At 30.7% G+C, this 72,089-nt stretch overlaps 3 protein-coding genes and 1 long non-coding RNA gene across 5 annotated transcripts; 2 read left to right on the top strand and 2 right to left on the bottom strand.

The window, feature by feature from the left end:
* Positions 1-30,840: 30,840 nt before the first annotated feature.
* LOC105794875 (E3 ubiquitin-protein ligase RMA1H1) lies at positions 30,841-33,265 on the bottom strand. The gene is made up of 2 exons (XM_012624254.2): positions 33,026-33,265; positions 30,841-31,920 (listed from the first exon to the last, which is right to left on the bottom strand). The coding sequence occupies exon 2, from the start codon at positions 31,918-31,920 to the stop codon at positions 31,135-31,137; it is 786 nt and encodes a 261-aa protein (XP_012479708.1). The 5' UTR covers positions 33,026-33,265; the 3' UTR covers positions 30,841-31,134.
* A 12,878-nt stretch (positions 33,266-46,143) lies between these two features.
* LOC105794874 (uncharacterized) lies at positions 46,144-50,127 on the top strand. Of its 2 annotated transcripts, XR_008194579.1 has the most exons (9): positions 46,150-46,520; positions 47,076-47,216; positions 47,331-47,423; positions 47,516-47,642; positions 48,122-48,231; positions 48,798-48,878; positions 49,134-49,216; positions 49,325-49,604; positions 49,884-50,127. XR_008194579.1 is itself a non-coding variant. In XM_052628578.1 (7 exons), the coding sequence occupies exons 1-7, from the start codon at positions 46,197-46,199 to the stop codon at positions 49,218-49,220; spliced, it is 963 nt and encodes a 320-aa protein (XP_052484538.1). In that variant the 5' UTR covers positions 46,144-46,196. The 2 variants fall into 2 exon arrangements, 1 of the variants encoding a protein (XP_052484538.1); XM_052628578.1 differs by lacking the exons at positions 49,325-49,604; positions 49,884-50,127 and having other exon boundaries at positions 46,144-46,520; positions 49,134-49,220.
* A 3,248-nt stretch (positions 50,128-53,375) lies between these two features.
* Positions 53,376-54,308, top strand: LOC105794873 (GPI-anchored protein LLG3). Its single transcript, XM_012624252.2, has 3 exons — positions 53,376-53,654; positions 53,737-53,793; positions 53,962-54,308. Exons 1-3 carry the CDS (start codon positions 53,573-53,575, stop codon positions 54,306-54,308), a joined length of 486 nt encoding a protein of 161 aa, XP_012479706.1. The 5' UTR covers positions 53,376-53,572.
* Positions 54,309-56,828: 2,520 nt separating this feature from the next.
* On the bottom strand, positions 56,829-57,993 carry LOC128039856 (uncharacterized). Its single transcript, XR_008194578.1, has 2 exons — positions 57,818-57,993; positions 56,829-57,038 (listed from the first exon to the last, which is right to left on the bottom strand). It is a non-coding gene; the product is annotated as an uncharacterized LOC128039856 (long non-coding RNA).
* Positions 57,994-72,089: the final 14,096 nt, after the last annotated feature.

Genomic DNA, 72,089 nt, shown 5'->3' with positions numbered 1-72,089 from the left:
CTATTGTGATTTCCCTATAAATATTTTACTTGAAGTTCGTGCTTTTATATCATCTTATCTCTTTTCTTTACTCAATTATTCATCTTTATGTGTTCGGTCAACCAGTACAACAAATTCTTTCAATTTAAGAATTTCGACTAACAATTTTATATCTTTATTTAAACCTTCTTCAAAACACTTACACATTGCGGTCTCAGTCGGGATACATTCTCTAGAATACTTATTCAATCGAACAAATTCTCATTCATACTCAGATATAGTCATATGGCTCTGTTTAAGTTCTAGGAATTCTTCCCGTTTCTGATCAAGAAACCTTTAACTGATATATTTCTTTCTGAACTCAGTTTGAAAGAATTCCCAAGTGACCTGATCTTTTAGCACAACAGAAATTAAGGTGTTCCACTACTGATAAGCTAAATCTTTTAGCAAAGACACCGCACATTTTAAACACTCAACTGGTGTGCAAGATAATTCATCTAGAACCCTGATAGTATTTTTTAACCAGAACTCAGCTCTTTCAGGATCATCTTCGGCTGTAGCTTGGAATTTTTTAGCCCCATACTTACGAATTTTATCAACAGAAGGCTTACCAGCTCTAATAAGTTATGTACCTTGAGACATATCGGGAACCGGTTGAGAAACAAGAAAGGGTGGAGGTTGTTGTACAGCCAAATTTGTTCTTATATATTCAGTAAACCATTCATTCATCATTTAAAAGAAGGATTCTTTAGCCTCTCCTCCTCGGCCCTTAGATACGGGTCTTCTACTACTTGAGGCTGCTCTTTGAATTGAAGCTTGAGCATTGCTTTCAGCTTCTTCAGAATCAGCTCAGTTGGATGACATTGCTATATGAAAAACATGTTTAAAATGGTCAGGAGATATCACACTATCACAGGTTATATAATTGCATGTATAGCTAGACTCATATACGCTATGTTAGTCCGAGAATCGACTAAATCGTAGCTCTTATACCAATAAATGTAACAACACTAACATGTATATGTTTTCAAAATAGTGTTATGGAGTATTACCAAAATTTATAGAACATGTAACAGACATTTTATATCATTTAGCATTCATATCAAAAATCAATTATAATGTCCCTTATATGAGCCCTCGAGGCCCAAAACATACATTAAAAACAAGTTGAGACTAAATCGGGTACTAAAATTTTTTTTCGCAAAACATTAAAATTTGTCCAATGTGTAGAGGACACACGCCCATGTGGTCAGGCCGTATGGGCATTCGAAATAGGGCACACGGCTGTGTCCAGCCCGTGTCCGCACCCATGTAACTCTTTGACTTCGATCACACGGCCAAGTCACACGCCCGTGTGCTGGGCCGTGTGAACATAATAACTTGTATTAAATAGGTGCAGGGGTCACACGGTCAAGTCACATGCCCATGTGTTAGGCTGTGTGTCATACACGGCTGAGACACATGCTCGTGTCTCTACCCGTGTGGAGGAAATAATGTCATTTCCTAGCCATATTTCTCACCCAAATTTTCCTTCCACCTACATTAACACTTTGACACATTCATAAATCACAATAAGACCTTCAATTCAAGCCAAACTCAAGTTCAATACATGTCAATACACCCCATATGTCCCAGTATTCAATCTTACCTAATTGGCCATATAACATATATGCATATTTTACCAACCATGTTATCTCAAACCATTCATCAAGATATCTATAATTTATTCATCACTCATCCATATCAAAACATCAACATGATAAAGTCACACACACACATATATATATACATATCTAAATATGTTTAACTTAAGTCATTCCAATGGCTATTTACAACAAAGTGTTATTAAGCCAACATTGGCCAATCTACCATACACATGCCATTATAACCAAAATTAGGTTTCTATATGTACCGAAATGGGTCAATGGATAGTGTGATAATATCTCCGCCAAGCTTTCAACCCAATGAGCTTCCGAATTACTATAGAACAGAGGAAAATAAAACAGAGTAAGCTTTAAAGCCTAGTAAGTTTGTATAACGGGAAATTAACTTACCCTTCATTTACATTTAAGGTAAGCATACAAAATACATCCAAAACAATTTGGCCAATAGCCTATACACATATCCTCATAAAACATGTTAATCATGTATTTCACATGAATTTCAAGAAACATTTATGAACTCATTAAATTTCCATGTTCATTAACCTTCCACGTCTTGTGTTCATACATCAATTCCATATATTTCAGGTATATACTGGTATAGTTCATTTCAATTTCATATTATCTTACATCAGAACTTTGTTCGTTGAATCATTTAAAATATCGATGGATACACTGAGTAGTACACACGAAGTGTACAAATCCGTAATACGTTAATTCATATTCGGGAATGCTCATACGAGCACATAAACGGAAAGTTCATGTGAGTCATGTAACGGAAAGCTCATTCGTGTTGTATAATGGAAAGCTCATAAGAGCCATAATCGGGAAGTTTAGGCGGGCCAATATCGGGAAGCTCCGAAGAGCCAATAATACTAAAGCTCATGAAGATCCTTTAATCGAGACGCTCATAAAAGCTGCGGTGTGTCCACAACACATGCAGGATCACAACTAATCGGGATGCTCCGAAGAGATATTAACGGGAAGCTCGCAATAACCATATAACGGGAAACTCGTGAGAGCCAAATATCAGAATGCCCATAAGAGCTAATAAGGAGACACTCTTTCGAGCTGTGGTGTGTCCGCAACGTATGCAGGACCACAACCAATTTGGGAACCCTGTATCCATCGAATTTCATTTGTTCAAACGGGACTTAATTGTCAGACTTTGTCGGATATGTGACTGATTTTCATACATGTCAATTACATAACACACATAAATAACATTTAATTCAAACATATAATTATATAATTTAGTTACACAAACTTACCTCGATAAGTGTTTGTGTACTTGTAATCTACTAATCCGGTACCTTTTCCTTTTCCACGTTCTAACTCCGTATTTGGTCTTTTCGGATCTATATGAATGAATTTAAAATCAATTCATATTCAATGCAATTCAATTCAATTCACATCTTTGGCAAAATTACCATTTTCCCCTATACTTCATTTAATTACGATTTCACCCATTGGCTCGGAAAATAAAATTCATGCAATTTAATTCTTATTCGAAGCCTAGACGATTTTTATATATAACATTAGCATCTCATGTATTTTTATAAAATTTAAAATTTTCATGAATTTTACATCTTTTCAATTTAGTCCCTAAATCACAATTTATCAAAATTCACTTTACAAAAGTTATTTATCTATCAACAACCTTTCATTTTCTACCATAAAACTTTATAATTCATACATACTCATCCATGAAAAACCCTAGTACTTTCATAACTTTGCAAATTAATCCCGAGATAGCTAGATTAAGCTATTACGATATCAAAAACATAAAATCATTAAAAACGATACTTGAATACTCACTTAATTTAGCAAAATAAGCTTGTCTATCTTCAAGCTTTACACTAGAGTTTCCATGTCTTTTATTTTGGGAAAGATGATAATAAGATAATATTTTCTTTTATTTTATTATTTATCATCTTTAATTATTTCATCTTTTCAATTTCATCCTTTTCGTTATTTAATTTTCCAATGATGAATCATCATACTTATCTACTAACTCCTCTTAATAGTCTATTTTCCATATAAGATCCTCTAATTTTGAATCTATAGCTATTTGATACCTATAGCTACTAGAACTCAACTTTTATATTTTATGCAATTTGATCATTCCCATCTAATTAAACATGTAACCGATAAAATTTCTTTACGAAATTTTCATACGATATTTCAATCATAATGCAGACCATGAAATAATATTAAAATAATTTTCCTTCCAAATTCAGATTTGTGGTCCCAAAACCACTGTTTCAATTTCACTGAAAACGGATTGTTACACGGACAGCGTTGCAAAAATATTACGAATTGCATTGTAAAAATACTGCTAACTGTACTGAAAAACTATGGCTGCATGAGAAATTTGCGATCTTAAATCGGCAACTGCAAGATTCTAGAAATCTTGTAAGTATATGGTTGGGATCTTAAATTAACAAGCCGCATGATTCAAAAAATCTCGAAAGTATAAGGTTACGATCTTAAATCGGCAAGCCGCAAAATTTGAAAAATCTTGTAAGTATAAGGTTGCGATCTTAAATCGAAAAACCATAAGATTTCAAAAATCATGTAAGTATAAGGTTGTGATCTTAAATCCACAAACCGCGAGATTCGAAAAATCCTGTAAGTATAATGTTGCAATCTTAAATAGGCAAGCCCCAAGATTGAAATATCTTTAAATTATAAGATTGCAATCTTAAATCGACAAACCGCAAGATTCGAAAAATTTTCAAGTATAAGGCTGCGATCTTAAATTGGCGAGCCGCAAGATTTGGAAAATCTTGTAAGTATAAGGTTGCGATCTTAAAGTGGTTAAAAATCAATTATGGTTCAGTTGAATTGGAACAAATTGGTTCCTTAGTGGGAAAAATGATTATTAATGGATGGTTTCTATACGGTTGAAGACCTTGCGTGATAGACTATATATAGTTGAGAAATGACTTCCCATGGAGGATTCATCTTCATTCTGTTTCATTTTCCTCTCTTCTTTATCTTCTTCCTTGGTTTTTTTAGGAAAAAATAATTATGGAAAGCTCTGCTAGAGCGGTGATCATGAAGTTTGCGTAAAAAAAAAGTAGAGCATTCAGCAAGTTGATAAGGTTCTTAATCCTTATGTACACGTAAGATTAAGAAAATAAAGTTAAAGATTTTTAGAAACCTTTTTAATGGTTTTGCATGTTTCTGAAAAATTGAGTTTAAAGTTGAAAATGTTGGGTTTAATTTATGACCTTAGTTGTAATGTTTAGCTGCCTAGAAAATGGAAGCTCTAACGTACGAAAAGTTAAGCTGATAAGGCAAAGAAGCATCAGATGAGTTTCTATACTTCATTTTCTAGTGTGGTATATGTTGACATGAATATGTGTAAATCCAAAATTAATTTCATGATGATGCATAATCTATACTATTTGAGAATGATTGTGTACATAAGGTTGAGTAGGTTTATGGGTGCTCGCCAGTGTGTTGTTATGAAGGAAATAATTATAACCTTATGCTTGAAAGGTAACATATGTCATGATAAAATGTTCATGAATTACTTGTAATGCCTATTTGTATATGTTGTAGAATACATATGAGAATTATCGATGGGTTAGATAAAGTTAGGGTTGGGAAGGACGATTCTGTTAGATATCGTCAAACGGTGTTACTGGGTGCAAATTGTGATGTGCGAAGCTCCAGGCCTTACGGAGGAGAAACTACGGTGTTTGAGCATCAAGATTAGGAATGAAGAAATGGAAGAATGAGCAAATGGACAGGGAAATGAAATTTCTATTAGATATCATCAGACGGTGTTGCTGAGTGCAAACTGTGATGTGCAAAGCTCTAGGACTTCGGGGGACACTTCAGTGTTCGAGCATCAATGTTAGATATGAGATGAGTCGATATCGATGGATATTAGGTTTCATAAAGCAACATTATGACATCAATCAACATGCTCGGTGGGGCAACACCTTAAGAAAGGTTTAACATGTAAAACCATAGCTCGACTATGACAACATATGGAGTCTGCTAGGACAGTATACATAGGGCAGTCCATCGGTATCGTAAACACAAAGTAGTTCGTCAGGACATTAAACATGATGATTATATTGTGTAAAACCATAACTTGACTGTTGCAACATATGGAGTCTCCTAGGATAGTAAACACGGGATAGTTCGTTAAGATATTAAATATGGGGTAAAAGAGTGTAAGACCATGACTTGGCTATGAAAACCAACAGAATGCGTCAGGACATTAAACACGGGATAAACTACTAGGACGGTAATTATAGAAAATCACCCATATGGAGAAAGAGTTATTAGAATATGCAATTGTTGGCAAATGGATTTTGAGGAATTCGTCAAATGTGGCAAAAGTAGTAGAAAAGAAAACAGTCTACCAAAATTACGATTTTGAAAGCTAGTAGGGCATAAAACTAGTAACTCAGCCAAAAATCAAACATGGGGAATGACGTGCCGGTAATTATTTGTATATGGCCAAAGAAGAACTTATCTGTAGATCGCGGATAAGGAACCGTTATTGAGAGCCATCAAAGAAGTATTCAAGGAAGTTCTGTATGATAAAAGAAAACCTTGGAAGGTTATTAGGAGTTTTACCCCAATATAATGCTCATTGATGCTTAAGCTATGCGGGGATGATAAATCATCGGTACTTGTAACAGACTAATCGATAAAAAGAGGTTAGATAAAACCCAATGACAAAAAAAGGTACTTGAAAGGATAAATCGAGTGACATATATGTCTGTAAAGCCTACTCCTCTTTAAAGGGATTATATTGCGAAGTACCCACCAAAGGGCTAGTTTTATAGGGAACTATCACATAAGAGAAATCGTAAACTCAAATAGTCACACAGATGACAGTCCGCAGGATATTGTAGGCCCAGGCGGTTCCCAGCAAACGAATGTGTTACACTTATAAGCATGACATCTCGAATAAGACAGATTACAAGGAAGTCATCCAACCATTATTCATCCTAAGTGGGACTTAGTTCACTAGAGTGGCGAGGGGACCTCATTAGTTATCCCAACGGGTGGAATATCAGCAAGTCTTTTGGGACTATAGTAAAAAAAAAGTCTGCCAGGGATTAAACAGATTTGGAAAGACCACCAAGGGGGACATACTCGAGGGCCATTATAAGGGTAGGCCGAAAGACCATCTTATAAGGGCATTGTAGAGTGAAGAATTTACACTGAGAATAATTAGAATGAAGAATACATGTTAAGGAAGGACAGAGTCCGCGGATACAGCGATACATCCGATGAATCGTCAAGACTAATCGAGGGTTGACAAGATTGTCCAGGGGAAGATCGCTTAACGATCTATCTATCAATGGACAAGTTTAGAAACAGATTAGAGTCCACTACTTCGAGTTGAGAGAAATTTTCCAAAAATGATCCGAGAGTTAATAAGGAACTCGGTAAGGGGCTAAGCCAGACCGAAGTAGATCAAAGAGAGATAATTAGTGTGGTGGCATGCACATCGGAAAGGGTACCTTTAGAGGTTTCGCCTTGAGGCCAATGACATTGTATTTAAGTAGATTCCTTAGAGCCTGAAATTTTGAATTAGTAAACTTTTTTTCTAATTAAAGGGTTCTGTTGTAAGAACATTTAATAATAAATTTTAAAGTTAGTCTTTAAATATTGTTAAGTTAAAAAAATTAAGTTTAGTCCAATCTAGTCCATTTTGGGGCTAAAAGATTGTTAGAACAAAAGACTCAATCCATGTCTTTGACGTCAAGATGTAGCACTTTAATGTCTCGGCGCAAGGCATCCATTTCCTGTTGCCATGGCTTTGCATGTACTCCATTGCACTCCTCTTGCAAGGGCATGTTGTTATCATAATCACCATAATGGTCTCCTCATTCCGTTGAGTTGCTCTTGATGAAAAAGTTTTTATTCGTATCTGATATTCTTTTGTACCATCTTCTCCTTCAAAACACTTACTTGCTCTTGTAGACTTACAAATTGTTGTTGTGGAGTCTCTTGGTTAAACAGATTGGAAATCTCTCGATCTGACAGAAAATTGAGGTTGAAATTACTGTGTGTTTCCCGCTGATCTGAGTTGCTCAAGTTTTTGGGCTGATTCGCGAACTAATTCGTGAAAAGGTCAAGTTCATCGGGACGATTACTAGCCTCTCCTCTCACATTCTGGTTTGAAAAAGGGATCTCTCGTTTGGGTGAGCCATATCGATCTGTCTTCAATCTAAAATTTGGAAGGCTATCCATGCTCACTGCACCAATTATTGATGATTCCTTTTTTCCTTTATCTCTCATGGGATTACTTCTCGTATTTATAAGGCATGGTTCTTTGATGGGATGTGTTAGGGGATAACTAGGTGTCATGCATGAGGACACATTATCGCCCTTAGACTTAATATGTATCCTTTGAGAGGTTCCTCAGAGAGGTATCATTGCAAGTGTACGAACACGGAGGTGGTGAGCTAGTGAAAGTGGCTAGTAAACGAAGGTTGAGAGCTAGCGGAATGGTGAACTAGCGGAGGTGGTGAGCTGGATGACATTCCTTCCTTGATCAGGTTGGATTATGGATCACCGGGCGAACCGAATTTCAAGTTTGTGAGGTATTATATAACAGTGGGTAAAAGTATTATGGGGTACTTATATTAAGAAGTGGATTGTATTTTGCTTCTTTTATTTAAAAAATATGTAAATTAGTTTCTATACATTAGATTAAAGAGAAAAATAATCATTTTGTTAAATGTTTCATCCATTTATCAAGGTTCATTCTGAAATTATTCCTTACATAATTATTAATAATTATAGCAAATCAATTAAAAGAACTATAAAAATTATAAAAATTATTAAACTATTTAAAAATTAATAACAACAAATTATTATGAAAGGTTACTATCACATATGTGTATATATATTTGAATTATAAGAAATTATAAAAAAGATTATTAAGTATAAAAAACTATAAAAAGGACTCATCAATTTGATTAATTAAAATATAAACTTGATTAAAAAGATATATATGTGTGCAGATGCAAATCTAAGCGAGTAGGTAAGGGCCTTGGTCCTCCTGAATAAAATTTTTTCAATTTAGTCTTATAAATAAAGAATTTATAAATTAAAATATAGTAAAATTACATTGTATCCCCTAAAAAATATATTTAGACCTTTAAAAATAATAAAATTATAAATTAATACATAATAAACTTATATTTTGATCTCTATTAAAAAAAAACTTATATTTTGATCTATGAAAATTATAATTAAATTCCGACCCTTGCTAAAAAATTTCTAGATTTGGCGATGTATGTGTGTACATATGTATATGTAAATTCTTTAAACACACTACATGTATATTTACGTAGCTTTATAGTTTTTAATATTTTTAAAATATTAATAATTATTTATAATATCTTATAATTCTTAATCTTTTTTAAATAATTTTTTATTTTTATTTAATAGTTATTTAAGAAAGTGCTCCAAGCTTGGACAATGGTTGCCTAGGTTCATTCGAGCTTAGAGAACTGTTTGTCCAAGTTCATTCTAGACATTTGTTTTTAATAATTTAATAATTTTTATAATTATTTTAATACAAGATAAACTTGGATAAATGGTAGTTCAAGTTCATCCTTTTTTAAATTATTATAAATAATTATTTATTTTAGGATTTTTTATTTTTAAATATTGGCAAGTCACTATGAGGTACATGTAGCATGTCACGTGTTATTTTTCAGTTACTCCATCAGCCACATAAGCACTTAATAGTAAAAATTGATAGAATTTTCAATAGAAGAATTAGTTTGCTTTTTAATCTAGTGTACAATGGCAAATTTACCCATTTTTTAATTAGGGAGATGCAATCCAACTCTTAATATAGGGTTTCCATAATATATCACATTGGATTATACTCTTTTTCTCAAATAAAAAATCAATTCTACCTTGAAAATGACCTTCAACATCATTATTTTACTCCGAGGTTTTAAGAGGATGATTAGTTTGCATGTTTTTTAATATATAATGATTAATTTATCTATTTATTAAATAAAAATATAATTTAATTCTTAATATAAAAATTACACGATTCTTTTAAAAATTAAAGCGAAGCAAACCTATAAATCCATAAATATTATACGACATAAACATGATATCCATTAATAAAAGAAGATTGTGTTGTTAGTTGTTGAAGAAGATGGCATGTGAATGTAGAAGAAAAGAGATGCGTGGCTACAGCTTGAGTCAAATCTAGAAAATAATAGTTTAAACATAAATTAATCCCCATTTGAGTTGGATAGAACTTTGATTACAATTCTATTTCGTCTATAGTTGTAATACAAAGAATAAAGGCAAAAGCTGAAATGGAAGCCGGGTTTCAATTACTTTTACGATATCTATTTCATTGATAGCCGAGGTGGAGGGAGGCTAGGCTAGGGTGTTACATTTGGTTATACATCATATGAGTTGTTTAGCACATGCCACTTTTTCAACATCTAATAAACTAAATTAGTACATAGCTGTTGGAGAACAACTCAATGTGATTCTTCCCTTTAATTTAGGGTTTCCTCTTGTCACATAACAAGTTTGAGTAAATTATAAATTTAGAATGTTTTAATCCTATCAATTTCAAAAGTGAGCAAATAAAAACAATTAATCACGACGTTTCCTAATTTTGATTGATATAATAAAAATTATGGAAATTTTGCATGTTAAATTTGCTAAATCAAGACTAAGTTGACAGAATGTGTAAATGTTACAGGCTAAATTTATTAAATTAACACCATATTAACAAAATATGTAAACTTTGAGAGCTGAATTTGTTATTATATCAATAAAAAATATGTACAATTGATGAAAACATTAACGTTATATTTAATTGTCCTTAATTGTTTACTTTTAAAATTGACACGATCAATCTTCTCTAATTTTTTTTTTAGAAATGAATCAAGTTACTTAATATCGAATTGAGAGAATAAAAAAAAATTTATTTACCCATAAAAAATGACTGGCAAAAAAATTTACCACTAAACGCACCTCAAAAACCAAAGTGTTAGGAACACCTCACTCCACTAAATTACGGGACTACGATCATCACTATTTTAGCCCTATTATTGTTATTATTATTATTTAGATTAAATATATTTTTAATTATTATTTAATATAACATAATTTTGCATTATCATTTAATATAAATCTGATATAAATTTTTAATATTTTAATTCTATTATACATAATATTAATTATTGATAAAACATAATTTTAATATACATTATTATTTAAAATTATACTACATTAATATCCTTTCACATGGCATGCTACAAGTCGTTTATTGGTAAATGCTATCAGTCATGCTAATACATTAAACGATTAAATCAATCAACTAACTATTTATGTTAATAAAATACGTAATTAATTATTTTGTAATTATTAAGAGTTTAATTAATTTTTTCAAAGGTGTTTTTACCCTTAACTCTTATGAAGCCAACAAATCTTTAAAAAAAAAAGCAATTTCTTTGAACCTTTTCCAGTGAATCAACCGGATATTCTTTTACAATCTGTGAAATAAAATCCTACAAAATATAAAATTTAACATTAAGTAACAAAATATGATTAAGCCAAATTTTTACATAAAATCATAGTCATAATTTCATAAAACAATTATAAATTCTTGTTTTGAAAATAAGTCAGAACTGAAATATAAAAGAGAGAGTGAGTTTAACTACCTAGTAAGCAACTGAATTTTCCCTTGGTTGAGTTAAGTAAATACAAAACATTTAAGCTAAATATCTTATTGAAGATATGTAATTGCAAAATTGAAGAGTAATTTGTGGCAACACAGTTCAAAACATATTTCATGTCAAACCAATAATAAATACAAATTAATAAATTATAAATATTCCAATAGATGAAAATTAACTCTCTTTTAATAGGTATGGTCACCCTTAACTCTGGTGAAAAATGTAAAAAACCACAATTAACCCCAATGCCAACGGGTCAAAACAAAAACCACAATAATCCTAGTGGTAGTTGGTTGAAACAAAAATCACAATTCACCTCAATGGCAATGAGTTAAAAATCACTACTCTATACTGGTGGCGTGGTTGAAACAAGTTTCTAAGCAAAAAATACATGTCAACATGACCAACATTTCACCCCACTTCGTAGGATTGGAACATAGCATTTTAGGAGCAAATTCAAAATAAATAAAAAATTGAATTACCTATTATGTCTCGAATATATAGAAAAGATACTTCATATGCAAAAACATAACTCAATATTATATTTTTTTCAACACACACTCACGCACGCACATATATAGTATACTGAAAGCACAGTCCAATAACATATTTCTCAAAAACAATCATTCAAGCATGCTTAACATGATTTTCATAAAATATGGACAAAATATTATATATCACTGACATAACATGAAATATTGACGGTTAATTTTTTTGAAATTAAACACCAAATGAATGTTGAGTCACTTACCTGGCCTACTGAGCCGACACAAAAGCAATTATTTTCACAAATCTCTTAGTAACCTAAATTTAAGAATGGAACTTGAAAAATTAAAATTCAATCAATAAATCAAAGGCTTAAGAGGTATGACTTTTCGTGGTAATCCTAAGACATTTTGGTTGTTAGCAATCCCTAACAAGTTAAGACACAATTGTACAATTTAATAAATCTATCTTTTACCTCAAAAGTAAGTAAATCTAATTTAGAAAAATATTTACATATTTCAATAAATTAGTCAAATCAATTTAATACGTTTCCAACCAAATAATAATCAAGTATTTTTAAAACCAATTAAAAATAAAAAATTTTGAAAATTCTAAAATAATTAACATCATAATCGTTTGTCTTACTTGAAGCCATTCAAACACAAAATTTACTTGATATTTCGATAATATAAAACATGAATTTAAATAATAAATGTAATACTAAAACTTAGAAACTCATTTCATCAAATTTGAAAGCCAAAGCATAAGAAATAATCAGAAACTACCCAGAATTTCTAGGTTAACAGCCTAGCCTATTTTGGAGTCTCATATCTTTTAACAAAGGACTCGTATGATCAAGATAGCAATATCAAATGAAAGTATAGATTTCATACTATGAAAAACATCTAAATTTCTTTTAAGAAAGGACTCATATGATCAAGATAGCAATATCAAATGAAAGTATAAACTTCATACCATGAAAAACATCTAAATTTCGAAACAAATGAACACCTGAAGATGAATTTCTAGTGAGTTAAAGTCGTCTATTCAAAAGTGTAAAAAATCCACACATCAAAAACTTCAAAAATTATTCTCCTAAATTATTCGACCGAAATGGATATCACACAACAATGTTGTCGAAACCTCTGAAATTTAACAAACTATAAAATTAGCCCAAATAAACACATGGATTTTATAAAAAAAAATAGTTTAAAGCACAAGCACTTTAAGAAATCTAAACTAAAACTCACCTTAATCGCTAAAATCCAATATCGATTTGCATTTCCTCTTTGCTAAGGTTAGCTTTTCCCGAATTGATAAAATACCTCTAAATAAAATAACCATATGATTCTATTTTTTCCTTATTCTTTTATAATTAAAAATCCTATAAAAATACACTACATAAAGCTGGGCATATAAACAAATAGCTAATGGATCATGAAATTAATTGGGCATTTAAAATAATATCCAATTGAAAATTGTTGCTATTATAGGTTTAAAGGTTAACTTTTTAAAATTTTAATTAAGCATTTTTTCACCAAAAAACTAATTAAGTCATTCTACATTAAAACGCATCAAATAAATCCTTTAATTAACGGTTTTCATTATTAACCATTACTATATCGCAAGAATTAATGGGATCATATTTAGGAGTTCCGCTATTCCACAAAAGAGTTACAAATTCTACTTTGCAATTTGTGGTTGAAAAGGTTAGAATTATTCCACAGTCAGTTCTTCTTTCTATTCTGAATTATTTTATGCAACCCATGAAAATCCCGAAAGGGGTATGTGAAGAGGTTGAACGATTGGCAACACAATTCATATGGGGGTCCAGGAGATGGAAAATGGCCTTGGTTGACTAGGGACACTTCATTTTTATTAAAATTAGGGTTTAATCTTGTCTCCAAGGAGAATGCCTTATGGGTTCGAGTATTGCGTACAAAATATGGAATGAAAGAAACAATTCCCTAGAGTATAACAAAAGGAAGTTGTTCAGCTATTTAGAGAGGACTTGCGAAAGTATGGCTTTTACTAAAAGAGAACTTATGTTGGTCTATTGGAATAGGAACCGTGGTCCGTCGTTGGGAAGATCCTTGGATTTAAAAAGTAGGACAGCTAAAAACACATGCGCTTCCCATGGAAAGCCCAAATACAGACGGTTTAGTTAGAGATATGGTAACAAAAGAGAGGAGCATGAAATCTGGAGGCGTTTAAAGAACGAGTGCCAGAAGAAGTAGTTAAAAATATTGCAAACATCCCTCCTCCACACCCCATAGCTGGCCCGGACAAAATCTACTGGGTATGTACGTTGAATGGGGAGTTTTCAATTAAGAATGCATATCAAATGATAAAAGAAAGCACGTAGAATATGCGAGATACGGGGTGAAAAGTCGTTTGGAAATATCAAGGACCGCATCTTGTTCGCTTCTTCTTATGGCTCACTTACAAGCAACGTTTGTTTACTAATAAACCTTGAACGTGTACGAAGGGGTGTTGGCCAAAATGTGTTATACCCAGTCTACCATCATGAAACAGAAGACACTTTTTTATGTCCTTGGGAATTGTTAGGTTGCTAAATATGTTTGGAGGTATTTTGTGCCAGGAAATTGTCAACCTCAATTCTTCTCTGGTAGTCTCCCAAAGTGGATTAGGTCCAATATGGGGTATCCTGGGTGGCTGCTAAGGATTGATGTTTCGTGGATAACTTTTTTTGGTTTACTAGTTTGTCGCATATGAAAGAATAGAAATCTTTTTGTATTTCAAGGATTAACTATTAAGGTTTCAGTAAGTAAGTTGGGCGAAACAGTACAAATCAGCCCATAGTTGGGACCTACCTAATAGAAGTAATTTAAATTCTGAGCATCTCGTAGGAAGTTGTTGGAATGATAGTTTTAGTTGCTTAATTTAGTTAGTTCTTTTCACCCAAAAAAATTTAAGTTCAACAGATAGTATATTATTGTGTGATAGTAAAAGCCAAAATGTGAGGCTAAAAAGCTTTTACATGTCCAGTATGTTATATAACATATTATATAAATTATAACATTATAATTATTATGTAAATATGTGTGTAGAGTAAGGAGAGGGGCAAATGTTTTTGAGTTTAAAAGAGTAACTTCTTACAGGAACGATATGCGTGCGGGCAAAACTGTAGGGGGAGGATAAGAAGAAGAAAGGAGAAAGTAAAGTGGGGGTGGGTGGCTTTTCTTTCGCATTCATCCATCAACTTTCATTTACACAGATCGGCCAAGGTCTTCAAACGAATTCAGTTCATCGAACAGCAGTAACGGAGGCCGACTCGACAGTTGTTGATTGCACGTCACAGAAGGAGGAAGGACAACAGTTGATCGGCTGCCAAAGAGTAACAACGGCTATACAGAACCTTAGGTTGATTCAAAGTTAAAACAATGAAAGGGTTCACAGTGTCATGCATTCATGGGATTACGTGAATCTTTTGCTCTTTTTTATGGTATAAATCTGAGATGGGTTTCTGTACATTTGATTTATGTTCATTTTAGTCCCCATGTATAGCACAGAATATGAAACTAGTACTATATAATATAACAAACAAGGTACAAAATTATAATATTGTCATTTCTATTTAATTTTGTAATTTTAATTATTCATTAAATTTGTTTTTATTTTGAAATAAATTTTATGAGGTTGATAAAATTATGCTAAAATTTAGACTATTAATAAAATGTTCCTTTTCAATATTTTAAATGGAAGACAAAACATTTTAACTGAATTATCTATTAAAATTATTAATTATTTTAAAATTTTAACTATTCATTATATTTTAAATTTTAAATTTAATAGGATATATATTATCCAAAAATTTATAATTTTATTGTCTTTTCTTACTTTAAAATAATTATTAAAATTCCTCAAATAATAATTTAAAATAAAAATACTGTTAAAATATATTTAAAACTTTAAGATAATGTTAAGAATTAAGAAATTAAATTTTTTATTTTTTATTTGATTAGAATAAAATGTTTTAAACATTTCAATGGTTAATACGAACACATGCATATTTACTGTACATATTTTTACTTGATTTCATTATAATTCATGCTTAATGAATTTTATTAATTATTTATATTAAATATATTTTTAAAAATTTTAAATTTTGAAAAAAATTAAAGTTTAATATGTTGTAATTTGCGCTAATTAGATTTTTAATTAAAAGGATTTTACGCTAATTTGATTTTATTATAATAAAGATTATTTATAGGTGAGTTTCTAAAACATTATAACAAATAAAAATTAAATTATTTATAATAAATATATTTCATAAATAAAATTTAATAGATTTCATAAACACATTTTCATTTATGTTTAATCTAGGAAATTGTATATACCATATACATATAATAATTTAAGACATTATTTTTATCAAATAAAATAAATTATACAAAATTATAAAAAATAATATATTTTAATTAATACATATAGTTAAATCCGTGTATGTGTATATATAATTAGAAATTCATTATGAATAGTTATAATTAAAGTATATTTGAGTTATTTATGTTTAGTTAAGTTTCCATTTTACGACTTAATTGTAATTTATTATGAATATTATTGTGCCATTATTTAGCATTAAAGATGATAACAAAAATCACGTGTGGCATAAATTATGAACATTTCATCCCTTCAAATTACGTTTTCTTTAATTTTTAACTTTTTATCAAAAATTAATTACGAAATTAACAGATTAATTACAAAGATGAAACTTTCTTAGAGCAACGTGTGAAGCGGCACCACTCTATAACTCTTTCCCGTTTCTACCAATCATTCGTAAAAAAAATGTTTTTTTTTAAACTCTACTCTTAACCTTGGCAAATCTTCACCCTAACCCGAGACCTAATCTCAACTTTAACCATACACATCCATACCGTCAACTTCAACCTCACCAAAACATCACCAGTAAAGTTCCCTAGGTTCTCAGCGCCAACTGACCATCACCAACCTTCCCCACCATTCTCTCTCATCTCTAAAGCTCTCGGTTCCCTTTCGTTCACTCTCCCCTCACCCCAGCAACTCCCAGCAATTGTCACCATCTCCAACCAAAACCAGTCATTGTTAGCATCAACAACCTCACCATTATAAAACGAGATACTTCAGGCTGATAGAATAAGGGTTCAATACACACTCCATGATCTATACATTTGTATATTTTAATGAATCTTTCATTCCAATGCTGAAACCATTTACTGTTCGATCTCCAATTTCAAGTCGTCTTTACGTCAACAATGTTTTTTCCCAAATTGTCTGATCAAAAATGTGTTTTATAATATAGTAAAATGTATATATATTACGTAGCTATATCAATAAATCTAAACATAATCAATGATTACAAGTTAATTTAACGCAACTAATTAATTAGTGCACACAAATATCCATATGGTGAAAGTACAACTTCAACACTAAAAATCTCATGAGATCGGCCAACAATTTATTTGTTTGTTTTTCTTATAGCTAAAAAGTCACACATGAGTCATTAAATTTTTTAAAACTAGAATGTTTTGCAGGCTTTCGTTGGCTTTCAATTTTTTAATTATTTATTAAAATTGTAATATATATTAAAGTAATTTATATGGATTAAATCTTAAACTTTAACAAAGTAGAGGATCAATACAAAAATTTATTATTATTTTATAGGGCAAAAGAAACAAAAAGACACGTTGACAGTTTTTTTTTTTTGAGAATTGATGACAAAATATTTAAGGACCTTTTTATATAAATTACTAACGAAATTATAAACGGATAAATTATAAAAATAGTCACTTAATTATGTCTTTAGTTTTATTTTAGACATCTAACTACTAGTTTTTTCGATTTAGTCACTAAACTTTTCAATTCAAATATTTTAGTCATTCTCTGTTAATTGCCATTAAATGAGTGGTGAAAAGCTAACATGGGCATTTTTTATTGGCCTCCAATGTTTACATATTCTATTAGTTTGATCCTAAATCTAAAAATGTAACAAATTTAGCCCTTAATGTTTACAAAATTTGTCATTTTAGTTCAAATTCTAAAAATCAATAAAATTAACCTCAACATTTACAAAATTTGTCAATTTAACTCTAATTCTAAAATTTCAAAAAATTATTTAAAAATATTCATTTTTTAATATTCTGAACATACCTCCAAACACCGCTAAATAAGAAGATTATTTAACATCATTTGTAGTATGCTCATTTTAAACTAATGCCACATTCGTGAATATGGTAAAAAATCAAGTTGACTTAAATCCAACTAACTCATCCTATTTTAAATTAATATCATATTATTTAATTAAATTCATCTAAAAAATTAACAATTTTTTAAACTATTACAAACAATTATTTTGAATTTTTTTTCTTATTTTAAAATATACAGAGATCTAATTTTCGAGTAGAGAAAACAATGCAAAATCTTGAAAAGTTTTTTTTTATCTCTTGTTTTTTCACAACTTGGACATGTCATCAATAACTTCCAAACTTGAGTAATCCAAGTACGCCAGTCAAACGATCAAAGTCCCAAAAAATCTAGTCCAAGAATTGAAAATATGAGTTGAACCAAACCAAGATTGATAACTTTGTCGATTTCATGTCTCATGGGGATGTCCAACTTCATCTCTCTCTAATATTAATCAATTTATTTTGTGTCCATTTCTTTTTGAATCATTTGATATATTTTTCTTTTTTGTATTTTTTATTTTTAATGCATTTATTTTTGTTTTTTATTTATGCTTTTTAGTTTTAGATCATTTTTATATTTTTATCCAAAATGAGAGCTTTTAAAATATTTTTCTTTTTTAAACTTTTAGAATTAGAACTAAATTGACAACTTTAGTAAATGTTGAGGGCTATATTTATTGATTTTTTAATTAGAACTAAAATGATAAATTTTGTAAATATTAAGGGTTAAATTTGTTAAATTTTTAGAGTTAGGATCAATTGATAGAAGGTGTAAACACTGGAGGGCTAAATTTGTTCTTAGGGTAATAAAAAATGCCAATGTCAGCTTTTTGTCACTTGCTTAACGACAACTCATGGGAGGTGATTAAAATATTTGATCTTGAAAAGTTGAGTGGCTAAATATAAAAAGTACTAGTTGGGTGACCATAATAGAATTAAAGGCATAATTGGGTGATTATTTTTATAGTTTACCCTTTATAAACATTGAGGTACCAAATCATATAAAAAAATAAAGCATGAAGATTAAATCTTAAGTTCGAGCGTAATATAGGACCAAAATTAAAATTTAACCATTTTATGAAATCTAAATAAAATAAAGGGACCTTAATCGAAATTTAACCATTTATATTTATAAAGATTAAAAAAGGACTAGCTTGGAAAGACTTGAAAGAAGGAAGGAATCAGTGCCTTCATTTCATTTAAAATCATTTTTTTACAGATTAATTTATTATACTCTTTTTCTTAAGGTATCTGTGCCAATAATAATTTGTATGGATCAAGTTATTGGATAAAATTTCATCTAACCCCTTCGTGATTCTTAGGTTGTCTTTGGATGGATAGTGATATTGGTTTCGGTAAAAGTTAAAACTAATATTGTAGAAGTAATGAGATTGGTTATTGCACCAATGAGATTAATATTGTAGAAGTAAAGTTAAAATTAACGATTGAATATATGTTTGAATCTAAACGCAGCGGTGGTGATGAGGTGAATTATTTTAAAACTACAAAATAATCATTAAGTACATTAATTTTTTAACATAATTGTACTTATAGCTTATTTAAAAATGTAATAAATCATGCCGGTTGAGTGTTAACTTGATCGGTGTCAGCATTATTGCCAGTACAGGAGGACGTGAGTTTGAGTGCGCTGGAGCACATTATCCTCTTATTTAAGAGTTGGGAAAGGGCTATGAATAGTTTTACGAATTATATAAAAAAGAACAGATATGGTCAAAACCTATAATTAGCACACATAAATGAAAATTTTTAACATTTTCAAACCAAAATAATCTAAAAAGTTGTTAATTCAACAAATGGTAAACTAAAAATTGGGTTGATAATAAGGTATATTAGTTTATTATAGAATAATAATAATAAATTATTATTTAAAATTATTAGAGATTGAAATTGAGAGAATTTGTGTATATTGATACTTCAACACATTGTAATACAAGAAATGTTTTATATATACAGAAAATTGAAGGCTGCTAACAGAATAACTTACCGCTAACTAACACTAAATAAAATAACTAATTGTATACTTAATAACCCCCTCGAGATGAAGCATGGATGTCAAGTAGGCCCATCTTGGACATGAGTAATAGACGACTTCAGTAAACACATCAGCTAGTTGATCAGAAGATCGGACGGGAAAAAGCTTGAGGAAACCAGCCTTGACTTTTTCGCGCACAAACTGACAATCAATGTCAGTGTGCTTGGTACGCTCATGGAAGACTGGATTGGGCAGCCTTATTGTCACACTAAAGAGCAATAGTAGAAATATTAGCATGAAGATCACAAAGAAGAGTAGCAAGCCATGTAAGTTCACAAGTGGCTGAAGCCATGATGTGGTACTCATCTTCAGCAGAAGATCGACTGACCATAGGCTGTTTCTTAGACTTCCAAGAGATCAGAGCATCACCAAGGTAAGTACAAAAGCCGATGTTGTAATGACGAGTGTCAGAACAAGAACCCCAATCAGCATCGACAAAACCACGCAACGCCGAGGAGGAAGACTTAGGGAAAAAAGACCAAGGCCAGAAGTTTGCTTGAGATAAGCAAGAAGATGATATGCTGCCTTGAGATAAGATGTTAAAGGATCAAAAACGAATTGAGATAAACAATAAAAAGCAAAAGTAGTTTCACCATGTTATTAGGTTTGATCCAAGCACGAAGAAGATCACCAGAATCAGCAATTGGACGAGTAAGACAACCATCAATTTGTTTTGGGCTGAAAGAGCCATTAGCATTGATCTTCTCTAAGTGTTGTAAAGGACCATATTATTGGGTTTGATCCAAGCACGAAGAAGATCATCAAAATCAACCGCTGGATGAGTAAGAGAACCATCAATAAATCAAGTTTTGCTCTTAGCAGAAAGAGCCATTAGCATCGATCTTCTCCAAGTGTTGTATTTATCGCTGGAAAGAGGCTGGGACACAAGAAGCAAGGCAAATGGTATATGTGTTCATAAAACTGAACGCTGCCTAACTAAAATAACTAATTAAATTAATAAAAATATTTTACATTTGAAAATATAAAGTTGCTATACTTTTAATAAGAATATACGAGTTTGAATTTTGAAGATAACATTATTAGAAGAAGTAATCATAAACCTTAAATATGAAAGATAAAACGAAATACCAAAAAATATAAAATGGAAACCAAGATAAAAGCGAGGGTGTAAATAGAAAAATGACTACCAATAAGATGTTGAAACATTTGACTGGAGCAAAAAGCTCCAGTGCAGAAAGTAACCCTCAGTGCGTTGAGTGAAGCTTCACTCGCGCTGATCTTTACAATCCAAACTGATGGGTATTGTGCGATTGAGCTAAAAAGTGTTCAAAACGTACCGAATTGGAACCAAACAGGCATCCTTACATATATTTCCTCCAAACAAATATATTTTGTATTTTACCTATTCAACAATCACAGCTAGCGTACACTGGTTTGCTAATTGTGCACGGTGCTTCTTTTGACCATATTTATATTTAATTTTAAAAATTATAAAATAGTCATTAAATTATTTGAATATTCTTATTTAAATATCTAAATTATTATGTTTTTTTAAGCCTGGTTAAAGAGCTTCAAGCGACGATTTAACGGTCGATATGATCGAACAATCTTCATCGATGAGTAGAAGAACATATGTCAAATCCAAATTGATCTAATGGCCAGTATCGGATATTAATGAAGAAAATCGTTTGAATTTTGGTTTGTAAATTTATAACATTCAAAGCTATTTTATGAAAAAAAATTAAATTGTAGAAGATGAGAAGAAGTTTACCATTTTGATTGGCAATAGAGGTGAGAACGATGTCATACAAAAACGATTTTAACTGTCAAATAAATTAAATGAAAATTATGAATAGTTTAATAACCATTTTATAATTTTTTTTAAAGTGAAATAACCAAAAGATAAACTTGGTAACAGTTCAACCAAAAGAAAAATAGTTTAAATTTGATGATTGTTGTTTTGGGATCCAATAGTTTGGTAGGGATTCTACGAAGGGGTGGTGGCATTATATTTAGGTTGTCAAACGGCCAATGGCCATGATTAGTAAAAGGTGGCGTCATTGAAGCTTCCAACATGAAGGCTTTTGTTTATTTACAAATTAAAGACAAATGTTGCATAGAAAATACCTTTCTCTTGCTTTTGTTTCCAGCATTTGGCTCAGTTCTCAGGATCTCATTCCCACCTAATGAATATACCAAAAGGGACTCTATATGGTCCACTTCTATTGGATTCACAAAAGTTGTCCAAAATAATCCCAATTTCAGCTGCCTCCCATCTTTCTATTTTTAATTTTTAAAAAATATAAATATATATATATATATATATATAGGATTTGGCTTATAAATTAGTTTTTATCATTACAATATTAAAAAAATAAAATAAAACTGTAATACACATAATAAAAATGGAGATTTCCTTTTAAAGCCTTTTTAGCCAAGTCCAGCTGATGAATAGAGTATGAGCTGTGCCAGCGGTTTGTTTAATCAATGACTACTACTGCTACTAATCTGAAAGAGTTTAAATTTTAAACCACTTGGGGCGCCTTTAATTACTAAACTAATTGTCTGTCTGTTATAGTGCTGTGCCCAATAAAGGTAAAAGCCAGCTAGCTGCTCCTCCATGTGTTAATGGGATGGGACCCCTTGGTTTACCCCTTTTTATCAAACAAACTATTAAACTTCATTTAATTAATTTCATAGTTTTTTATATTAAAATTAGTTAACTAATTAAGGTTGTATCAAATAATTGCTCTTAAATTTTAAGCCCATAAATGGTTCCATTGTGGGGTCCAAGAATCACTTCCTACACTTCACTGTCATCGACTTTACTTCCAAGTCCAGAAAGAATTTTAAATACTCCTAATCGCTTCTTTTTCCTTTCTTTTTCTTGGTTAAAATATGTTGCCAGTCCCTATATTTTGACACAATTACAGATTAAGTTCCTATTTTACTCTTACCTTTTCAATTTAAAAATCTCAATCCAATCATTATTTTCGTTGATATTTTATTTTTTGTCAATCATATGTTGTATCATATGAGGACAATCTAATCAAAAATCTAAATTGACAAATTTTGACAAAAAATACTTATAATTTTTGTTATAATCAGTAATCACCGACCCATGACCTGGATAGGTCCCACCAGAAGATCGAGTATAAGGCGAACCACGAGAGAACAGCAAAGCAAGCTCGCGGACCTAGCTCGCAAAGTAAGGCCGCAGATCCAGCTCGCAGGACCCTAAGGAAAGCATCGGTCTCAACTCGCATACACCCAAGGAGCTTGCATAAAGGATCGCGTGTTCCATAGGCCGTCCAAACACATGTCCAACAGGCACAGAGCCCGTCCAAAATGTTAATCCTAGGAACAAAAAGGACCACGTGCTTCGTAGAAACATACCCAGTAGACCTGGAATTCGCAGAGAATGTCAATGCTAGAGACAGAGAATGTCGATACTAGAAGCAACGAAGTCAAAACAAAATAGTAGGGCCCATCATGAGTTGTAATAGCATCTATAGCACAATGTATAAATACCCAAACACTCATACCAATAACACACGAGAAAAATATTACTCAACAATTTTAATTATTAAATTGATGTTTTCAAATAAAAGAATACTGAGAATTGATTTTATTTTAAATTTTAAAGTATAGAAACTAAACATAAAATTTTATCAAAGTATAGGGACTAAAAGTGTATTTTAACTTTTTCTTTACTTCCAAATATAACTTCAAAATTTAAAAAAGTTGTACAGGAAATGGGACCATCGAAAACGGAAAACAACATCCCACGTATCTCTTTATCTCAAAGCGTAACCCGCAATCAACGTGTTGATCACCAATGACATTACCCATCAGATTTAGGCCACGTGTCTCATGATGCGTTGGATCCCACGAGGCCTAACCCCTTCCACCCCTGCTTAAAAGCTGCTCAGGGTTTCCCTTCCACCACTCTCCACCAACGCAGCAACCAAACTCTGAAATATACTAACCTTCTTTTTTTACATTTTGTTCGATTAGTCTTCTTCTCGGTATCGCTTTCATGGCTGGGTTCGAGCAGCAAATAAAGGAGAGAGCCAAGGAGCTCAAGGTTTTCTTCAAGAAGGGTGTGAAGATCGTGGGAGAATCATGCAAGAAAGGTTGGTACAAAGTCAAGCACATCAGAGGCTGATTCTTTTGCCTTCCATCATCTTGTTTTCTTTTCGTTTTCCATGTAGAGATCTTTGTCAGTCATCTTGATTTGGAGGTTTTTCTTTAATTTTTTGAAGGATTTTATCCTGTTTTCTGCTTATTTTTTGTGCCTTTTTTTTAGCATCTTATGAGTTGATTTGATTTTGAGATTACAGTTAACTGTTTCCGTTTGGCTTTTTTTTTTTTTGTTCCCACATCTGTTTTATGAAGGTGATCCCTGGAAAAATGTCTATTCTGTGAAGTTATTAATTTTTATTTGAAACAGATTATCGAATAATTACTGTATTTATTGCTATTAAAATAGAAAGCAACCATTTCTGGCATGGTCTTGGATCCGATTGGCAAATAACAAGGACCATATGCATGTAATTGACTCCTTTAGCTGGAATTAGCCATACTAGACACCTTCGTCAAACTTGTAAATTGTCCAGATTTTATAATTATTGGAAAATATTAGCAATTCTAAATTATAGACGGGATTTTTTTTTTATTTCCAATTACACCGCCATGGATGCATGTACAATGTACTTGTGCAAACTTCATCGCAGTTAAATAAAAGTTAAAATATACTCTATTTTCCATAAATTTAGAATTTAATTCTATAGTTTTATTTATAAAAATTAGTCAAATTTTCAAAATTTAAATTTAAAAAGTAGTTATAATTTGAGTGTTAATAAATTTTTAATATAAAATGAGTAACATAAAAAATATATTAAATTTTAACTGATTTATATAATTATTTTTGAGAAGTGATATTTTAGATTTGAACCCAAATATGTAAAAGATTTTTTCTGTTCACTGGACACTTTTTATTAATTGGAGTGCGGCATTCAGTTTTTCTCCTGCGCCTAAAATGAGAAAGACGTCTTCCACTTTAATCAGCCATTACTAGTCAGTAGTCACTCACTTCAACAACACCTGGGCGAGGCTGTTCTTGACTCAAACAGAGTATTTGTCAACTTAAATCCCTATTGGCATGAGTCCTACTAACGATGGCCACTTCCTATGATACAACTTCTGCCTCTCCTTCGAATTGCATGGAACAAAGTTGATTGGGGAAGTGTTTGAAATCTCAACATTGTACCAAATACAGTGTCAACACCCTCTTCACCCAATATCAAATCTTTTCTACTAGTTGTTTTAGGTAGGGACTAGAGGTGATATCAGTTTGATTTAGTCGGATTTGTTTTTTAATGTTTCAAATCACCATCATAATTTGATTAGATTTAATTTTCCAACTTTTTCATATCAATTTTTAGCTTTGGATTTTTAATTTGGTTTTGACAAAATGAGATTTGTTTTATGATTTTTTAAAATATTATTTGAGCGAAAGTATAAAAAATTTTATATGATATTTTTAAAATATATATTTATATAAAACTATTTTTTTATATAATGAAAATTAAAACTAATTATAAATTAAATAAAATTCCATAAACTGTCAAAATAACCTCAATTTGAGTCTTTTTTTTTTTCTTTTTTTTCTTACTCGACCCTAGTCGGGATGTGAAACTTTGGAACACGTTCTTTTCTTGTCCCTTGGCCCTTCCTACTTGGAGAGCTTTGAACTTCGATGCTATAGCTTTCATGGATCCAACTTCTTGAATCGCCCACCGCATCTTAGAGACCTCAAGCTTCGACTCATTGGTCCCCGAATGCCATCAAGATCAACTGTGATATGGCATTCCAGGTCTCAACCTCCAAGGCATAGCCCTAGCCCGTGACAGTCAAGGAAATCTACTGACTGGAGCCAACGCCCAAATGCACTTATCCTCTGCATTAGCGGTTGCCGCCTCAGGTATCAAGCTTGGCTCCTCCCTTATTTAACTTCACCATGGCAATACATCTTTTATTGATCGATGCTCTCTCAAGGAAGATTGATATTCCTTAAGACACCTTAGCCATTGTTGACGATATTCACTCATCTCTTCCTAACAATTGTAATGTGTCCTTTTGCTTTACCCCTCGTGACGAAAACTTATGATTAGATAGCTAGGAAATCTTTGTATGAGGCTTGTCCCCAGGATTGAGTCGTATGTCGACCAATAAGCTCCAACCTCTTCTGTTGTCACTCTTTCTTTATAATTAATACTAGTGGAATATTGAAAAACAAAATACCCAACTTCTAGAAATCTGAAGTTTTTAAGCAGGAAAAAAAAATATAACTAATACTGATATAAGGATCTTCCAAACATCTAAAATCTTATATATATATATATATATATATATAACCAATTCACTAATCCAGTCCTAACCCCTCTACTTCGCTAATAGTACAAGAAGAAGCATCAAAAGATAAAATAGGTGTAACAAAAGAAGAGGTAATGATGGTTTGCATGTAATAAAGCCACCCTAATAAAATGGCGAGTCGCTTTATTGGCATCCCATCTATTTTAGTGAGAGGGTAGATGTTGAAATTGAGATTTTAACATAAGATAATCGTGTAAGAGTACCCATACTCAAATTTAACGGATTTCTTCGAAATTAAAACATTAATAGCTTCCTAACAATCCGACTCCAGACCCACTTTCTCCATCCTCAAAGCTTTTAGCCATGAGAAAAGCCTCCTATATAGCGATCGCTTCAACCACTTTTTGTTGGCCCGATGTACACTTTGAATAGCCACTTAAAAATAAGCCGGTCTCATTGCGAACTAAAGCAGCAAAGGAAGTTACATCGGCAATGCTATCACTCCAGCATCTACGTTACATAACCAGTCGTGGGTGCTGACCAATGTATAATAATCGAGAGATGGGAGGAGAGCTATCATTAACTCGGTCCAACAATCTCTTAACTGCTTTCCAATCATGCAAATGCGAGTATAATAAATCAATTATAATTATTTTTAATATTAAATTAAAAATAATGAATGAATGACATTAGTGAAGTAAATATGAATATAATCGACAGTTATGAACTATAAAGCTTTTAGTAATAGTTCGACATTAATATGAAAAATGAAACAAATGCGGACAAAATAATTCTCGTCCATCCACCTATAAATTATTTTCCTAATAATGTAACCAAGATTAACAATCACACAATTAAACACCATAGGCTTAACAGTCTGAGGCTACGGCCCGCACCCGCAGACAGGCTTTACCATCCATTATTTCGGCCTTGAAAACTTCAAGGCCAACGCCCTCCTCCTCCCAAACCCTCTCTAGACTGGATCACTCGATCCGACTTAAAGACTCGTCCGAAATATTAGAGAATTTGGATAAAAATTTAAGCTTGAAAAATAGAATTGGGTTTAGGAATGAGGCTCGTTTTAAAACCGGACTGAGCTTCGGGTAAGGATTCTCCTTTCCCTTTCCCTTTCCCTTTCCAATCCCTATTTCCTCTTAATTCCTAACCCCTAAATTTTTCCTACTTCTTACTTCTTTGTCATTGCCGCCATTGCTGCTTCTCTTCATTTTGTTGCTTTTCGCTGATTTTAATTTCTTTATTTTTTCCGAAAATATTGAACGCGAAAATCTTTGTTCTTTCACCCATTGTTCCCTTTAATTTCCTTTTCACAATCCTTCCTTTCCCTTTAAATATACGATTCCATATTTGAACCCAAATTTGTTCTCTTTTTACTACTTTTGAAAGTTTGGGTGTTTTTGGTTGTTTTGCTTTTTATTCATTTTGATTCCATTTGGATTCTCTCTTTTGATACTCTAGAATTTGTTATTATGTGTTATTTTTAAATGCATACATGTGTTTTAAATATGTGATTTCCACATAAAATTTCTAATATAATTTATAATATAAGGCTCCGTTTGTTTCACTGAAGATGGCTTCCGGAAAATGATTTCTAGAAAATAACTTACTTTTCTGGAAAAGCTAATATTTTTTGGTGTTTGGATGAATCTGTGTAAAATATTTTCTTTTGTTTGGCAGGTTCTTTAAAAATATTTCATAAAAATCGTTTTCAATTAAACAAACATACATTTGGGATTTTTTATTTTTCATTGTTTAATTGAGTTTATTTTATATCTATAATTTTATATTTTACATTGTTGTTAACATATATTAAAAATATTTTGTTAAATTTAGGTTCATTGCAACGATCATTTTTAGTTACATGATTACCAACTGAGTATTTTTTATTTAAAATGTGACATTAACAAAATTGACAAAAAAAATCAACAATGTCAACAGTTGGACTTGATTTTCAAATCTGAAAGTAAATGAACTAAATTCTTGAAAATAAAAGTATGAAACTAAATTGTAAATTTGTGAATAGTATATAGACTTATGACATATTTTAACATTTATACTACAAAACATTTATTATTAATATATTTATAATTGTAATAAATATTTCAGATTAAAATATTAATATTGATATTTTCAATAATATGTGAATAATATTATTTAAAATTATTATTTTTAAAATTTACTATTAAAATGAAATTTAAATATTAAATAATTTGTTAAAATAATTAATTATATTAATTATATTAATAATTTATTATATGACTAAATATAAATAATTAAATACGTATGTTTAATAATATTAAAAATATAATATTTTAATAATTTTAAATATTTTAAAAATAAAATAAAATTTATTATCGATATAATAATATTAAACTTGATTTAAGTTAATTTTTATATAAAAGTAAAATTATCTATTGAGGAGCTCTTTTTCAGAAAATGACTTACGCTTCTCAAAAGGGTAAGTCATTTTACAAGGAAAAAAGTTTATCTTTTGTTGACCTGTAAATCATTTTCCGTTGATCAAGTTGTTTTCTGTGAAACAAACACAGGAAAATACAGAAAATATTTTCCGTAAAACCTTTTACATGTAAACAAACGGACCCTAAAACTTAGGAATATGTAAAACTATTTATATCTTAAATTTTAATAAAATACTTTTCAAAAAGAATATTTATTTACTTTTTTACAAACTTTATGTTATTTACTTGTAAGGAATCTAAAATACTTATTTTGAAGAAATTTTAAAATCATATATCAGATCGAGCAATACAATACCAATATTTAAGTCAATTTCAAATTATTTATAATCTAATTTTGATATGTATTGATATCGGCATGTTTTGACGCATAATTTTGGGTTTATCGATGTTTTTAAATAATTTTCACATATATTTTTATAATCTAACTTTTAGATTTTTTAAATTATATATACATTTAAATATTTCCATATATATATATATTACAGTATTTTTTAATGATTATATACTATATATGCACAAAAATATATCTTAAATACATTCATATAAATATATTTACATGTAAATATAAATTTTAAAAGTATTAATCAGATTCAATAACTTAAGTTAATAACCATTAATATTAAATGCAATCATAGAAAATAAAATAATTTAAGATAAATTATTTAAAATATGGTTTAAAATATCAAATAAAACCATTGAAAAGAAATATATCAATTTAGGATCGAAACGAAATCGAGACATTCTAAAACCATTGAAAAGAAATATATCAATTTAGGATCGAAACGATACATGTATGGGATTTTAAAAAAAAAGGGGTTAAATTAAGTTTAAAGCTTTTAAAAAATTATAAAAATGCGGTCATCGCTATACATTACTTTTTTTTTTATTTTGGAAAACTTATACGTTGGCTTTCACATTCGATAGATTGTGATTGATACTTCTAATTCACGTTTTGTGGTGTTGAAACGTAAATGCAAATCCTTATATTAGTTATTGTAAGAAAATGAAAGGCCAGCAACCCCCTGCACGGAAGATGTCATTCTCATTAATCATCTCACCTCACCTCCATGATGATGATGATGACAATTGGGAAAAGAAAAAAAAAGTACTGTGTTTCTCTAATATGTTGTGGGCAGGCAAACCAAGCTGAGCATCTTATTTCATTTTGAGGAAAGCAATGACGTTGCCTGTGTGAAAGGTTGAAGGAGACTGAACGCAGCAACCCTGTTTTGGCCCCTTCCCTACTCTTAGCCTCGGGCGTCAAAATTGACAGCCCCCATAACCCCCTTCTATTCAACTAACTATATTATATAATTATATAATGACGAAACAAAAAAGAAAAACCAGCGGATCTCTCTTTCTTCGAAGTTTCTTACTCCACTCATGATTATCGATGGTCTACAAATGCGACCTATAGGCATTAATTGCCGCTACCCAATCCTACCCTTAAACTACAGTATATTAGTTAGCGTTTAGTAGCATCAATTTAATATTACTTCTCATAATCATTTTTTAGATAAAAAAAATATTTTTGAAATAAAAACATCATTCTTTTGAGTTTAGTAATGCGTGGTTATTATAAATAATGCTAACATTGATGAATTACGATGGCAACTTTTATTTAGAAGGAATTCATTTTCTATATTTAGTATAGAATTACATAATCAACTTTTTGAATAGGTATTGTAAGCTTGTAATTTTGTACCAATATGAATGAGACACGCGGCTAAATTTATGCTCTGTATGGCATTCTATCTAAAATTTTGTACAAATTGAATATAACAACTTGTTGTTACTTAGAAATTTCAATTTAAAGTACTTACTGGATTAATATTATCATAATCAATCTCATGCTAAAATTCCTCAAAAGATAAAACAAAGCTATTCATACAATTTGTATTGAAGTGAAAATGAAGTGACAACTACATCATATAAAGGAGCAATTTAAAACCTGAATCCTTTTATTAGGTAAAGCGTCAACAAAGCTATGAATGAAGATACAACTTTGTACAATCTCTCTTCAGTTATCCAATAGCCAAAAACTTTACCATATTATTGATTTTCTTTATATATAATTATTGTTGTTCTTAAACATTTTACAGTCTTGAAAACAACCCTAAAACATACTAACAGGAGATGGCCTCATTTATACGTCCGCCTGAGATTTTGTATATTTTTGGTCTCCTATACAGGTATACTTTGCCAACCAAAGCAGAGTATACAAAATCAGAACAAAAGAAGACAGAAGAAAATGCAGCAGCAGAGGAAAAAACTTATTCTGCTTAGTGACTTATCGGCTTGCATTAATTGCCTTCTGATCCTACGACTAGTAGTCCCCCCGAGATTGTATGAATTCGGATATGTATGTAAATCTGTTATCGAGTTCCCAAATACCCTTGTGTATACCATCTCACTGAACATTCGGGTCACCGGATCTAGTACATTTATCATCGTGCCACCTGGACTAAGCATCGATGAATCAGGATAACTGCCCTGTTGAGCATAGTAGATTTGTGGTTGATATGAATAACCATGGTGATGTACTGGCTGCTGAAACCGTAGATTATCAGAACTATTAGGCGACCTTATTGAGCCAACACCGTAAGTAGGAGCAAGAGGTCTCTGTGGTATGACTATACCGAATTTGGGAGTGTTGTCTGTTGATGCCTTAGTTGTTTGGCCCCTGCCATAAAGAGGAATCAGTGTGGTATTTGAAAGTTCAGCTTTGCACACAGGGCATTGCTGCTGTTTCTGGTCTAGGTTATCAGTGGAGATGGTCTGACAATGAAGCCATTTGTAAATGCAGGGCCAACAATAGAGGTGACCGCATAGAGTAACCACCGGATCCTGCACCGAGTCTAGGCAGATGTTGCAGTCAAAACCGGCAGAGGGATCATCATCGGAACCTGTGAACGGACCTGGTGAATTCTCCCACTTGTCCAAGGATCTTTTCCCTTCTGTACTTGAAGGGTCATAAGCTTCAGTATCTTCAAAGTACTGTTCAACGTCCATCTACAATACATATATACATGCAAAAGAAATACCATATTAGAATCATGAAAGTATGATAGTTCCAACTACCAAGTTTGATGAACAATTATTTCAAGTTCCTTTGTTATTATCCTCAAGCAAAACTAGAACATTAGATTATGCAAGACGACATCTTTGTTCTATAATGAGAAATAGAGGCACGGCAGGTGATAGTTGGTAAGAAATGGCTTATGCATAATTTGGGAAAAACCAATGTCCACAAAATGCTACCGTATCTTTATGTGCTCAACAACCCCCTTTAACTACATGAATACTACTACTCTTCCGATGGTGGGTCACCAAATCTACTCAATTTTTTTCTATATTTGTTCTATAAGAAATAATAGCACAAAACATTTATTTTTTCAAAAGCATCACAGCTAACCATGTCATAACTCAATGCAGAAAGTATGCTAAATTTTATAAAAGATTAATTCTGGTTGTGAAATTTCCCTATTTTGGTGCCTAAAGAATGAATGATCTTGCATGCTGTTTACAGCTTTCTTCTCTTCTAAAATACTCAAAAAAAAAAGAAAAACTTCATTCAAACCAATTTCCATCAAACCTTGAGATTCTAAGGACTTCACGTTTTTCCCTAACGATGATTTACCAGAAATTTTAGTAGATTGTTAAAGCATTAAGCTAGATCCATCCTAACTTTGACATTCTAAAATCCGAGTACAAAACAATAAGCAAATAGAGATAAGATAAGAAAGTTGAAAAAGATAAAACACCCAATTTCAGCTTTTTTAAGCTACTTTTTTTTTTTTTTTTTTTGAAGCGGGTGAGGATTTCAAAGAAACTTAAAATTCAGCTTTCAATGGCTTAACCCCAAGAATGCAAGTTCGGCCAAAAACCAGAAAAATCTCTCCAAAGTTGTGAAAATATTATCAAAAGGAATTCAACTTGGAAAACCAGAAAAATCCTCCTCAAGCTTAAATATAGAATTAAGCTCTTTTTCAACTCTTGATAATGACAGAAACAAGAAAGAACCCAGAAAAGAAAAAAGGAGAAACGGTGAGGAATTGATATGGAGTTATGGATCAACTTGAAAACAAAATGCTGCCCAGAGAATAAAAAAACATACCAGCTAGTTGACAAGTCTCTTTTACGTGAACTTTGATCAACAGAGAGAACTTTCCGTTCTTTTTTTTTCGGAATGGAGAATCCAGCAAAACTCTTGTTTGAAAGAAACCCAAAACCACAACACACAAATATAATCCGAAAAACAAAAGAGATTGAATAGTTGAGTTGAGAAGGAATACGATTTTTTAAAGGCTTTTAAACAAATGAAAGCAAGAGAGAACATGAGAGCTTAGAGGAATCGATTCGGCTCTGCTTTATATACGGAGGCAAATGCATATCATCATAAAATAATGATAATTTTTTTTTCTCTTTTTAAATAATAAGTGGATTAAATAGTCATAAAAAACAATTAAAAATGACTTTGCTATTGTCGCACGGCGAGTTTGATGGCTCATGATTCCCGCTATCTTACGTGGCACTCTTTCTTTATATATTAATATTTTATTTAACATATCTTGTTTTGCATGTGGTCAAAGGTTATATATATTATACATATGATACGCGTATTTTACTTTTAACATGTAAAATAACTGTACTGAAAAATTACATTAATCATCCATGACCCTTATTAATATTTCATTTAGGTCCAATCGTAAATATTAAAAACATGTGATTTAGAGGGTCCAATGAATATTGTCTCACGCTACAGTATCTAATCTCACCGCCACCGCTGTTTTTACACTAATCGCAGGTAAACGCACCGCTCATCCAAACTCACCCTTAAGGTAACTTCGCTTTGAAAGTGATATTTACTTTTTCAATTTCTTCCTTTCCTGGACAAATTATTAATATTAGTAAGAATATTTTACTATGTTTCGGTAAAAGCTAAGAAATTTGATGACTGTTTTTTTAATGGTGGGTTGAGGTGTCAAATGGTGTGTTTTACCTTTTACAACGCTAAACATCCGGTGGAAAAAGCAAAGGACATTGAAGTACTTTTCACACCTATTTTAGTGTTTAAATAATAACAATGCCCTATAATTTTTTTATTATAAAAAATTCAATCATTTTTGCTGTTAAAAACTGGCAAAGACCGGTTTTAACAATAGGAATGGATGGAACTTTTAACAAAAGGACTAATTTGCTATTTGATTTAATGTTTAAGGACAAAGTTATTCATTTTTTGTGTGAAGGAGGCTCCTAATACAAAGCCTTCCTAAACGAATAAAGTAAAAAACTTGGCACATACTATATGATTGAGTTTAATCCCACTATTAAAGCAAGAAGCGTTGATGGGTTAAAAATTTTGAGATTATTTCTTTAAATCCGAACATTAAACAATCAGTCTGTTTTGAAAGAGCCCCTCCAACTTCTTTATAATTTTCTTTTTCAGTATACTTGTATTAGCAGACATAATAAAATACGAAAATGAAGCTAAGTATTTACACACTTTTAGGCTTAGACAGTTAGACTCATCAACCTTTTTTAATACACACATCATCATATGAATTAAATATTAGGTATGACATAGATATTTAAGTTATAATATTATTTTATGATATTTAAATTTTAAAGTATTCAATATATTTACAAATTATTTTATCTACAAAATTAGTAAAACTTCTTGGTCCTTTTTATCCGTGATTAAAAGAAAACAATATATTTAATTTTCCTTTTCTCTTATATTATATAATATCTAATTTCATCGCTACAGGATGTCTCCCTTAAAACTAAAAAAAGGAGAAGAGAGAGCCGTAAAGAGCCATCCCTCATTGATACAATAATTAATTTAATATGGCAATTAAAACAAACACCCGATCTCATCATTCGCACTTATTTTTTATTTGGACTTTGTTTATTGACAACCTTTAGGTTTTTAAAATGTTAGGGTTTGTTTAAATAATTGTATTATACCTGCATCGTACTTGACCTAATCTCTTTGCTATTTTTGCTAGTCTATCTCTTATTACAATCCTCATGGGAGATAAGAGTTGAAGATTTAATGATAGAATACATGTCACTCGTACATTCTATATACGTTGTTCTACCATGACAGACTATACCTAAAAGGTGACATCTCAAAAATAACCAAATAGATGGACTATCTCTCTTCTTACTCTTCAACCACCTTCACTCACACCATATATATAATAGATGGAATAACTCAACAATATATATAGTTGATGTATAGAGACAAACTTATAATAATAAAAATAGATGAAAAGACTAATTTATTCTTTATTTTAAGTACATAGATTAATTTATTTATTTTTTATTAGTACAGATACCGTATAATTTAATGCATGTTAAAAAGGATAAAGCTTTTCCAGAATAAAGCACAGTAACCGATGCAATGGTTGAACCTTTTGCCTCTTATTGTCAAGCCAATGGTTTCCAACATTCTACATGCGGCACTCAGTAAACTTTTAGGTCTTCCCACATCCATGATCTGATGTAATTGTTTCTCTCTTTATTTTTATTTTGAACAAATTACTCTTCTTAACCTATATTTTTATTCTTGAACACAAAACAAACAAATACGAAACCAAAGGAAAATACTAATAAGACTAGGCCCGACGTTGACTTTGACCAAACCTTTAGCCAATTGGTTAGAGGTGCCCCATGCTCCTGCTGTTGCCTTTGCATTCAGTCGAGAGCCAGATTACCCCCAAAAATTAAGTATTTGCAAAAATAACCCAATTTCAAAATCAACGATAAGAATAGTGGTGGAGGGAGGTGTCGGCCCAAGTAAATCGTTCCCCATCATTGGTTGTTGATTGTTGGGGGTTTAAAAATTATTTATTTTGGTGCCAACACTATAATGATCGACATCCGTATGTATTTTTTGACATACCTTAAAAAATATAGATATTCGATGATTTTACAAATATATATTATTGAACTTGAAGTGACCCAAATCAGTTCAAAATTTTTAAAAAAAAATCTTCTTTTTTTGCCTGGAACTTTTAAATGTAAGTCCACACTTTTGATAACATTGCTCTCCTCTGTTTTTCTATTCTTTCTTTTTGGCTTAGGGCGAAAGGTTAGCAAGGAATAGTGAAGGTAGGTTTTTATGGTCTCTATAAAATATATCATATGTTAAAATCATATATTTGGTTTAAGGAGTTAATGTATGAAGCTTTTCATTTAAGTTTCTGTATCCTACAAAAAAATTGTTTTGTTTCCCAGGCAATTTAGTGGAATTATTTGTTTGCAAATGTATTTGTTCTTTTGATGAAAAAACCCTGCTGCTATTGTTAAAATTTTGAACTGGTGCTGGCCACTTCCACGTCAATATCTATTAAAATAATATTTTTTAAAATCATAAATTATTTATATCTTTTAAAGGTGTTTAAAAATTTTACATACAGGGCCAACACCAAAAAAAATATTTGTTTTAAATCTCCCAACAATAAGCAGCTAATGATAGGGAAATGATTGACAAGTAATTCTTATTACTGTTTTTAAAGTTGGATATTTTTATAAATATTTACTTTTTTTATTAATTTGTTTAAAAAAAAAAAGCCCTCAATATGCCTCAGCCTCCCGGACAAAGGGTTTAAAGTAGGGCTCCACAACTCACATTTTTAAGGTTTGTCACTTCAAGAGAGAGTCACCGTGTCAGAAAGGGGAGTGGCTGGTTGAGGCGGTGACAAGCGCAGCAACACGCTCTACGATGCACCGTTATGCTACTACGCTTATCACAATATCAGGAAATCTTCAGCTTGCCCCGTAACTGACCTCCACGTGTCTTGGAAATGTAAAAAAGGAATTGTCAATATGAGTACCGCGTGTTCTATTTTTATTAGCTACTAATGTCAATAATAACGTATGACTGTTCCAACTCACATTATTTTAAACATGTTGACTTTTTTTTATTCCATGGATCACACTGGTCAAAGTTATTGTTCTTCGTTTTAAATAAGAAAATTTTGGAAAAAGGTGTTATCTACTTTACACACCCACAATTGGAATCTGCTTGCCAAAAGGTCATTAAAAGATTGTATAAAATCCAAAATATATCTAATTCCGTCACTCTTATGAGGACACTTCCAATAAATTTTGTATTTAAATCTAAAAATATTAGGAAAAAGGAACTTCGACTTTTAAGTAGTTCAAAATATGTAGACCAATAATTGATAATTAAAAAAAATCCCAATTGTTTTTCCATTCAATTTATTCAAATGAGATGGAAATATTGGCCATATAGGTTGAATTCGAATAGCAGCCCTTAAATATCTCCTTATCAGATAATAACCATAATAAATCAAACTTCGAAAGTTGAAGGGCAATGGTGGGTGCAACATATATCTAGAGAAGATCATATTATTGCAGATTGTCTGGCCAAGTTGGGTCTTACATGAAAACTAAGCCTACACATTTTTGATGCGATCCCTGATGAAGTATCGAGCATCTTTCAACAAGATAATTTGATGTGATTTTATTATTTTATTTTTCACAAAAAAAGAATAGAAAATTTAATCACCAGAAATTAAGCTACACCACTCAACTTAATGGATGAATATTCACGCCAAACTTGACATTTAAAGGATAAGGATTTCCTGACATATACAAACTTATATATATTTTTGGGAGGAGTTTTAAATATAATTAAAACCATATATTCCATCAATTAAAATTACAATTAATTTGAAATAAATTTTGTTGGGGTGTTGGTTTCATCCTTTTGTGACTAATTATGGGTTTTGGTTTTTAAAACTTACATGAATTTTAAATAGAATTTATTTTTAATATAAGAAATTCATAAATTAATGAAGATGTGAAGTCCAATAATTATGTTAATATTATAATAGAGTGAGATGTTACACTTTGAGAGTATCCCTTGGTCATAAATCTATAATGTGACATAAAATATTTCTTAATTTGCTTGTATACCTTTATAATATATATAGCTAAACAAAAATTTATACAATAAAACACAATAGGTCAAGTTCTAGTTATATACATTGAAAAAATGGCACAGCTTAATTCAACGATGAAAATTCCGTAGCAAGTTAATCAAATACAAGATATTTGTGTAGTTCGGTTCTATATAAAATATCTAGCATTGTTTGAATTGGTCTAACTTGTAAAAGTAGATTACATAGTGAGTGAAAATATTATGTAATAAATATTTTTAAATTTTATATAATAATTAAATGTGATTTTGGTTAAATTGTGATTAAAATGCGTAATTTTTTAAAATTTATATGAAATTATAAAATTGTCTTAAAAATAATATAGATTGTTTTGTAAAAATAATGGGTTTTAGTAAACTTTTCATTGAGTTGGAGTCTGTTGAAGGTGATACTAACTCAATAGTAAATATATTAGATTAAGAATATTAAATGCACTCGATTGTTTTATCATAATATTATCATTTTCTTGAGTTAGTATCGAATTGACTTGGAACACCAACTCAATCAACGACATTATCAATATATACAAATAATGCGGTAAAACACTTTGTGTAATAAAATTGAAATGTATAAAATATCAAAATAAAACTTTGATCGTCAAGTGGTAAAAAAAAACTATATATGTTAGTACTTAGTGGCATGAATTAAAATATTCACATTTATAATTTGTTATTGTTTTTAATAACAAAAGAGACAAAAGTATAATCATAATAATATAATTTTGTTAAAATATGTAACATTATTGACTGAATTGATGTCGAGTTAACTTGTGACACTTGAGTTCATAACCATTTAGGTGTTATTTGATAAATTGAAATTAGAATGTTGAATTTTCAGTATTGAACTTAATTTATATGTATAAAATTATATTAATAAAATCAAGTATGGAATGTAATTATTTATTTTTAAAATTTAATCTTATTAATATTAGCATATAAATTTAACTTCTATCATTTTCATAAAAATTAAATATCTCAATTCTAACCAAATAAATTAAAATAAAAACATTTATAACATCAAACACATTTAAAAGGACAAGACGGCCCACAGGCCACAACACAAAAGTACATAGCGTAGGCAATCTAGAATGGTATATTTGGATTTGACAGCCAATGCCTTTTTTCATACATACTTGTATAACTGTATTACAGATTTACATATACACAAGCTAAGATTTACATTTTTCTTGACCTTGAAAATTTTTCCTGTTTCCATTTTTAGAATAAGTGAATGAAACCTAGAAATTTAGAAATGAAATGAAGAAAATCTGACAATGAAAAACAATACATTTTATTTTCCTATTTTTTAGATATTTCATTATTATGATATCAATGACACGTGGCACAATCACATGTTACCTGTCAAAGACTTAAAGAAGATACAAAATAGTACCAAATTAGTTGACAAAATCATAATCATTGGTATCAATTTATAAAAAAGTGACAAGTTCAGGGATTAAATGAATACTTAAGTCTATAAAACAAAAGATTTTCCTCATGCTAAGTGCTAACATTGGCACACATCATCATGCTTTTTTTTCTTTCTGTCATTTTATTAAAATAATTAAATTTTAGTTTTCGTCTTTCTAATATGCTTAAATTTGAGGTTGAGTCTTTACAACCTACCTGTTGACGCGTTGCACACACTCGCCATGCTCTTCCTTTTTTTCATTTTATAAAATGGTTAAACTTCAATTTTAGTCCTTTTAATACGCTTAAATTTGAGATTTAATTATTATACTTTAATTTCTAATAAAATTTAATCACCTATATTTTTATAATGTTATTAATTAGTTTTAATATTTAATATCATTAACTTTTCAATTAAAGTGTTACGTGGATATATGTAATCTAAAAGTGGAATTTTAAATTTTAAAAGTATAGAGATTAAATTCCTGAAAGTAAAAGTAGGAAGATTAAATTCCACATGTATGAAGTATAGAGACTTAGAGTCATGATTGTTTGAATCAGACTAGCAAGTTAGACCGGGAACTAGCTAGGGTATTGGTCCGAAGACAGGCATCAAACTAGTTGAATTAGGTTAAAAAATTAATTGAACAAGGTTTTTTTTAATATTTTTTTATTTTATAATTTTTAATGATTTATTTAATTCAACCGTACTAACCAATAGCCTAATCAATTCAACTATCGGTCCAATTTTAAAAACATCACCTAAAATATATTTTAATCTATAATTTGACACAAGCAGATAATCAACTCCACACGAATCATAGTGTAGATGATACTAATCTATATAACTATATGAAAGGAAGATGATTTACATTCCTCCATCTTACACGTGGCAAACCATGCGGTTTTTTCTTTGCATTTTATCAAAATGGTTAAATTTTAGCTTTGGTACCTCTAATATGTTTAAACTTGAGATTTAATTATATACTTTAATTTCTAGTTTGATCTTTATAGTTTTAAATATTATAAATTAGTCTAAATAATTAATATCGTTAATACTTGATTAAAAATTATGTGGTTATATATAATTTAAATATCCTAAGTCTTTGAGATTGATACGTGGCTTCTCATTTATTTTATATTTATATTTTTTTTTACATTATAAACAACGATCAAGTTTCAATTTTGACCCGTAAACTATACTAAAACTAGAGATTTAACTTATATATTTTATTTCTTTTATAATTTAATCATTCTACTTTTATAACCTTATTAATTAGTGCAAATAATTAATATAGAATGCTCGGGTAAATTTTAAAAACATTATTCTAATAGTCTCGGGTTGTGTGACAGTGTCTTATCCTGAGTGGGTTGTTGGTTGGGTTCTTCGCCAGGGGGCTAGATGGATGGTTGAAAGGGAACTTTGAGACCTCGTTTATTCACAACACTGATCACCAAGTTAGTTGGAGCCCCTTGTTCCCAGTGACCTGTTGGTTATTGTAGAAGGGTCGCAATGACTTCGTCTTCTACAATTCTAGTAGTAGTATGGATTTGGTGGTAGCGAGTATAGCATGGGCTAGGAGCTTCGAGGCTGCTTTGATCCTTAATCGATTTTCAGGTTGTCGTCATTCTCGCCTGTGTTGGCAACCATCGTGTGAGGGCTGGGTCAAGCTTAATTTTGACGGATCGTTGTCCGAACGCCTACGCAGAGCTAAAGTGGGCGGAGTTCTACGCTGCAGTTGTGGGGAATGGATAAAGGGGTTCACAATGACAGTTGGGTTTCTTCTGTGTTCCATATCGAGGCAAGAGCATTGTATGAGGGGTTAAAGTTAGCATGGGATCTGGGGTTCCGGAATATTGAGTTGAAGAGTGACAATGCTCTTCTCATTGACATTGTTCGGAGTGGCGGCGCGGTGGACAGCAGCTTCACTGAGCTACGTTGGTACATGAGTTGTGTGGGCGTCCTTGGACTGTGTATTTGCGGCATGTTGGCAGAAACCTGAACCAAGTTGCTGACCGTTTGTCGAGGATCGATTCTGCTAGGCTTAATGATTTGCATGTATCCCGTGTGCCTCCAGTATCGGTTAGGCCTTTGTTGACTCTCTATATGAATGGTTATCTGCATGAAGTGAGCATGGACCAAACTGGTGTGTTGTAGTTTGCTCTGGTATTTGTTGTTACCGAAAAAAATATATATATAATTTCCAATGGGTATTTTTAGAAAAATACTAGTAAGTATTTTTAATGTTTTTTTAGTTACATTGCTACTAAATGATTACATTTTCTAAAAAAAATTTAAGATATCACATCAAATATTTAATAAAAGAATTTTAATATCGTGATATTAATTAGACCTAAATTTTAAGTCCAAAAATAGAAGATTATATTCTCAAAAATAAGAATAAAATAACTAAATTTTAAATATTCAAAGTAGATAAGGATTTAGAACATATTTTAACACTCAACTTTTTACCCTATAATTTAACACAAACATATAATCAAGCCGAAAAGGGAGTATCCATACTATATATATGGGGCTCTAAATGATATTGTGTAGCGTTCTTTTTTCTTTCTACTTCTTTTGGGTATTATCTTTTCATTCCTTAATTATGATTACATTTAAGATTTAATTATTATATTTTATTTAATTATTATATTTTAATTTGACATAGTTTAGTTTATTTTATAATAATATTAGTGTAATGACTCAAAATTTAGTGATGTTAGATATTACAGCTTTTGAGATATCGTTCTTGTAAACCGAGTTCATAAATATTAAATAAGATATTACCGAAGTTAATGTAAATATGAATTGAAATTTGGTTAAGTAAATTAGCTGAAGTTGTGGTTAATTAAGGCCTAGGAACTAAATTATAAAAGTTTCATCGCTATAAATTTTAATTAAGATAAAGCTTGAGGACTTAAATAGCAATTATTCAAAAGACTAAAATGATTAATAAACCAAATATTAACATATTTTAGTGGATGATAATGATGATAAGTATTAGTTAAATTAAAAATAATTTAATTAAATAAACCTTAATTAAATTTATTAATTAAAAATTAATTAAAAGTTAAGTAATAAATAATTAACAAATGAAGTGGGAAGAGAGATGAAATATCATCAACTTCTTCCCCAAGCCGTAGAAACCAAAGAAAATAAAAGAAGAAAGTTTTAAGTTCTCAACCATTTGACCATATAATTTCAAGCAAGTCCCTAGTAATTTTTTTTTTATTTTTATGGAAATTGAATCATGAGAGCTTACTTTAGCTAGCCCATGTATTAATTTGTGAAATTTTTAAAAGTTTTTGAAAGTTGTCGTTGTTGAGAAATGAATGAAATTGGTGTGAATTTGATAGAAATTAAGCTTATATTATGAAAAGGACTAAATTGTAAAGCTTAATTGTTAGTTTTGTACATTAGAGACCAAATTGAATAAAATGTAAAACTATTATGAAATTTTGGTAGGAATAGAAAATAGAAGTTCCCTAATGAATATTTATGAAATTGGATTTTAATCTGAAAATTGAAAGTTATGCTTGTCTTAGGTTGAGTGACTAAATTGAATAAATTACAAAATATGTTTGGCTTTGTATTTGAATGTGATTTGGATGGATGGAAATAAATGTTTTGTCATTGTTGAATTATTATTCGTAGATAAAGACGACACCAAGTTGTCGAGAAGGAGAGAAAAGACGAGAGCCGACGACAAGTGACGCGAGCTTTCAGTTTGTATTTTTATGGTTCAGGATCAGTATAATTATTGCATATTCATGTTAAATTTCATGATTTAGTGATTAGGTGAGCATATAATGGTTGTATGAATTAAATTGCAGTTGTTGATATGATATATTGACATAGAGGGATAAATTAAATAAAATAAGAAATAACATGATTTAATTGATATGCGATATTTTATATGAAATTGAGTTGAAACATGTTATATGTGATGAAATTAGAAAATTTGGGTACACTATTAATTGTTCGGACTGAGTTGAATATAGTTGGCTTGCCATAGGATTAGATTGTGTACGGATCTATACTTCGATTTAGCCGATAATGCACTTATGTGCCAATATATTTGTTTTGGTTTATCCGTGGTGCACTTATGTGTCAATTTATTTGCTTCGATTTATCTGATGATACACTATTTGTGCCAATATGATTCCTTCGGTTTATCTGAAGATGCACTATGTGTGCTAGTATGATTGTTTCGGTTTATTCGATGATGCACTATGTGTGCCAATATATTTCCTTCAGTATATGTTATAACGCACTACGGTGCCAGATTGGTGTGTTGGTTGGTTAATTTGTATATTTGTCTTGAGTCCAACTCCGGTTAATAGGGAATATAAAGTATGAATCAGATAAATGATATTGGTTAATTGAATTGATAATACAATTTGGTATTATAAAAGAAAAATGGATGGGCTATATGGTAATTTATATGAAATGTGATTGAATTTGATATATTTGAATACATATGAAATGTGATATAGGACAACACATGAATAATTGTATGGGTTGATTTATATGAGTCCTGAGGGCCGCATTGAAATTGAACAATTCAATAAACTAGAAATATAATTGAATTGTAAAGCGAATGATTAAATAACATGGAATGAAAATTGAGATTGAATGTCATATTAATGCTATATGAGTATATGTAAATGAAAATGGATATGGTTGCATCTTATTTTAGAATGCATGATATCACATGTTTAGTTAGGTTATTAATTGGAATGGTGTGTAAGAATGACATTTGAGTATTGAATTTGCAAATTGATTTAGTTGAGTTGTAGCATATTTGAATTGAATTTTTATATTGACTAGGTTCATTTTGTGACTTGAATCATGGAAATGTCATCAAGCTTTATTGCTCAACGTACGGTTTGTTTTCTCCGTGCGCAAGTTTAGGTTAATCCCGTGGTTTCAAGAAGTGAATCCAACATCCAGCCAGAGATTCTCAACTCAACAATGTTTGTATAATCTTCTTTTTGTTTAAAGTATGACATGTACCTAAATTGAGTCGATTTTTGATATAATAGGTGATCATGTTTATATTGAAGCTTGAAATAGTAACTTAGAAATGGTAAAATGTTGGATTTGTATATGTGAATATGGTATTTGTTTTGGTATGTATTAAAGGTCGCAATATTGGAATTTATATACGTGAATGCATATGCCAACTTGAAATATCAATGGTAATTGTCATAAGTGTTTAAGTTAATATATATGATTAGGTAATATAAAGATATATATGATGAGATATACTAGGAATGAATATTTGAGATCGACATATTTGGTTGAAATGGTGATTGTTATCTAGGTGAACCTTGTGGGTATCATTTAGAAATAGGCAGTTACGTCGCGATGTTGGATCCTTGTCGTCACAACGAGACCAAGTCAGTATATCGTGTCGCGACGAGGAACCCCCGAAGTCGCAACGTAAACCCGAGATTTTGAAAACGTTACAATTTGGTTCTAATTCGACCTCAAGTTAGCAATAGAGCTTTCGTAAGCTCGTATAAAACCCGAAAATGATTGTATATCATATTATATGCATGTATTGCTCGTAATTGAATGTATTTGATTGTAGTTGCCCTGACAACGGATGTGACATCCTGTAGCTCAAAACCAACGATCGAGCCAAATATGGGGTCTATATATTAAAAAGAATGTGTTTTAAAAAAAATTATGTACTTATATATTAAAAAGAAAGCCTTTTTTAAGAACCTTTTTTTTGTTGATGACATGTGTACAACTTTTTTTTCTTTCTTTCTCACTATTGGTCAAGTTGTAAATTTAATCCATCTAATATGTTCATTTTTGTAATTTAGTATTTATATTTTAATTTGAAATAATTTGGTCATTTATTATTACAATAACATCAATTAGTTCAAATTAACTTTAATTGTTCAATAATAATGTTGACGTTAATTTTTAAAAGAATATTTTTAACACAAAATCTATTTCAACATGATAAGTTGGCATGGGTATTTTGAGAAAAAAATTGATTTTAATATTTTAACCAAAATAATTAGGGTGCCATCTATTTGTAATAACTATTGACATTAAAAAAGTATAGGAACTAAATTATGTCAAATTAAATTATAGATACTAAATTTTAAATTTAAAACAATTGTAAGAGTATACCCATAATTTAAAGTGATTCAAAAAATAGTGCAAGTTAAAATTTAAAAAATATTAAAATTTTTTTAGAAAATTAAAAATCATTATAAGTATTAAAAATTTTAAATCTTTTTAAATTTTTTTAAAAGTATACGTGAACTGTCACATGAATGCCACATTAACAAAGCTACTAAACGTTAACTTTTTCATCCAGTTGAGGTAATCTAAAAAACAGTGCAAGTTTAATGGCTAAAAGAAACAAAAAATTAAATGAATTGTTAAAATAATATTTTTGTAAAGTTGGAGGGGCAAATAAATTATTATGCCTTAAATTATTGATTCGTTGGATGCTTCAAATTTTATTTTAAATTAAGTGGATTTTTTTAATATTAATCTCATTATAGGTTCTTTAACATATCTGCTCTTTTTGATACAATATCTAAAACTACCAATAGCCCTCCCCCAACCCTTAAATAGGAGTATAATGCGCTTCAGCACACTCGAATCCATGCCCTCCTATACTTACAATAATATTGTTGCGAAAAGAATTATGAATATAAGTAAGTTGTATAAATAAATAAATAAATTTAACGAATTCAACTTGATGGATTTGATGTATGAATCTCTAGAATTTCTACTAGGCCCAACTCACATTTTCTTCATAGGAGGCCCGAGTTCTTAGGGCCAATAAACAATTCCCAATTATTAAAAAATTAAAAAAAAAAGGAAAAAAGAAAAGAAAAACCCTGAGAAAACTCAGCCGAAGTAACAATGCTGAGCAGCGCCAGCAATAGGGTATTGACATTTACATTGCAATTCTCCTCATCTCTCAAATTCTCACCCAAAACCCATATCGACTATCGACCCGGGAGCCTTCATAGCTCAATCATGAGCTCTGCTTCTCGTTCCTCTCCAAGAGAAGCCCTATTAGATGATAGTGGTTGCGGTGGCCCCATCACGTTGGAGGAATGGCAACGATGGGGCTGCGTATCTCCAGTACCAGCAATGGTAAATGCTGTCATTCAGGATTTGAAGCTTCTGGAGAATAATATTGATGCCCACATGGTTTTTGGTGGTAATGGTGGTAAATTACAGGTTCGCCATTCAACCTCTCTCCCCGCCCCCCGGCATTAACAATATATATTTTTCCTTTGGCATTTGCTTTTGATTTATTCATTATTTTTTATATGCAAGGGAAACGTTTGTTCTTTTGCTATTTCACTTTTGATATCTGAAACGAGAGAAAATTGGTTGAAGTGTGTTTCAACTTCAAGGACTATAGCATTAGGATTACACAGGGCGTTTCTTTTACAGATTTTCTACCTTTCGATATGTCTTTGTATTTGGATCATTGATATTATTGCATCTAGAAGACAATTTATATTTGCCAAGTTTCATGGATGTCAAATGGGTTGAAGTCAATGTACTGAGTCTGAGATTTAAATTACACATATGTTAATAAACGCAGATAGACTAATGGTTATCTGTTTGCCAATAATTCATTCCCTTTGCTACATTGTTGTTCTTTTTAATCATCATATATTTCCAGTTTTGCTTCTCTTCTAGTCTTTTTATTAGTGATCATTTAACCATTCAGTGGGAGGTTGTTATTGCTTTTTCTTACTTATGGTCTATGGCGGTGACAATCAGGGGGATTTTAAAATCCAGGAGGATAAGAAGCACAGAGCAAAATATGAGACATTGGCTGACTCAGACAAAAAGTTCCAGTTCTATTCTGCTCGGCAAATAGCATGCAGGTTGCTCGGAAGTCGGGGCTATCTCTGCCAGAAGGTATGTGCTGCTTTTCAGAGCTTTCATTGATATGTTTCAGAGAAGAAGAGCAACCTTTAGAAGTATTTTCCTTTTTTTTTTTCCCATATTTGATGATGAATTAACAATTTTCAGTGTTGGCTTCCTATGGAAGATTGCATGTGTTCAAAAGTCAAGCCTTCTTCACTATGGCATGGCATAAAATTTTGGGTGTATATGCACCCAAAGGTTAGGATTTTGTTTTACCATTTGATATTGACGCTTCTGATTGATGGTATATTTGTATTTATATCATCAAATGTATAATCTTCCTTTTCCAGGATTTTCTACGGCAGAACAACACTGGCAAGTTGTTATGGCAAGTATTTGGTGTTCAAGCTGCAACTTTGTGTCTTTATGGAATTTCTGAAGATGAGGAGATCATGTGGAATGCATTTAAGGATGCACGTTTCTTTCAGCCTTCTTCTAAAAAAAGGGAAATATTGCAGTATTGATGGGGTAAATTATTTATGGATAATGTGGTTGTGTTTTAAGCTTATTTAGGAACAGATGGAATTACTTTTGGTCCATTAGGTGTGTAATATAGTAAAATCTTTATTCTTTTTATTGTACTTATGTATCCAAATTCTTGTCTTTGCAACATAATCATCTTTTATTGCATGTAATATAAACTATCATCTGCGCTTTTTGACTGAGGGTAACATATATATGGGTTTGCCTTTCTCATATTGTTCATTTGTTATTATGAATCAAAGACTATTAGCAAACTATTTGTCAAAACATGATCATGAATTTTTGATCCAGTATTATGTGTGAGCTCTTATATCTTGTCTTGTTGATGCTCTGTGTCTAAAGTTTGTTTTATGTACATTTTGGTGTTAAAGAAAGGTCTTCCTAGTAAGTTTTGGTTTTCTTTGAAACCTCAGGAAAAGCCAAGGTTTGGTGCCTTTATCCAAACCACAACAATGCACCAAAGACAGTTCAGGATGCCTTTAGCCATCAATCTTCAGCAGATATGGAATGTGCATATTCGTTGGTACTCTCCTCTTACATGATAAATCACTCTTTATACAACTTTCTTGCTTTGCATTTTACTTGATGATATTTGAAGAGTACTTTGTTGATTTTGAAAGGGCGGTGATTACTTCATTACTAAAGGTCATAAACATTACAAAAAATTTGCATGGAAATGCTGCTTGATGATAAGCTATTTCAGATATAATTTTCTTTTTTTTTTTTTGGATTCTAATTGAACTTTTATATACTTGTCTTGTCCCATTTCCAAAAACAATTTGGCTTGCAGTTACTGTGTTGGTTCTTTGAATTCTTCATGACAATATGCTTTGTCTGAAGTATCTTTTCTCCATATGCTTAAAGCATTGGAGGAAGCCATTTGGAATTGGTTAAAGTAACTATGACAATAGTAATATCTGAACCTTACTGAGATTGTATTTTACAAGTGATTGAAACAACTTAATTGATAAAGAAATGGTAGCCAAGTGCGGAACGCTCTTGCATTACAGCACATCTCAGGTAAAATACAACTTGTAATATTTAACTTTCATTTCTTTTTGTAATTGTTATGTTGATTTTGTTCCACAGACAAATAAAGATAGACCTCTGAATTTTGTTTTGATTGATGGTACATGGAGCAATTCTGCAGCAATGTTCAGGCGTGTAAAGGTAATTTGATTAAGCATTTTATTTTACATTTGCTTTTGTCAATAGATTGCTCATTGAGTTATGGGTTATGCCTCATTGGTTTAGCCTTCATGATTGACCTATAGTACTAAACTTGTAATGCATGGAGCTTATAGGTGCTTGTTTCAGGTGTAAATAAGGGATGGTTCTGTCATTGTCTAATTAAAGCCTGAACCTATATTCTTAATAACTTTCCTGGACTGCTGTTTGAGAGCTTGATGGAAATGTTATTTGTAGGAGCAAGCAAAGTTGGCCTGGGGAGAGGAAGACATCCCTTGCATATCTCTTGCCTCAGGTGCATCTGCAATGCATAAGCTTCGGTAAATTGCAAACCACTTGCTTTTCACAGGCATCTGCTTGTTTTTATTCCTGAACCCCTTTGGATCTGTCGAAGTATATACTAACAGTTTATGTTGTTTTGAGAGCAGTCCTCAACCATCATGGGACCGTACTTGTACAGCCGCAGCAGCTATTAGTGTTCTTGCTGAGCTGCAGCTTCTTCCAGAGTGCAGCACCCATGGATTGGATAAACAGGCTGAAGCAGTTGAAGATGCTCTAGTTGTCTTGTTAGAAGTACTGACGACTCGACGCCTTCGGATGGGCAGGTCCATCACTCGTAAAGTAAGACACTCTAGGGACATTTGTTAACAGCCAACCAGTTGAATGAGATACCTGAGGGTGATCAGAAGCAAGCTTACTCCAATTTAGGTATGGATTTGTATTTTGATTTTGATGATTTCAATTTTTTTTTCCTCCGATTGACTGTTCACGAAAGACCAAGTCCAAGTGCTAATAGACTAGGTAGAGATGCTAGGAATAAACAAATACAGTCTCTGTTTGAGCTATTCATTTTTCCATTAGATGGGTAACCATCATTTAAAGTTATGGATCAGTAGTCAGTTGTTATCCCCTGTCCTTTTTATGGCCAAGTTCTTTCTACAAATAAACAAATTATTGAACATTAACATTGTTTCTTGTTTCTTACAGGGTTCCTATATTCGGATTCAATTGCATCAACAACTACTGATAGATATGTAGTGAGGTGTCAAGTAACAAGCTGTGCATTGACTGCTAAGCTCTTCAAATTGTATTTTGATATATAGAGGTAGGTATCTCTATTTCATTGTAAACTTTGCCTACAAGGCTTTTTATTCACAATCTAGTATTTACTGCTGATTGCAAACTGGATAGAACTTGCTTTATTTGAAATTTAGCACAGTTACCAAGCAAAGAGTTCACTTTTTTTCTATCTGTGTCCATGTGTAATAACATAATTTAGATGTGGGTAGGAAATGTGATCTTCTAAATATATGGGGAAAAAAATTAAGAAAGTGTATACTCATATCAGCAATTACCTACTTTTTCTGATTCCACAAACATTAATTAGAGCTAGTAAGGTTAAAAAATTTAACCTAAGGGAAAGTATCTTGGCTTTGTAAAAATTAATCTTTGTTATAGCCTAAAGAAAGTTATTATTGTAAAAATCTAGTAAGTCTAACATATATTTGCAATTAATCAGGTGGTGGGAATTGATAAAAAAGTTATTGTAAAACTTTGAAATAGAAGTTGTGTATATTACATTTTCATAGTAGTTAAAAAGTACTTTAATTAAAAAATTATAGGATGAAAATATTTAATAAATTGATTAGGTAGTTTTTAATGTTGTGTGTGGCATGTGATTTGATACACTTATTTTTAATTCATAAAATAATATATTTGTAATTTCAACAAATATATTTATACTAATTAAATTAGAAGTAATTTAATTTATAATAAAAGTTGATTAATTTTAAAAATAATTGAGAGCAGATAAAATATTAGTTGAATAGATACAATAAAATAAAAACATAAAATTAAATTATAAAATTAAAACAAATAAAAATCTAACCATATAAAATAAAACAATTAATTACCTACCAATCATTTTCGTTTAAAAAAATTAAAAGTTGATTTGGCATTAATACCACATCAACAGAAGCTAAGATAGCTAATCTAAAATAATGTGTAATTTAATATGAATTTCAACTCTAATTTATACCTATATATTAAAGGAATGTGAAAAGGAACTTCCTCGTTGTTACATGTTGCACACACCAGCTCTTCTTTTCTTTTTTAATCATTATATTTTAATTTCTAATATAATTTAGTCTCTATTTTTATAATTTTATTAGCTAGTTTAAATAGTTAATATTGTTGGCTTTTCAATTAAAATATTATGTGGTTATATATGATTTGAAAGTGGAGTTTTAAATCATAAAGTTGAAACATTAAATTCTTGAATATAAAAGTTGAAGGACTAAATTCCAATTATACGAAGTATAGAGACTTAGAACCATGATTGTTTGAACTGATTAAATCGATCGAGGTACTGATTCGGAGAGAGGCATTAGACTGGTTGATTTGTGAATCGATACGAGTTGGTAGAACTAGACTAAAAAATTATTATTTTTTAAATACTTTATTTTTATGTTTTTAATGATTCATTTATTCGAACTATTAGGACAAGTGGTTTGATCAGTTCGACCACCGTTTTAGTTCTAAAAATTTTGCTTAAAATATATTTAGTCTTCGAATCATTACTCTATAATTTAACACAAACAAATAATCAACCTAATGTAAAGCGTGAGTAGACGATACTAGTTAAGTGATAATAATTTTAAAATGATTAATATAATTATAATTATTTGACATTTTATACTAATATTATAATCAATAAAATTATAAAATCTATCTATTAGTCTTATACTAAATATTGAAAATAGAAATATTATTAATAAAATAATAACAATTATTTTAATTTTATATAATATTAATTTGTTTTGTAGGTTTAAAAATAATGGAAACATAGTTAACACAAAATACTAGTTTTAATGAATCAATTGTCATTATTTTAATTTCTCAATTAGATTCGAGTCTGAGTTATTTGGGAGCCAAAACTTTTATTGAATCAAATTAATTAGATAGCATCTATCCATAAAAAATAAATTTTAATTTAATTATAAAATATAGAATTAAATATAATTACATTTGTTTTCTTTTAGGTTTTCACATATGAATTCAATTCATACATTATAGATGCTATCAAAATATTAATATTATATATTTTTACATTCGACAAAAAATTATATAAATTTTACAATGTTAATGTGACACCTTATACACGATCCGGTCACTAGATCTGAATATGCGACGTCACATTATGTTGTCAGAGTAACTTAAATTATCTCAATTCATTTCATAAATAATTTGGTGTTCAATCTTATTAAATTTCATTCGTTCTCAATTAAGTGCATAAATATGATTAATTAATTAATGTTAAATAATCTCAAATAAAGTGTTTCAAAGTTAAATGGGACTAAATACAGAGTTTGGATTCGAATTTGAACTCAATCCATTAAATTTAATAGTGCGTCCCGAGACATTGAATTGTTCATATCTTGAGACTTAGTCTTTTATGTCATGGAACATAACGCTCCTGTTTCAAACTCCTAACTTTGATGTTTGGATGTCTCGAGAGAAAGAGATTTTGTCCCGAGATATGACAACGTATGTCTTGAGACATACTTAACACATTTCGGAACCATTACTCAGAAATACTTAAAATAGTCATTTTATTTTTTGGTATCTCGAGACAATGGTGTCCTTATTTTGAGACCAAATGTTAAAATGCGAAAAGTGTAATATCTAAAGCATGGAAATGATGTTTAATTGCCATATAATTCACACCTATTTAACATATATAAAAACATATCCGAACATCTTAAAATTGAACCAACCACCAACTTGTGCAAAACTAGTCATTTAACCAAATATACTTATATATGTATGCCATGGGATATGTAAAACATTCAACCACGCATCATTATAAATATTAAAAATCGAACATCATAAGGAATCCAAAAATACTATCTGACAATCTAAGTACAAAGGATTGTTGAACTGAGAGAGTTGATGCCATGGATGTTGTCACACTCATGATCGCTTCCAGTACTATCATAATTTGAGGCATGTGCACGGAAACAAACAAACCCACATGTTGAGTATAGTGATACTATCATAATTTGAATTCAAACCTAACAACATTAACCTCGTAAACATACTATTAATACTTTATTTCATATCATTATATCAATTCTACCATCTAGCATTTGATCAACATCATGAAACCATATTCCTACATTTCATGATCAGAATCAACATGACATATCATTATTTACTTTTAGACCCTATTAACATTTCATTTTCATTTTTTTTACCGAGTAAAATAAAATAGTCAAAATCTCTAAAAATGGGTGGTGAAATTTAATGGTGTTTGCATTTTAAATACAAATATATAAGTAAATAATCCATAATAATACTATTTTATGGCCCTAACATTCTAGAAACAAATTATAACAATATCTTCCCAAAACAATTATGGTTAAAGGTTTTAAAACTAAAACCAACACATACATTGGAAGCGAGCAGCGGTAGCTTAAATTGCATTGGATTTGTATCCTGAATTTTCCAACATTTTTGCAACATTTTCCTCTCCTCCCCTCTTCCTTTCCCAAAACCATCCCCAGAAGGAAAGAGAGTCGAGAGGAAAGGAAGAGAGGGAGATTTGGGCTTGCTCACGAGAGATCTTTAAAAATATATTATTTTAGGTCTCCCAGATTCTGAAAGAAAAGCAAATAATGGGTTTAAATTCATTAAATCTAAGCTTTTGGTTTCTTGTTTGCGTTTTCCGATTTGCTTCTGCATCCACCCACGTTTCATGTAATCATTTCTTCCCTTTTTCATTTCCCATGTGTGTATTTTAGGTTGATTTCTTATAAACCACATAAACATTTACATGCAGATGATGCCTTGGTAGCTCATGAAACTACTGGGCGTAACCTCCTTCAGGCTACAAAGTGTACGTTTTTCCTTGGAAAAAGAAACGAAAAAACTAAAAATATTCATGTCTATATTCATCAAAATCATATTAAATGTCCTGCATTGTCTTTATTATGGATGTGAAACAAAATAATTTATCAATTTTCCACGTTAACCTTGGTATAGCATTTATGGTTTTGATGCGCAGCATGCGATGAGGACTTTACGAAGAAGAATTACACGATCATAACAAGCCGTTGCAAAGGACCCGAATACCCAAAGAAAAACTGTTGCGGAGCGCTCACGGATTTCGCTTGCCCTTTCAGCGAAAAAGTCAATGATTTGAACAGTGACTGTGCTCGAACCATGTTCAGTTACATCAACCTGTACGGCAAATACCCACCAGGACTGTTCGCCCATTTATGCCAAGGGGGGCAAAAAGGTCTGTCTTGTGATGCTGATCCCCCTGCCAGTCCTGCTACCCCCCTCTCTACCCTTCCTGCTTTCCTCTTCCTCACCTCTGCTTCCCTTACCATTTTCTCTCTCTTCCTTTGAATGTTCTTCGTATTAATTATTTAATTAAAATATTCCAACTGTACGCTTCTATATATCTATTCCCTCTGTCATCAATCTAATTTCTCCATTTTCTTCTTCTGTAAGGATATCCCACACAAATTCTTTACTATTTCATCTATGCTTCACTTGATCCTTGGCTTAATTTAATAAAAAAACATAGTCCAATTATTTAGATAAGCATGATCGTTTCCTCAGTCCCTCTCCATTTGTTTCCTTTTTCTTACAATAAGATGAACAGTGAACACAACATCAAAATAAAAAATTATCATTCAACCTACCATTTTTCCATCTAGAAGATCTGAAAACAATAAATTACCTCATTCTAGGCAAACGAAACAAGAGTGTCTTCAAGGAAATTTCGGCTAATATTCAATATCTTAAAGCACAAAGCTTTGATTTCAATGTCCCAAACTTAAGAGAAAAAGATTTAAAAAAACATTGTTAGCTTGGACATGGGAATTCGCTTTTCTTGAGCTTAGCAGAACAAGTGTACACAAAAATGCCCTCTCCTAACTTCTTCCCCAATTTCCAATTTACTCCTCAACTCCTTCAAAAATCCAAATCCTTTATCCGGCTCAACCCCATCCTCATCCTCCTCCGTCTCTGCAATTCCCACCTTAGGCTTTCGCCGTCTCAACACCACCCGGATGTGTTTTGCCGGAGAAGGAGGCGGCAACGATTTCTTAAGAAATCTCAATGGCATCGAAGGAGTTTTGGTTTTGGTTGGGTGAGCCGAACTCGGAGTGTAAGTGGGAAGAAAAGGCGTGGTCGGAGGCAGGAGCGACAGAGAAGATTTGGGTCGCTGAGGAAGGGTAGGATAGTCATTCCGGTAGTTTTCTTTGGGTTTTGAATGCTTGGAAGTACAGCCTCCCATTGTGAAAGGAAGAAGAAGAAAACACTCAACAAGAAACTGTTGATGTTTAAATTATTGCAGAGATCTTTTATGATGTGTTTAGCTTATAGTAAGAAAAAAAAAAACAAACGGAGAGGGACCAACAAAACAAACAAATATATTTGTAAAAGATCCACGTCAGATTTCCCTATCCCATTTTAACTGCAGGACCAAAATGATTTGACCGTCAAACGTGATGCTTAAATTGTAAATGCCTAGAAAATTTTATAGTTATCTGTAATCATATCTGTAGTTTTTATTCCTATAGCTGTGGGCTTGATTCCATTTATACTCGTTTCTGAATTGTTCATGTGTCAACTAAAAAATTTAGGCTTCGGTCTAATCCGAAAAATAAACTTAAAATTTTGCTTAAATTCGATCCAGATAAAAATGGTAAGATTCAAACGCGGCTTTATTCGCTCATAATTAAAAGTTTTTATATTACTTTTTATATAAAATAAATTTAAAAAATATAATACATCAAATATACTAAAAACATTTAAATAAATGTTTCTCAACAAATGGATTTTTTTTAAATATACTTAAATAGTATTAAGATAAGTCTAACTTAACAAGCAAATACCTCTATATTAGTAGCAAAATCAATAATAAAATAAAAGTTATACAATATTCAAATAATAGCAACAAAATAGTAATAATATAATAGTGAAATGATAGCAAAACAATGAAAAAAAAGTGACAACCTAGTAAAAAACAACAGCATTTTTTTTCTTGTAAATTTGGGTCAAGACAAGCTCGAACCAAAAAAATCTTATCCAATGCCTGGTCCATTTTAAAAATGAGTCTTGTTTTACATAAGATTATATTATTTGATGATATTTTTATCTTTTTATTTAAATAATTATGTAACAACCCAATAGTCAAGAGTGCCGGAAAGTACATTTTCGGGACTCCGTTCCTGTAAATTGGACTCGTAAATATTTTAATAAATATTTACGAAGTTAGTTGTGTAGTTAATTAGATTTTGGTTAAGTGAATTTGCATGACTTATAAGTTGTTAAGGTGTAGGGATCAAATTGTATAAGTATTAAAAGTTGAATTATAAATTAAAAAATAATTGAGGGGCTAAAGAAGTAATTATACTTTTGTTTCTTTAAGTGGACGGCATTAATGATGATTTTATTATATATGTTATAATTAATAAAATGAAATAAAATGTATAAAGATAATAGTTATAATAATATAATCGTAAGCGGAAGCATGCAAATTAATAGTGTAACACCCCCTAACCCCAAACCGTCGCCGGAACAGGGTTACGAGGCATTACCGGACATGTCAAACAATTTACAAATAATTCTTAAATAAATAACCAACATATTAAAATAATTCATAAATACATATAAATTTCACTAATTGACTCCATTCATTTTTTTTATAAAAATTTCGGCAGCATTTCTGCTCATTTTTACATAAAACCCCCTACAAAATTTCAAAACATAAGCAACCCAATTCCAGTATTTTAACCAAGGCATTTATATACTTAAATCTTACTTGACATATTGACATAACAACTTAATTAATAAAAATCCTATTATCATTTCTAATTAACACATAAAACTAATCAAGCCATTTCAATTTGATACCAATGCCATAAAGGACTTCTACCATTTTACTAATATAATCATCAAAACACATAATATCTTACTTTACAACAAAACTATATAACATACCAAAATAACCATCATAATTCTTATGTACATGCCACTTTCATTTAAGGAAGAAATCATCACCAAAATCTCTATGCAGGAGTCGGGATTGTCCTGGATGCTGAACCAAAACTCTGACCCCTTTTCAACCTGCAAGACGGAAACAACAAATGCACTGAGTATTGTATACTCAGTGGTATTACCATAATTCAAATTATAATAGAAATAAAGAATTATAATTACCAAGCATGTAACTCTCCAATTTCTTAAATATCAATTTATTCATAAATTTTCATTATTTGACAATAACAATACAATATTAAGCTATTCTTCAATCTCAATCACCTATCATAATTTTAAATTTTCTCATATTCAATACAGCTATCGATCAAATTCATTTGATTTTCTCATTTCAATTATTCACCCTATTAACAATCTGGACTTTGACGGATACACGGATTCCAACCCAAACACACCAATACGACACATTGTGCCTAAAACGGTACATAGTACCTGATCAGTAGACGACACATAAGTGCCTGTAACGACACACGGGGTGCCTGAAACGACACATAAAGTGCCTGAGATACGACACATAAAGTGCCTGATCGGCAAAACCGATAAATCCCGTACTCTTCTAAATCCTATGGCATGCCAATTATATCCGACTCAGCCCGACTAGTTAATAGGGTATATAAATTTCACAATCTAATTTTCACTTTTATTTCAAGAATTCATTTTCAATATCAATTATACTTTTTCCATTCACTAATTAAAACACAGTTCAATACCAACACATATTTTCCTTAGTCAATTTAATTTTTCCAAATTCAATTCAATAAAGTTACTTACCTTATTATATGCTTACCATACACATAATTTAAATTTAACATCAAATAATAAATAATTTGAATTATAGTAATACAAACCGGAATTCTCTTCGGATTTAATCCTCGACGATCTTTTCTTTTCCTTTTTGGGCCGATGCTTCAGGCTCGATATTAGCTATTAAACTCCAAGCTTCAAATCCCTAGTTTTCCCTTTTATTTTTCTTCCCCTTCCCTTTCTTTCTTTTTCGTCTGTTCTCTGTTTCTTTTTAGCTATTCTGTTTCTCTTTTTCTATTCTTTTATTTCATTTGTTTTCTTTTATGCATTAGTTAATAATTATAATATATTATTATAATTATATAATAATATTTTATTCACAAATATCTTTTACTTAAATTATAAGAAAATGTTTTATTTTATTACAAGTGTGTTTTTATATATTTTACACATGTATTATTTTATCACCACACAATTGTCTTTATCTTATTTGTTTCCTATAATATATTATCTTAATTTTAATTAATATAATTTATAATATTTTATAATATAAATCAAGAAAAAAATCTAAGATTTTTCCATCTATTACCGCCTAAAGTTAAGCCATTGGCTTATTTACCTATTTAATCCCTCTTATTTTATTTTAATCCATAATTAAACTTTCACTTCTATTGTAATTTAATCCTTTTTACCAATTACTCTTAATTAAGCTAAATTCACCTATCTAAAAACACACAACTAGTCTAGTAAATATTTCTAATAATTATTTTTGAACTCAATTTACTAAGACGGAGGCCCGATAATGTACTTTTCCGATGCCCGTGAATTTTTGGGTCATTACATTTCTCCCCTTTAATAAATTTCGTCCTCGAAATTTACCTGAAAAGAGATGAGGATATTGTGCTCTCATCGTCTCTTCCGGTTCCCAAGTCGCTTCTTCCACACTATGACTTCTCCATAAAACTTTGACTAAAGGAACCCGTTTATTTCTTAATTCTTTCACTTTACGAGCTAGTATCTGAACCGGTTCTTCTTCATAAGTTAAATCAGATCGAATTTCAATGTCTTCAGTGGGAATGATATGAGAAGGATCCGATCTATATCTCCGAAGCATCGAAACATGAAAAACATCATGAATTTTCTGTAATTCTGGAGGTAAGGCTAATTGATACGCAACAGGCCCAATTCTTTCCACAATCTCGTACGGCCCAATAAAACGTGGACTCAATTTTCCTTTCCGACCAAATCTCAAAATTTTCTTCCATGGCGAAACTTTGAGGAATACTTTATCACCAACGGAATATTCAATATCTCGTCGTTTCAAATCTGCGTAAGATTTCTGTCTGTCGAATGCGGCTTTCAGTCTATCTTTAATCTTTTTAACTGTTTCCTCCGTCTCTTGAATCAATTTCGGCCCAATCACTTTTCTTTCTTTTAATCCTGTCCAACATACCAGTGATCGACATCTTCGACCGTATAGTGCTTCATATGGAGCCATCTGAATACTAGATTGGAAACTATTATTATAAACAAATTCTGATAATGGCAAATATCATTCCCAACCTGACGCAAAATCGATGATACAAGCTCTCAACATATCTTTCAAAATCTGAATTGCCCGCTCAGATTGTCCGTGAGTTTGCTGATGAAATGCAGTGCTAAAATTAAGCCGCGTACCCAACGACTCATGTAATTGTTTCCAAAATCTTGATGTAAATCGAGGATCCCGATCTGAAATTGGTGATACAGGAATACCATGTAATCTAACAATCTCTCGAACATAAACCTCGGCAAGCTTCTATAGTGACTAGTCTGTTCTAACTACTATAAAATGAGCTGAATTTGTGAGTCGATCAACTATTACCCAAATGGTATTCTTTTTACTCACTGACAATGGCAATCCAGTAACAAAATCCATGGTAATGCAATCCTATTTCCACTCGGGAATAGTAATGGGCTGTAACAAACCTGTCGGTACCTGATGTTATGCTTTTACCTGCTGACAAGTCAAACATTTACCAACATACTCAACTATATCTTTCTTCATTCCTGGGCACCAATACAGTTCTCGTAGATCACGATACATATTCGTTCCACCAGGGTGTAAAGCAAAAGTACTATCATGTGCTTCTTGGAGAATCAACTTTTTAATCTCAGAAGTAGCTGGGATACAAATACGGTTCTGAAATCTCAAACAATCATACTCATCAATACTAAAATTTTCCACCATACCATGCTGTACCATTTCTCTTTTCTTCATCAACTTTTCATCTTCTAGCTATGCTGCTCTGATTTGATCAAACATTACCGGCTTAACTCTTAACTCAGCTAACAAACTTCCATCACCATTAATACTAAGCTGAACAAACATTGCCCGTAATTCAACCACTGTTTTTCTGCTCAATGCACATGCTACCACATTTGCCTTTCCAGGATGATAATCTATAACACAATCATAATCTTTCAGAAGTTCTATCCTAGTCTCTGTCTCAGATTCAACTCCTTTTGTGACAGAAGATATTTGAGACTTTTATGATCGGTATATATATAACATTTTTCACCATAAAGATAATGCCTCCAAATCTTTAATTGTAACACCCCTTACCCGTATCCAACACCGAAATAGGGTACGAGGCATTACCAAAACACATACACTTGTAAACGTATTTAACCGAGTTATAAAATTTCATCTAAATTAAAACTTTTAAAATAATTAACATGCTTCTATAGCTTTTCACAATATATCCTCAAAATATTATAATTATAATAATTAGGGCCTACGAGACCCGATACATACTCATGCAATTCAATGTTTCATTTCCATTTCATTCAATTCGCAACTTCTCATGCTCACAATTTAAATCGATTCACTAGCAATTTCCATTTAATTCACGTACAATTCAATGACATTAAGTTCAACACTATTACGTATTTACCATTTAACTCAACGTTTATCGATTATACCATTCAATAACACATTTATGAAATTCTCAATTTTGCAATGAAAATATCACTTTAGCTTAAATAACAACATCATCCTGGTATAAATACACTACCACTTATCCATTTACTTTAATTCATTTGGGCCCATTTGTCACTTATCCTTAATCAAATTAGGGAACGGTTACGGAAAATTGAGTACTTCACTTTGACTTTGCCATAGTATAATTATGGTCTTACGTATGATCACTTATCACTTGTCCCTGATCAGCTAAGTGTAGCTAAGGCTACCACTTATCACTTTCTCACTTGATCAAATAAGTGTAGCTAAGGCTACCACTTATCACTTTGTCACTTGATCAGATAAGTGTAGCTAAAGCAACCACTTATCACTTTGTCACTTGATCAGATAAGTGTAGCTAAAGCTACCACTTATCACTTTGTCTATTGATCAGATAAGTGCAGTACTTATCACTTTGTCACTTGATCAGATAAGTGTAGCTAAAGCTACCACTTATCACTTTGTCTCTTGATCAGAAGTACTCAAATCCGGCGTTCCGCTTAATTTGATCATTTGTTCAATTTTCGCATTTTTATTTTACTCTCATTTCAACACTAAATACATTTCATCATATATTATATAATTCATGAAATTAACATTTAACCATTAAAATTCAGCCATATGAACTTACTATTTCATTATTTTCCACACTTGTTTCTATGCACATCACACAGGATATAAGCATATCATTCAACCATAGTTGCAAGCTAGTGTATTTAAACATAAATCTTTTTGGAACTAACCACACGATAAACCATTTCAATGCATAAATTATAAATTTAACGTGGCATAATCTAGCCACTACTTGGCCAAAGCCTAAGCATATACAACAAATATGTTAGCCAAATACACATATAGCATAAGCATTATAAGCATGGATGAGCATAACATTTATTCATGTATCAGGCTTACCAACATGTGTTAATTCATAAACCATTCATGACATTATTTCATGCCAAATCATATACCGAATATACCATACACACATACTATGAAACTTTATTTTCACACATGAGCTTAAACCATGACCAATAATGCACAAATATAAGCATCATTTCTATTTCATCGTTTATCAATTATAATCAAGCATATGACCAATTATACACAAATCATTCATATATTTCCCAATTAATGTGTATAACACACTTAAACAACATTAGTTATAATTTCACTATTCACTCACATGTATATTCAAAGCTGTTTATCCGAGTCAGAGTCACTAAATTATTTTTATCTAGAGCTACAGAGCTCCAAATTAAGATCTGTTAATTTTCCCTGAAACTAGACTCACATACCTTCTTACCATAAAATTTTCAGAATTTTTGGTTCAGCAAAATAGTACAGTTTATTCTTTAAAGTTTCTCCTGTTTCGCTATCTGACAGTTCCGACCACTCTTCACTAAAAATGAATTATCTAATTTTACAGAATTTGGATGATGTTTCCGTTTATTTCATTTGAAAATAGACTCATTAAAGATTCTAAGAATATAAATTATAAGTCATAATTATTTTTATTCAATTTTGATGATTTTCGAAAGTCAGAACAAGGGAACCCCAAATCATTCTAACATTATCTCACAAAATTTATTATATCTCATGATTTACAATTCTATTGCTTACACCGTTTCTTCTATGAGAAACTATACTCAATAAGCTTTAATTTCATATTTTATTCACCCTCTAATTCAATTCCCACAACTTTTGGTGATTTTTCAAAGTTATACTACTGATGCTGTCCAAAACTGCTTTAGTGCAAAATGTTGATTTCCATTTTGCCCCAAATTTCATAGTTTATACAATTCGGTCCTTTCTCAATTAACCCCTCAATTAATCTAATTTTCTCAATTAATACTTTACCTAGACATTATAAGTTGTTTCAAAACTATTGAAATTCAGAATTTTCACATATAACTCTATCTTCAAACTCTTTTACTATTAGGTCCCAAACATTCACTTTCTATTCAATTCTTTCAATAAAATCAGCATATGAACAATTTAAAGCTCTAATTCCATGCTAAATCATCATATACTTCCAGCACATATTTATAGAAACTTTCAACTTCTTTCATAGAATCAAAAACTAATGAATTCAACAAGTGGGCCTAGTTGTAAAAGTCACAAAAACACCAAAATTTCAAGAAATAATCAAGAATTGAACTTACCAGCTTAAGGAAACCCTTCTATGGTGTTTTTTCTGATGAGAATGCAGAAAAATAAAGAGAAATCTAGATAATTCCACTTTGGTCCTAACTTTATTCAGTAAATTTTGCAATATTCCAATTTTACCCTTAATTCTCCTTACTTTGTTGCTGATTTCATGCCTTTGCCGTCCAGCCCAAATAGACCTTGGGTTTATTTGCCTTTGAAGCCCTCTTCCTTTTATCATTTAAGTTATTTAATCATTTCCCATAATTTTGCATTTGTTACAATTTAGTCCTTTTTGTTCAATTAATTATCGGAACTTTAAAATTTCTTAACGAAACTTTAATACTAAATTTTTAACACTCCATAAATATTTATAAAAATATTTATGGCTCGATTTAAAATCTCTGAGGTCTCGATACCCTATTTTTTTATTCTAATTATTTTAATATTTATTTCTAGTGCACTATTCACTATTTCAAAAATTTTCCTAACTTCATATTTAACTTATACTCACTAAATTAATAATATTTTATACTCATTTTTCGAATTTGGTGATCTCGAATCACCGTTCCGACACCTCTGAAAGTTCAAGCCATTACATTTTTTTTCCTCGTCGGATTTGTCGTCCAAAAACCACTGTTCCATCTAGACCAAAAATCGAGCTGTTACATTAATGCAAAAATAACAGCTGCTAGCTCCAAATCGTGTGTCGGATAGTTACGTTCATGTGGCTTCAACTGTCGAGATACATAAGCTATTACTTTTCCGTCTTGCATCAATACGCAACCCAAACCATTCAAAGAAGCATCACTGTACACTATGAAATCCCCCGATTCTGGTAATGTTAGAACTAGTGCCTCTGTCAACATTTGTTTCAATGTCTCAAAACTTCTCTGACACAGACCATCCCAGATAAAAGGAAAATTCTTCTGTACTAACTTGGTCATCGGTAATGCTATCTTCGAAAATCCATTTACAAATCTTCTGTAATACCCAGCCAAACCAAGAAAACTGCGTACCTCAAATACATTCTTTGGTGCCTTCCATTGAACAATTGCTTCAATCTTCTTCGAATCAACTCTGATTCCATCTGCCGATACTACATGTCCCAAAAATACCACCTCTGATAACCATAATTCACATTTATTGAGCTTTCCATACAACTGTTTTTCTTGCAAAATATGTAACACAGTTCTGAGATGTTGATCATGCTCTAACTCTGACTTCGAATAAACTAATATATCATCAATGAAAACCACCACAAACTGATCTAAATACGGCTGAAAAATACGGTTCATCAAATCCATGAAAGCAGCTGGAGCATTAGTCAACCCAAACGCCATCACCAAAAACTCATAATGACCATATCGAGTACGGAAAGCAGTCTTTGGCACATCACTTTCCTTTACCTTTAGTTGATAATACCCGGACCTCAAATCAATCTTTGAAAATAATAATGCTCTATTCAACTGATCAAACAAATCATCTATACAAGGTAATGGATACCGATTTTTGATTGTCACTTTGTTCAACTGCTGGTAATCAATACAAAGCCGCATTGATCCATCTTTCTTTTTAACAAACAATACCGGAGCTCCCCAAGGTGAAATGCTCAGTCTAATAAATCCACGATCTAGCAAGTCCTGTAATTACACCTTCAACTCTTTTAATTCAGTGGGCGACATTCGGTACGGAGGTATAGAGATTGGTGTTGTACTCGGGTACACTTCTATAGCAAATTCAACCTCTTTGTCAGGTGGTACGCCCGGTAGTTCTTCAGGAAATACATCTGGAAACTCACATACAGTTCTGATCTGACTATACTGACTTCCAACTGAATCAGAATTAATAACATATGCCAAATACGCTGAACAACCCTGCTGAAGTAATTTATTAGCTTTCATCACTGAAATGATACGTGTCATGCCATTGGTACGGATGCCATTCACCTCAATTCTGTCTCCACCCTCTGTCTGAATACTGAACCTCTTTTTGTAACAATCCAAAATCACCCCGTATTCGGATAGCCAATCCATACCCAATATTATATCAAAATCACCTAAAGGCATAATTAACAAGTCAACAGAAAACATTTTATCATGTATCATCAACGGGCATCTCCGGCATACTCTATCTACAGACACAGTTTGTCCCAAAGGGCTAGACACTTCTATTAAAACTCTAGACATTTCAGATTTTAACTTGCCCAACTCAATCAGTTTTGAATTAATATATGAATGTGACGACCCTGGATCAATTAAAGCATAAACAAATTTATCCAATGAGGCACTAGGTGCCAAACTGGTTTGTTGGTTGGATCTGTATATTCGTCTGAGTCTGAGTCCAAATTGTGTTAATAGGGGTAATTAAAGTTCTATTATCGATATTGAATGGCATGGTATGTTGAATGGAAATGAGATAATGATTTGAAACATGAAAAATGAAAAACGAGATATGTTGTGATTAAATGAAATACATGAGCTATGTACTCATGAATTGAATATGGAATAGATAATGCCATTGTATAAACAAATGTGGATTGATATGTGAAAATCTATTTATATAAAAAGTGATGTGAATTGAGATATTTGTTAAACAAATCAAATATGATAGCATGTGAAAATTGAGTATAGTACGAAATGATATGGTAATATGCATGAATTTGAAATGATGGCATAATGGCATTCAGTAGTTGTAAGCTTAGACAATAGTATGTTTGTATAATTCAAATTATGCATTCTTGTATCATTATGTATTTAATTGTTCGGATTATAGAAATATCACTGAGTTTTACTCAGCGTATGATTTTGCTTTCCATGCGCAAGTTAGGTACTTCTCTTTTGATCGTCGACTCAGCATCCAACAACGATCCCGATCTCAAATGTGGTGATGTTTACCTTTTGTGATGACATGTACCTAGGATGTCTTAAATTCATAGTTATTTTATGAATGGTTTGTAATAAAGTTATAAGTATAATGTTAGGCTGAGCATATGTTTATGTTTGGAGCCATAATTTGACATGTTATTTTGAACAAATGCTTGTTAGGTGTTTGTGAGTTTAAGTTGATGCTTTAAGTAGTTACAAGCTAGGTTAAAATGATTGGTTTTGGCATGTTTAAAACTTTGATTTGAATGATGCATGGATGAAATGTTTTGATGGTATAACTTGAGGTACCAATGAGGGTACATTGGTTAGACACCTAGAACAATTGTTTTGGCATGTTTGATCATGTTTTGAATAGGTTAAATGATTGATAATTGAGTTGCTTAGTGCCCAAGTAAGTAGGGAATGGTAAACTTGAGTTTTAAGGTACTTTTGGGTGCACACGGCTTGGCCACATGGGCGTGTATAACACACGGACAACACATATGGGCGTGTGACCCAAGTCAGAGAGTTACACGGCTTGAGACATGGGTGTGTGTCTAAGCCGTATGAGGCACATGGCCTGGCCACACGGGTGTGTGACCCCTATAGTTGAATTTTTTTAACTTTTTCCTCAAATTTTCAAATGTTCTCGATTTAGTCCCGAATCGTTTCTAAAGTGATTCTAAGGTCACGAAGGCCTGAATAAGAGACAATATGCATGCTTAATAATAGATTATGTTGTAATTATTGAAATGTTTTGAAATTAATAATTTAGGTAACTTTTATTTGATAATGCTTTGAAACCCTATTCTGGTGATGGATACGGGTTAAGGGCGTTACAAACTTTTTTACATAAGGTTAGATTTGATCCAATGCTATGTACATTAATAAAACATTGATTTTACCATCAAATTAAAATTTTATTTTAATATAATACTTACATTTTAATTGTATTATTCATACTTCATTACTTTCATAAATTGCATATATTGAAGATGTTGTTAATTAATTGGGGTCATAAGTCAACTCAACACTAACTCAATATTGATCACAACATCATAATAAACAATTGTAACATATTTAATATTATTAATAAGATACCACGATAAATATGATAAACAATTACAATGCATTTATTATTTTTAATAATATATATTTATATGTTTAAATGTCACTTTATTCATACTTTAATCTATTTTTCATTTTAATATTGTATATATTTAAGGTATTGTTCTTAATTAATTTGAACCATACATTTTATTAATTATTTTTTAAAAAATTAATTTTATGTTCTAAGTATCGACGATAAAATTTCTAATATATTATTAGAAATTTAATTTTTATGTATTATAAATTATATAAAAAAAGGAATATGTTAAAAAAATAGAAAATAAATTACGCCAAAGCTCATATTTCAAAACTCATAAATTTATGAAGGGCATCCAAATTAAATAACATGGATTGTAGTTTCATCTCTTTCTCCTCTTAACAATCTACGAAAAGGCCAAATAGGTCACACACAAAAAGAAGAAGAAGACGAAGAAGAAGAAGAAGAAAGCTTCTGAATCAAGGTAAAATTTGAAGCTTGTGGTGATGGGAATTTTTCCTTTATCTATGAGCAGTGATCAAAGTCTCAATGAACTTTAACCCATCAAACCTCGGAGCAAATTTCTCGGTTAAGGTTGATTTCTTGATTGTAGAATTTTCATTTTCTGTCTCCTTCTGCAATATTAACCAACTTCAACCATCATCTTTAATTTTTAGAAATTAATGAAGTACAATAAAAATATAGACTGATTTTATTTTCTAAGGACTAAAAGGAAACAGGGGAAAATTGATGTCAAAAAAATCGTGTAAAAATATTTGAAAGATTTCATGAGACGGGGAAAAGATAAAAAAACCAGAAAGATCAAATGTTCAATTTGAGATTATGCAAATCAAAGAATCAAAACTATATATATATATATATATATATACAAACACACACAAAAAAAGAATTCTTGGTCATTATTTTCTTGGACAATTTTGTTTCCGGAAAAAAGAAGAGAAACCCAGTTTTCAGAGAGTAAAAGAAACGCAACATAAAGTGGAAAGACTTTTACCTCGCTTGTAAACTGAAAATTGGAAGTAAAAGCAGAGATTGTAGCAGCGAGAGAAGCAGAGAAGAGGGCTGACTTCTTCATAGTTGGGAATAAGCAATCTGGTTCAAAAGACCTCGGTAGAAGCGAAAACAAGAAGGTTATTTTCTTGGGTGGGAAGTTAAAGGAGTGAAGAAAAATGGTGAGAAAATATTGGGTGCTTGCTTGACGGCTTTTATATAAAAGTGGGGAGATTCCAAGTTGGTTAATGGTAATTTGGAATATTTACGCGGCAACCATACGCATCTTGGTATTTTTGCCTCTTGCATTTACCTCTTTGCCCATCACAATTATTTCTACTACCATTTTCTTATTGGATTCCCTTGCTGTTACATCTCATCTCAAGTCAAAATTTTATAAAAAATAAAATTTTAAAATATGCATATTAACTCAATTATAAAATATATTAAAAACACAAAAATTAAAACATATCTAAAATTTATAAAAGATAATTTACATTAAAAACTCATTAAGCCATTTCAATAAACATCTCGTTGTTATATTATATATTTTTAAAATTTATTTTTACAGCAATAATATAATGATTTATTTTCACTTTTCAAGTACTACCTAATGTCACAGATAGCAGATTATGGGTGGATCCAATTTTCCATTCAAAATATAATCTCAATTTTTTAAGAAATTTAGAAACATACCAATTATGAAACTGATTAATATATTACCCATACAATATAAAAAAATATATGCAAACTTGATGTGGCAAGCCCCATACCTCAAGAAATACGTTGAAGCTCCTTACCAATTTAAATTTTACTTCTTAAATCCAATATTATTCACCATTCTTAAAAAATACAGAAATAAATCATGAATTAAAATTAATGTAGATAGAAAATATTTTAACAAAACATCTTGCATCTTAAGATCGAATCAGATATAAATAGGGTTTTATAAAAGCTTTGCATATAAGGCATTAAGGCTTGAAGTGCATCTATTTAAAAGTAAAATATTTATAATAAAAAAATCAAAATGAAAGAATATGTTGTTAAACTTTTATAAAATGGAAAATTTTCAACTATTTGGTTAATTTATGACCTCATTTTTAAATAAAGATTTTATAATATAATCGAAAATCCATCTGTTTGTGGTGTTTTGAACTGTTGTTTTTGTTATAAATTTAATTTAATTTAATTTTTAAATTTTATGACGAAGAAAATAAATATTTTATATATTTTTAGAAACACTATATAAAGTTATAAATTATTTTTACTTAATTACTTTATTTTATCACAATAAAATCTAAAATTAGTATAAAAAATGAAAACTATCGAAATCAAATTATGTTTAGAATAGAGAATAAAAGCTTTTTCTTTTGCATTTGAAAAACGTGGAAATTTTCGTAATAGAAATTACATAAGGTAATTTTTGGCGGCACGTAGATGAATTCAAAGTAAAACTCAATGATTGGGAGGTACGTGTACGGTCCAAATCATACCATTCCATCAACACGTTATTCCCATGGGAAAAGTTCTCCGATATGTTCATATTGGAACGTTGTCGTTAGCAGTGTTTAAATTTAAATGGTTTGAACCGAGTTACAATTAATTAAATTAATTGATTTTTTTTATTTTTTAATCGTTAATTAAATTAATTTTTTTTAAAAATCAATCGAATCGAAATATTTCGATTAATTTGATTGGTTCATTGAATTAACTAAAATTTATATGTTTTCGTTTTTGTTCAAACGAGTATAAAACATATCAAACAAAATTGATAATTTTTATTTAATTAAATTAACCAAATTAAAACTACGAATAATTTGTATTATTAATTATTAAATTCGGTTAATTATCCGATTTCAACTGAATTAACCGATAACCGAACTTTCTTAACTAACTTTCAACTGAATTAGATCAATTGACCAACTGATCAATTAAATTAAATTAATTCAATTTTATCAAAATTTGAACACCCGTATTTTCACCACAGATTTCAAGTTGAAGACACACACAAAAAAAGACCAGTTGAAAATGAATATATACATTAATAAATAATTATTTATTGACTTTTAAGAAAACTATCTAATATTTTTTAAGCAAAAAAAAATTAAAACGTATTGTGACGGGTGAATTTCTGGTGATCAAATTCTGCTATTAGGTTTTGTATTTTTGTAAATTATAGATTAGTATATGTATTTTAAGTTGATTAACTTCAATTTTATATTTTTGAATTTTAAAATTTTAGTGTTGATTCAATGATAATAGTTGAATTTGTTTGGTTAAATTATGTTATTAATCCTATATTATGCACGTTCATCGATTGGATTATTCTTAGTCGTTATATTTTTTGAATTTCAAAATTTTAGTCTTAATACTAACGATGATCGTTAAATCTATTAACTGGTTTTTGTGAGTAATATGTGAAAATAACACATAGCATTACACATGTGATATTATATGTTTGACATATTGAATTTTAAAATAACATAATTGAACTTAATGAATTTAATAGTTATTATTTGGTTAGGACAAGAGTTTTCAAATTCTAAAAGTATAGGGATTGAAAATGACCAAATTAAAGAACATGTACTAAATTCATAATTTATGCAAAGTATAGGGTCTAATAGTAGAATTTGACCATTTCTAGTAGTTAAAATGTTATAAATATAAGGGTGCGTTAAGTGCGAATTTGTACGAGTTTCATTTGTATTAAGGTTTTCAAAATTCTAAAAATAAAAATACTTATTTAAGTAAATATATTAAAGAATTTCAAATTTTCTGGGTAATTTTAATAGCTCAAATTCCTTTTTCAAATCCGACCTAAATAGGTGGTTTTCAAAATTCCTCTTAATTTTATTTAATTTAATACAAATGATCCCATTTTAAGATAAAACTTAAACATCAAAATTTATTTTATTTAATTATGATATATATTTTTAAAAATCTTATTTTATCAAACCTATTTATAATTTTTTACATATTGAATTTTCTTATTTTATTTATTTTATATATAATTATTTTTAGTTTGTAAAATTTCATTGACCTATTTTTTATAAATCAATTATTTATAGCAAATCCTAGCTTTTTAAATTTATGAATTCTAAAATGCTAGCATTTTAAAATTTTCAAAAAATTTAAACACACTCTAAAATTGTGTTTTGATAAGGGATATGAAGGAAGAATTTTATTTTTATCAAGGTTTTAAAAATAAAAAAATTCTGAAAAATGAATTACTTGTTTTTTAATTATATTATTACTTTAAATTCAGAAATAAAACTAAAAACCCCCCCTTCCGTGACCTTTTTTGTTTAAAAATAGACAAGCTTTTCCAACATGATATACATAAAAGCAAGAGAATATAATACCTTCTCTGACATTTTTTGCTTTTTATAACTTGTACATTGTCATAAAAAATCACTGTTGACACCATTTTTTATGAAAACGGGGTTAACTTGGGTTTTGAAAAATGAAACGGGAAAAACAGGAGTCGCCACCAATCATTTTTGATAAGGTGTGATCGGGTCACCTTGAAAAGTGGTTGTTTTTAATAAACGATTTGATTTTATTAAAACAACGGTTTTGGTCTACGAAATTCAGAAAAACAGGTTCGGGAATCGGTTACGTACGAGGAAGGATTAGCACCCTCGATACGCCCAAAATTGGTACCTAGTTGATTACTTAATGTCTTAGTGTCGAAAAACTGAAAACTTTAAAGAGATTTAAAATACGATCCTAAAAAATAACTTGAATGACATGGATTAAAATTTAAGAGGATATTTGGCTATTTGGTTAAACGAGAAATCGAAACCCAGCACATTAGGGCACGTTCCTCGAATTTCCAAACGCAAAACATTGCCTTATTTTGAAATTTTTGAAAGGATATTTGGCTATTTGGTTAAATGAGAAAAATTGAAACCCAGAACATTAGGGCACGTTTTCTCGAATTTCCAAACGCAAAACATTGCCTTATTTTGAAATTTTTAAAAGGATACTTAGCTATTTGGTTGAACGAGAAAAATCAAAACCCAACACATTAGGGCACGTTTTCTCGAATTTCCAAACGCAAAACATTGCCTTATTTTGAAATTTTTAAAAGGATACTTAGCTATTTGGTTGAACGAGAAAAATCGAAACCCAGCACATTAGGGCACGTTTTCTCAAATTTCCAAACGCTAAATATTGCCTCATTTAGAAAAAATTTCCTTTTGAAGTATGGTGTTAATATGCATAATGGAATAATAAATATGATAATGTGAACAAAAATGATA

This window comes from Gossypium raimondii, chromosome 3, assembly GCF_025698545.1.
Source record: "Gossypium raimondii isolate GPD5lz chromosome 3, ASM2569854v1, whole genome shotgun sequence".
NCBI classification, from domain to species: Eukaryota; Viridiplantae; Streptophyta; class Magnoliopsida; order Malvales; family Malvaceae; genus Gossypium; species Gossypium raimondii.
This window is presented reverse-complemented; position numbering and strand designations above follow the sequence as displayed.

Coding starts and splice junctions, on each gene's coding strand:
- LOC105794874 (XM_052628578.1), top strand. CDS start 46,197: ATGCTGAGCAGCGCCAGCAATAGGGTATTGACATTTACATTGCAATTC. Junction 46,521..47,075: donor GTAATGGTGGTAAATTACAG/GTTCGCCATTCA, acceptor GGTGACAATCAG/GGGGATTTTAAAATCCAGGA. Junction 47,217..47,330: donor GGGGCTATCTCTGCCAGAAG/GTATGTGCTGCT, acceptor AACAATTTTCAG/TGTTGGCTTCCTATGGAAGA.
- LOC105794875 (XM_012624254.2), bottom strand. CDS start 31,920: ATGGACGTTGAACAGTACTTTGAAGATACTGAAGCTTATGACCCTTCA.
- LOC105794873 (XM_012624252.2), top strand. CDS start 53,573: ATGGGTTTAAATTCATTAAATCTAAGCTTTTGGTTTCTTGTTTGCGTT. Junction 53,655..53,736: donor TGCATCCACCCACGTTTCAT/GTAATCATTTCT, acceptor ATTTACATGCAG/ATGATGCCTTGGTAGCTCAT. Junction 53,794..53,961: donor CCTCCTTCAGGCTACAAAGT/GTACGTTTTTCC, acceptor TTTGATGCGCAG/CATGCGATGAGGACTTTACG.